We start from the raw sequence: 72089 nt of genomic DNA, 5'->3' as shown, positions 1-72089 counted from the left end.
CCCTTTTCAGGGAAAAAAACACGAGCTGCTTTCTGCAGCTCTTTTTTCCCATTTAAAAAAAAAAAGAAACTTTTCACTGTATTTTGGCCAATTTCTTGGCCTCCTTCAGGGGAACCCAAAAGATCTGGGTACCTCTAGAATCCATAGGATGTTAGAAAAAATGGACGCAAATTGGCTTGGGTAGCTTATGTGAACAAAAAGTTATGAGGGCTTAAGCGCGAACTGCCCCAAATAGCCAAAAAAAGGCTTGGCACAGGAAGGGGAAATGGCCTGGCAGCGAAGGGGTTAAGCAAATGGGGGAGGCTTCTTCTGTGCATAGTGGTCCACTTCACTCCATACATGTGAATAAATGGGACTGCATAAGTCGGACACCAAATATATAAATGTACTTCGATATCCACCATTTTTCTTTTTTTGTAAAGCAATTAGACAATAATATATGAAAGTTCAATTGTGGCCTGCTTGGTCAGGGGAGTAGAGTTCAACTTCAGACTTTTATTAGAAGTTCATCAGTTAACACACTTGAGTCTGACCATCACTGTCATCCTTCACTTGTGCAGTTTCAGCTGCAGTGTAATGCTGCGGTATAAAGTGTTGGTTTATTTTTAACACTGCCAATCTCTTTGTGCTTTGAGACCAGAGAGTAGTCCCTCTAACTGTGACAACTGTTCCGGTTGCACCAAACATGTGCTGGTTACCAAATAAGCCAGGTATTCTTTTGTCAGTTTTCTGAGCTCTGGCCATTGCCACATCTTCCCATTCCAATAGACTAATGGGTTTTTATCCAGGTAGAACTCTTTTGGTTCATACAGATCGTCTTTGACCATCCTCTGAATGTTCATTGGTGCTGTCACTTCCTCGAACTTTGTTGCCTTTGTCCCTGCACTTAACTTAATACACTTGAAACTAAGCCATTGCAAAGGTTGGGTCATATTCTTCTTTTGCTTTTGTTGCTGGTGATGATGATGGTGATGGCTGTGAGAAAACAGCACTGCCCTGTCTGGAGATTGTGGGCACCATGCTAGAACTTCTGCCTGTTCTTCTTCCAGGTCTCTTGCTTGGTCAACAATCCACATCATCTATTGTGAAACATCCCCTTCTGAAGAAGGAATGAAAGTGACCAGTATATTTTGTATTGTGGATTAAGGCCCATATTTTTACTTTTTTAGCGCCGCATTTGCGTAGTTTTTTGACGCAAAACCGGTGCAAACTTACAAAATACCATTGCATTTTCTAAGTTTGCGCCGATTTTGCGTAAAAAAACGACGCAAATTCAGCGCTAAAAAAGTATAAATATGGGCCTAAATATTGTTGCACAGATGTACTCTTTGGAGGACACACTCTCTTTGTAGCCTTGTATTAACAGCCAAGCAAAGGATGAAGCTCTGAACCACCTAAAAGGTTCCTTCATTCACACTGATGAAGCTTTGGACACCTTTTTCAACTGGTCCTGTAGCAAATGCAACAATGGGATTGTTTGGCTCATAGTACTGTCCTCCTTGCTAACTTCCCATGTGAAAATTTCAAAAAGAAGTTGCATTTGGGTCTGGCATTTGACTAGCCCCAATTTGTCCAGCTCCATGATCATGCACTTCCCAGTTGTTTTGCCTCCTCTTTCAAGGACATAGTCAGTGATCGGTCTGTACTACTCAAATAGACATTGCAACATGAGGAAGGTTGAGTTCCAACATATTGGCACCTCATGTATGAGAGTTTTAACCAGTATTCTATTAGCACACTGAATGATTCTCAGCTGCTTCTGGGCTTATGCAGGTGGGATATATGTTGTTGATTATGCCTGTTTTTTTTAGAACGTCTGGCACAATCAGGTCGATTCAATGCACCAAACACAACACCCTAAAATATCCACTATCTGACATGGCTATGACTATACTAGTGCCATTGTTCATGCAATAAATCTAATTCTGAGACCTCTGGGTCAATTCTATTCAAACATCGTGTTGGTAAAGTCTTCCAAAATGTTTGCAGCCACATGGGATTTCTACATGGCAGACATTGCCACACATGCATGCCACTGAACGCCCTTAAAACCTTCTAAAGTGCTGAGACCTGCAGGTAGCTGTTGCCTCGCTCGCACAAAATAGGTCCAGTGTGCAGTAATACACATGCAATCAGTTGCTTGACAACTGGTCCACATGTCTGTCGTTAGGTGGATAGTGTGAACAGAACTCTGCTGCATATCTTAGCCAGCCAAATGCAGCACATCATGATGAAAAGTTGGAACAGCAACTCTTACCAAATATGTCAGGCAGGGAACGTTCCCTTTCAAGAAGATGGCCACCACAAATTCTTAAAACCCTATTCCTTACATTGAAGAAAAAGGGAGGAGGTCCAGCACTGACACTTCCTGTCAAAAAAGGTGCTTTTGGGTGGCTGTGTTCATAGTGCCCCTCCTGTCAAAGCATGGCAGAAATAGTAGCTTGGATTTTTTTCTTTTGTGGTGCCTCTAGAGAGAACAAGGAGGTGGTAGATTCAATGTGCGCCTTGGAGAAATCACTGTATGTGGCGGTGTCTGCATCTCAGTCTTGTGCCTTTTGGAGGTTGCTTATGCAGGTGATGTTTGCTTACTATCGGTGACAGGGATGCTTTGTGTAATGCTGCCATCCTTTTCTTCCCTATGACAACATTCTTCTTCTATCACTGTGCACTCAGTCTCTTCCCCTCCTTCATCACCACCACCAGCAATCTTTTTAAGGTGCTCCTCCACATTATTGTGTGATGTTTACTCTTAGGATGCTTGCTAACAGTAGCCTACAGTAGTGTGACCCTAAACACTCATGTGGCAAATGGAGCATATTGCAATGTTATCCTTCTGCATGCTAATCATACACTGGGAGGAGAACTTTTTTAGTGTGCAACTGCCCATGACTGAAGAACTGGAGATTGGTGGGTGTGTCATTTGCCTCTCTTTATGGAATACTTTGACTGTAGTAGTAGTGGCTGCAGACATGTATATCTTGCAGTTGTAATTTTACTTATTGGAAGACTTTCTGCATTAAAAGTGACTTTAATAGAGGTACCCCCCATGTACACCAATATATGAACATTGCAACATATTCTAAAGTGGTCATGAATGGTTAGGTTTACTATTGTTTGAATTGTTATTCATAAAATGAGTCTGTGGTTGTTTCCTGCTTTAGTTTCTTTTCAGCTAAAAATCTTGTGAAACATCATTGGAAATATCACTGTAACATTTGTTGTAATATTATTCATAACGAAAACTGTGCATAGCGGAGGCGCTAGTTATAGTTACCTTAAGGCGCAATTTTTTGTTACATTAAATAACTATAACTGGTGCATTTCTAAAGTTTTGTTTGAGTAAATTCAGAACCTAACTATAACATCCCTGTAACCTTTGTTTTTTTAAAGTGAAAATATGTATACACACACACACACACTCCCCAGTCATAGTATTTCAAGGAACTACAAATTGTGCACTAAGGTAACTATAACTCACGCCCCCGCCACACACATTTTTACAACAACAGTGATATCATCAATGATGTTATACAAGATGTTATGAGTGCTGTAATATCTGGGATAATTAGCAGAAAAGTGTTTTTGCCAATTAAAAAGAGTGAGATCACCTTCAGCATGTAACTTAAATATGATTAGTTGAAAAGAAACCTAAGCAGGAAAAGACCACAAACTCACCTAGACTAGAACCCTTAACCTTTAGTGTGCATGTCTGAGACTCTAACTACTTGGCCAAAGTTAACTCCTTACTGTGCTGTGTCCAGATTTCACTATGACATTCAACCCACAGATTTTGAGGGGAAAAAGATTTCAATGATCCATCACTAGGAATAACAAATAGAAAATAAACAAACACATTGCCAAACGATACTAGGATTTGAACCTTCAGACTGCTGAGTGACAGTATAAGATCTTGATCATGAGGCCAAAAGTGATTCTGTTCTGCTTTTCATCCAAATGTAATTATAACATTGTACCAAACATCTTGCTATTCTGACTCTGTGAAGTAATTTCATGGAGATACCAATCAAATGACAATCTCTATCTCTCTCTTTCTTCCATCTCATAACGGGATGAAAAAGAGAAAGAGAGAGTGACGGGACTGTTGGGGGTGCCTCAAGGCCGCCATGGTCCTAGCAGGCTCCCCATGTCCTGCAGGAGCTGGCAGTGCTCCGACAAGCAGGGAGCTGCATTAAATAGAAGCTCCCTGCTTGTGGGAGCAATGTCTCCATCTGTTTGCCTGCATGGATATTTGCGTGCAGGGAAACAGATGAAAACTTCACTTTCTGCAAGTCAGAGAGATTACCAGAGTGGCTAGCTAAATAATAAAATGCAAAAAGCAGCCATAGATCAAAAAGAGAGCCACAAAGTAAGCGGCACACATTTTTGTATTTAGTGTGAATGTCCCTGCTCTTTACTTGTCGTTTAATTGTGCAGTTTTTGCAACACAACAATAAACCCCTGTCAGGGCAGCCACTCCACCGAGCTGCGCAATTCTTGCTGGCCTTGAGTGATAATGAAAAAGGGTGGGACGATCAAACAATCCCGGCAATTACTGCGTCTCCCTGATAACTCACGTCTCTATCCCAAAATGCCATCTGCAGAACAAGCCTGTCACAGATCAGACTGAATCCATTAAAAAGCTCTGATTATCATGTCTCTGGGTCTTCTTGACGAAACATTTCTTTACTAAGCAAAATGACACTCCGTCACAACTGCTGAGATAGTGCGCTCCCCAAGCATCCCTTTTATAATGCAATTTATAATTTTAAACATTAGGAAGGCACAATTAAAAACACAAATGACTTGAATTTCTATACCTCATTCAGAGCTTCATCAATGTCCCAGAGAACGGTGTTCACAGAAGTAGCGACTAATCTTTACTTGGTCTGGTTAATATTTGTTTTAATTTCGAGCTGTGTTCCACACACTCACGGCTTATGAGTGCTCCTAGAGGGTGCCACATTGGATGATCTCAGTTTGGTGAGCTGGAAGCCAAGCAATCACACTCTCTGTTAAATTGTTTTTTTAACTTATGTTCTAATGACAACTATAACACTGTAGCCAGAAATGCCAACTCCAACCAGAAAATATGCTAATAGCATCCTGTACTTTAGACATCCAATAGTCCTTCGGTTATTGTAGTATCCATAAAACAATGCTGAAAATTTGATATAGCCCTGAAGTAGAAAGACAGAGAACATCAGCAAAAATCAAGCCTATGTACTGTTACAGTAAATCAAGAAGTACTCCTTCTATATATTAATAATTTGATTCCTTGGGGGGAGATATGGTACCTTCACTAAGCATATGCCTTTCCACTCAAAAAGTGGAACAACCTAAGTATCTAAAAGTTTTGTCCATATAGTAATCCGCTCTTGATATCCTTCCACGAGTTCTCAGTGTTGCATGGTGCCACGTGTGCTATATGGTATCAGGACTTTAATCTACAGCCATCATAATTATCTAACTGGCTTTAATACTGATTCACACGTTTGTGTGATTAACAGGTAAAACAATGTGGGGGCCTAAGTACTTTGAACTAAACATTTCCTTGATCTTACTGAGTTACATGTCGAAAGAAAGGTGTATGATGCTGTGTGAGCCTGAAACATAAAGAAACATAAAGATTGGATTCCTTTTCATTTGTGCATATAAATCATGTTCATATTCGTCTTTTCTTGTGAAATTATGATACTTATTAGAACCAGATGGCGTTCCCCCACACACAGAACTCTGCAGAATTTCAGCCTGTGAGAAACTGGGGCTGATTGCAGAGGCCCCATAACTTTTTGCCCCCATTTTCCACTTTATGCTGGTGTTTTCCTGACTCTGATGGTGCCCTGGGTACTGCTAACCAGTCCCAGGGCCTGTGCTCTGTGTAAAATGGATATGCAAATTAGGCTAATTATAAGTGGCTAAGTTAACCTACCTATAAGTCCCTAGTATATGGTAGGGCATGTAGGTTTAGGGACCACAGCATAGGTGGTGCACACCTAGGTGCATTGCTGAGGTGCCCAGTGTCATTTTAAAAGCAAGCCTGCCTTGCTGGCTGCTTTTAAATTAAAGTTATATGCAAATTCGACTTTGGAATTAAAGGTACTTCCAAAGTCTTAAACTACCTTATTTTTACATATAAGTCACCCCTAAGGTGTGCCCTATGTGCCCCTAGGGCTGGGTGCCATGTAACTATAAGCAAGGACTTTATAAAAATAGATTTATAAGCCCTGGTGAGGTAAAAACAGCCAAATTCGTTTTTCCCTCATTGAAGTAAATGGCCTTCATAGGCTAGAATGGGCAGACTTTATTTTAAATTTTAAAGTCTCCTTAAATGTTGCATACCAAGAATTTGGTATCAAATTAATTGTTGTAATAAATCCTACAACTTCCAGTTGTTGGATTTAATATAACTTGTTCAGGTAAAAAGTTGAGACTTTACCTAAAAAGTTGCCAATTTCAGCTCTGCATTGTTTTTGCTGCTGTGCTCTGATTGGCCAGCCTGCAGCAGCTTCTGCCAGGCTACCTTGATGAGGTGTGAAGTGGCCTGACTTCACACAAAGGAATGTGCTTGGGGGAGAGAAATCTCCCCTCAGCAGATGGTGAGGCAGGAAGGGGGAGGGCAGCCAAACTGGTCTTCAAAGGCAGAGAAGGACATTTGGAGCACCCAGCAACACCCCCACATCCTGCAACCCCAGACAATTAGGTGCCCCCTTGATTAGATTAGGAGAGGGCAGGAGAGGGGTGTGTTTATGATTTTTAGCCACACCAGTGGGTGGGCTCAGCCAGATGTAACCTCCAAAAATCAGATTCAGCCATGTTGGATTTTTAGAGACTGTTGCCTTTTGGGATGGATTTTTGCCACACTTCCCAGGAAGTGGTCATCACAGGGGGACGACCCTGTCCCTGATTGGAGAACCAGGGCCCCCCTGCTTTTCACCCAGGAGCAAGGATAAAACTGGCAGACCTGCACCCACACCTCAGATCCCCTCCAGAATTCAACAAGAAAGGAACTAAAGAAGAAGAAGGACTGCCCTGCTGGACCCCTGGCCTGCACCTGGAACCTGCACTCAGAAGGACTGCACCAGCTGCACACTTGGGCTTCACCACAAGAAGGACTTTGCCTGGCTTCAACTGGTTCAAGGAGGGACTCCCTGTTTGCTACAGGTGAAAAATTGCTAACCAGAGTCCCCTGCACCAACTCCTGAAGAAAGTGACCAGCTGACCACTGTCCAGTGGCCAAAAAGGAGTTTGCGCCAGGTGCATTCTGGGAGTTGAAGTCCGCACCCCCCAAGGACCATCACAGAACTTCTGGACCCTTGGGGTGAGCTGTGGACCCCAAAAGAACCTTAAAAGAACATCTGGGTGAAGCCCCAGAAGTTTGGAAAAGATTTGAGAATTTTTGGAAAAAAGCTCCAGAGAGGGACCGACCCGCCGCGGAAATTCTAGCCGGCTTGCCTCAACCGCGACCCGGCCTGACTTCGTGGTTCGTCCCGGTAAAGAAAAACATCCGAAAAAACGACTAAGTCCGAAGGTAAAAGTCTCCACCGAGGAAACCCACATCGCGTATCCGGACAAGGGCTCCAGGAGGTCGGATTCAACTGGCAGGTTCGTCCCGGTGAAGAAAAACTTCAAAATAAAGACTAAGTCAGAAGGTAACTTTTTAACCGAGGCCTCCCGCGACCTGTAGCCGAGCAGGGCTCCATCGTGGTCGGCCTGAAAGTTTGACTTTGCCCCGGTCGAGGTGCAACCAGATGACCCGATTGGCGCTTTTTGTTTCTAAGCACTAGAAAAGTAATAATTCTTTAAAAATTCATATCTCCGGTTCCCCTGAACCGATTTTAATCGTTTTTGTGTCATTTTAAAGATAAAAATATAAACTATTTTTATAAATTGGTTTTGGATTTTTAAACTGTTTCCTGTGTTTTATTTAATTACTGTTTTGTGCTATTTGAATGCTTTACACTTTGTCTCCTAAGTTAAGCCTTGACGCTCGTTGCCAAGCTACCAAGGGTTGAGCTGGGATTAATTTACTGAGACCTAACTGTATCTATGTGGAGGTTAGTGGCTTGTTGCTAGGTGTAGGTACCTACCTGCCCTACCAATAACCCATTTTCCAACATAATTGGAAGCAGCGACGGGATCCTGTACTTGTGTTCAATATCACGTTACAGTTTTAGGTAAAACAAATTAAAAATCCTTTAAATTGTCCTAGTGCAAAAATTGTTTTTAATTTTTAATTTGGATTAATTTCAATTATTGAATTTTTGTAATTTTTCTAAATTCTTGTTTCCAATTTTTGCAAAAAGTTTTTGTTGACACAAAACTAGGGAACCATGGAGCTTGATCTGGCTAGCCTACCCACACTGACAGTAGTCCAGCTTAGGGGGTTGTGTATTGAAAGAGGGTTGCCTGCAACCACTGATCTCAGGAAGCAAATCCTGATCACATCCCTGACAGCATGGGCTGAGGCCCAAGAGGTAGAGTCAGAAGAAGCTCCAGAGGAGGGAGAAAGAAGGGAGGATGCAAGCTCTAACCACTCAGGGGAGGGAAGGCATCTGACCCTAAGTGAGGATGAGGAAGAACGGTCCTCAGTAAATACAGTCACTAGGGGCAGATCCAAAGCTAGTGGTGGGAAGGGGGTCCTTTCAGGAGGAGAGAACCCATCCATCAGAGAAAGAGAGCTGGAGGCCCAGCTAGCATACATAGCTTTGGAAGCAGAGAAGCTGGCCCTAGAAAAGAAAAAGTGGGCATACAAAGAGAAAAGAGATGGAAGCAGCGATAAAGAAGCTGAGGTGTCCATGGGTGGGGGAGTTTGCCCCAGGTTACCCAAGGGGGTAGTTCCTGCTTATGTAGAGGGGGATGACATAGATAAGTGGCTGAGGGCCTTTGAGAGGGCACTCCAAATGAGAAGGTTTAGGCCTCAATACTGGGGTTCCCTTTTGTGGGAGTTGGTCCCCAACTCAGGGAGGGATAGGCTTCTGACCTTAAGGGGGGAGGAGGCAGATTCATACCCTAGTATGAAGAGGTGCTTAGCCAAGAAGTTTGGTCTGACCCCAGGGCAATATAGAATGAAGTTCAGGGACACCCAGAAGGTCAGTACCCAGTCTTGGGTTGACTTTGTGGACATTTCACTAAAGGCACTAGAGGGCTGGATTATTGGTAACAAAGTAGATACTTATGAGGGGTTATACAATCTGATCATGAGAGAGCACATCTTGACCAATTGTATCCAAGAAAGGTTACGCCAGCATCTAGTGGACTCTAAGCAGACCAACCCTAGAGAGCTAGGGGAGGCAGCTGATGAGTGGTTGAGAACCAGGGTGGTTGTCAAGTCCCAGGGGGGAGACTCCAAGAAGGGGGGGAGAGGTCCCCAAAAACCTAAGGAGGGAGGTGGTAAGCCCACCACAGAGACTCCCTCTGTACCCCAGAACCCTAAGAAGGAGGAGAATAAATCCCACTCCCACTCTAACAAGCAGAGACAGGGAGACCCAGGGTTAAAAAAACTCTTGGACAGTAGGGCTTGCTTTGACTGTCAGCAGACAGGTCACTTCACAGGAGATGCAGCCTGTCCAAGGAAGGTGGTTAGCACTGGGCTGTCCAGTGTAGCCATAGAGGAGGATTCCTCAGATGATGAAGTCCTCCTAGCATTGTGCTGGGAGACAGGACCAGATGGTAAGCTGGTGATCCCTGAGGGTGGGAGTAGGCACTTCCACCACATTCAAGTGAATGGGATTCCTACCACTGGCCTGAGGGACACCTGTGCCAGTCACACTATAGTGAGTGACCGGTTAGTGACGCAAAACATGTATGTCCCAGGAAAGACAAAGAAAGTCAGGATAGCCACAGGGGAGGTCACCTCCAAACCTGTAGCCATAGTGCCCCTAGAGAGGGAGGGTATCCTTGACTGGATTAGGGTGGTAGTCAGTGCTGACCTTCCCCTAGATTGTATCCTGGGCAATGACCTCCCAGAGGTGAGTCTGGTCACAGATGGGGTGGTCGCCCAGGGCGCCCCCCCCAACCCAAAGTCCTGGGGAGTCAGTCCCTACAGTTAGGAGACAGGGGTCCCCAAGAAAAGGAAAGAAGAAAAGGAAGGGTAGGCCACTCTTAAAGAGAGTTCCAGGGAGCCAAGGGCCCTCTGCCCCAGTAAGGGGGGGAGCCCAGAGTTGGCACTGGTGAGGCCTCACCTGACCCCAAGGAAGTCCTGAGTAGTCAGGCAGCTGTCCAGATGCAAGGTGTTGCCCCTGCACTGACAGAAGGGAGAGTGGAAAGAGGGTGTCTGCCACAGGAGGTGGTAGCCCCCCACTCTAGACAGCAAGAGGGGTGCCAGGACCCCAAAGATGCCCCTAAAGCAGCTCAGCCACCTGTCAGTGGAGAGCTTAGGGTGTGGTTCTGGGTACTGACAGCTGTCAGTAGCCTCTGCTGGGTGCTAGCCTTCCTGGCAGCACTGTACTTGGCCTGGGAGGCAGACCCCAGGGCCAATAGCAAAGTAGGCCCCCTGACCCTGTTGGTCATGGTGGGGTTGATCAAGTGTTGGGTGACCTCTTTGGGTAAGCTAGGTGTTGCCCTAGCAAAGTTAGGAGTAGGGGAGGTGGGCACCTCACTACCCAAGTTGGCAGAGAGAGAGGAGGAAGACCCCCCTAGAGGGAAGTTTCAGTTTGAGTTGGGTCCTTTTACTGTTGGAATGGCTTCACTACCCAGAGGGAGTGACCCTGACAGGAGGATATAAGGCAGAGTAGGCCCTGCAAAGGGACAGCCAGTTTTCTTCACTGTCTTCCTCGCCTAACAAGCCAGGAAGACTCTCCCAGGGTTGGGCTGAGTCTCCTGGGCGTGTGGGCTGGGGGGGGGTTGTGTGAGAAACTGGGGCTGATTGCAGAGGCCCCATAACTTTTTGCCCCCATTTTCCACTTTATGCTGGTGTTTTCCTGACTCTGATGGTGCCCTGGGTACTGCTAACCAGTCCCAGGGCCTGTGCTCTGTGTAAAATGGATATGCAAATTAGGCTAATTATAAGTGGCTAAGTTAACCTACCTATAAGTCCCTAGTATATGGTAGGGCATGTAGGTTTAGGGACCACAGCATAGGTGGTGCACACCTAGGTGCATTGCTGAGGTGCCCAGTGTCATTTTAAAAGCAAGCCTGCCTTGCTGGCTGCTTTTAAATTAAAGTTATATGCAAATTCGACTTTGGAATTAAAGGTACTTCCAAAGTCTTAAACTACCTTATTTTTACATATAAGTCACCCCTAAGGTGTGCCCTATGTGCCCCTAGGGCTGGGTGCCATGTAACTATAAGCAAGGACTTTATAAAAATAGATTTATAAGCCCTGGTGAGGTAAAAACAGCCAAATTCGTTTTTCCCTCATTGAAGTAAATGGCCTTCATAGGCTAGAATGGGCAGACTTTATTTTAAATTTTAAAGTCTCCTTAAATGTTGCATACCAAGAATTTGGTATCAAATTAATTGTTGTAATAAATCCTACAACTTCCAGTTGTTGGATTTAATATAACTTGTTCAGGTAAAAAGTTGAGACTTTACCTAAAAGGTTGCCAATTTCAGCTCTGCATTGTTTTTGCTGCTGTGCTCTGATTGGCCAGCCTGCAGCAGCTTCTGCCAGGCTACCTTGATGAGGTGTGAAGTGGCCTGACTTCACACAAAGGAATGTGCTTGGGGGAGAGAAATCTCCCCTCAGCAGATGGTGAGGCAGGAAGGGGGAGGGCAGCCAAACTGGTCTTCAAAGGCAGAGAAGGACATTTGGAACACCCAGCAACACCCCCACATCCTGCAACCCCAGACAATTAGGTGCCCCCTTGATTAGATTAGGAGAGGGCAGGAGAGGGGTGTGTTTATGATTTTTAGCCACACCAGTGGGTGGGCTCAGCCAGATGTAACCTCCAAAAATCAGATTCAGCCATGTTGGATTTTTAGAGACTGTTGCCTTTTGGGATGGATTTTTGCCACACTTCCCAGGAAGTGGTCATCACAGGGGGACGACCCTGTCCCTGATTGGAGAACCAGGGCCCCCCTGCTTTTCACCCAGGAGCAAGGATAAAACTGGCAGACCTGCACCCACACCTCAGATCCCCTCCAAAATTCAACAAGAAAGGAACTAAAGAAGAAGAAGGACTGCCCTGCTGGACCCCTGGCCTGCACCTGGAACCTGCACTCAGAAGGACTGCACCAGCTGCACACTTGGGCTTCACCACAAGAAGGACTTTGCCTGGCTTCAACTGGTTCAAGGAGGGACTCCCTGTTTGCTACAGGTGAAAAATTGCTAACCAGAGTCCCCTGCACCAACTCCTGAAGAAAGCGACCAGCTGACCACTGTCCAGTGGCCAAAAAGGAGTTTGCGCCAGGTGCATTCTGGGAGTTGAAGTCCGCACCCCCCAAGGACCATCACAGAACTTCTGGACCCTTGGGGTGAGCTGTGGACCCCAAAAGAACCTTAAAAGAACATCTGGGTGAAGCCCCAGAAGTTTGGAAAAGATTTGAGAATTTTTGGAAAAAAGCTCCAGAGAGGGACCGACCCGCCGCGGAAATTCTAGCCGGCTTGCCTCAACCGCGACCCGGCCTGACTTCGTGGTTCGTCCCGGTAAAGAAAAACATCTGAAAAAACGACTAAGTCCGAAGGTAAAAGTCTCCACCGAGGAAACCCACATCGCGTATCCGGACAAGGGCTCCAGGAGGTCGGATTCAACTGGCAGGTTCATCCCGGTGAAGAAAAACATCAAAATAAAGACTAAGGTCCTGATTACGATTCCGGCGGGCGGCGGAGGCCGCCCGCCAGAATTCCGCCCTCCATAATACCGCTCCGCGGTCAGAAGACCGCGAAGGGTATTATGAGTTTTTCCCTGGGCTGGCGGGCGGTCTCCAAAAGACCGCCCGCCAGCCCAGGGAAAAACTCCCTTCCCACGAGGATGCCGGCTCGTAATAGAGCCGGCGGAGTGGGAAGGTGCGACGGGTGCTGTTGCACCCGTCGCGTATTTCACTGTCTGCAAGGCAGACAGTGAAATACATTTTGGGGCCCTCTTACGGGGGCCCCTGCAGTGCCCATGCCGTTGGCATGGGCACTGCAGGGGCCACGCGACTCCCCCTCCCGCCATCCGGTTCCCGGCGGGAGAACCGCCAGGAACTGGATGGCGGGAGGGGGAGTCGGAATCCCCAAGCCGGCGCAGCAAGCTGCGCCGGCTTGGAGGATTCCTTGGGGGCAGCGCGAAACTGGCGGGAGACCGCCGGTTTCCCTTCTCTGACAGCGGCTAAGCCGCCGCGGTCAGAATGCCCCGCGGGGCACCGCCGGCCTGTCGGCGGTGCCACCGCGTCCCGCGGCCCTGGCGGAAGTAATCCGCCAGGGTCGTAATGACCACCTAAGTCAGAAGGTAACTTTTTAACCGAGGCCTCCCGCGACCTGTAGCCGAGCAGGGCTCCATCGCGGTCGGCCTGAAAGTTTGACTTTGCCCCGGTCGAGGTGCAACCAGATGACCCGATTGGCGTTTTTTGTTTCTAAGTGCTAGAAAAGTAATAATTCTTTAAAAATTCATATCTCCGGTTCCCCTGAACCGATTTTAATCGTTTTTGTGTCATTTTAAAGATAAAAATATAAACTACTTTTATAAATTGGTTTTGGATTTTTAAACTTTTTCCTGTGTTTTATTTAATTACTGTTTTGTGATATTTGAATGCTTTACACTTTGTCTCCTAAGTTAAGCCTTGACGCTCGTTGCCAAGCTACCAAGGGTTGAGCTGGGATTAATTTACTGAGACCTAACTGTACCTATGTGGAGGTTAGTGGCTTGTTGCTAGGTGTAGGTACCTACCTGCCCTACCAATAACCCATTTTCCAACACAGCCTTTTTAGATAACTCTGCAGAACTCTGTGCTGTTCTACTCCCTGAGCTCCGCCCACCCCTATTTCTGATGTCTTTTCTTCATGAGAGGTTGCCTTACTTAGATTTTACTAAGTTGTCTGATGACATCTTTGAGCTGAGAATACTTTTCAGCTTACAATGCAAAGGCTTCATGCTTGTGCATAGATTTCTCTCTCATCAGAGTTCTTCATTGGGTTTCCGATACCTTTTGCTCTCATTATTCCAACGTATTTACAATGGGGATTTTTCCTTTATGGATCACACTTAAACTAATATTACTATATGAACTGTGATTGTAATGAACATTTTGTTTTATTTTGTAATCAAATATCACTTGATGAATTATACTAATTTTTAAAGCTGAAATCTAAAGACTAAAATCTAATGAACAAATAATGAAAGACTAAAATAATTGAAAATGAAACCCTTTAACTCACACTAACTCTCCTTATTGACTGAAAAAGTCTTTAATGATTTGTTGTTATGTAGATGATTGCTCCTCACTGCCCTTTGTCAATGAACAAGTGGTGGGGATATTTAATGATTATACTGTAAGGTTGAGATATAGAAAACCCTGCTCTATCTTTGGGGAACCATTGGGCGTTGTTCCAAACTTTAGCAGTACCACAGGTCTGCATAAAAAAAATCCAGATCGTTAATTAGGGAGAAACATGCCAAAACTTAAAGGAAAAAGAGCAGTGGTGGTAAATCAGCTGCATAGGTTGATGGGGACTTGCATCTTGACACATGGGGTGTCAGAATGTAGTGGACTTGCTTGGTAAGGGTAATGTCTTTTGGAATATGTTTTAAAATCTCCCTGCATCTGCCTGAGTTTCCCTCCTCCTAATCTGCCAAGTGATTAACTACTGAGTCCTGCCCACTGATCTTTCTTCCTCAATGTAATATGAGAAAACTGTCCAGAAATTCCTAGCTTCCAATCATTCCAATGGATACAAACTGTGACAAACGACCAAATTGAAATCTGAGTGCTCCCTGATCACCTGCACAATATTTTAGGGTTCTATGTTGTCAGCAATCATTGTCAGCCTCTACACAAAACTAATTGGAGCACTCCATACTGGGAATAACACTAACATTCCTCCGCATGCAGGCGACACTCATCTGAAACTGAAGATCATCACCAAAAATGACTGAGACGTTTAAATAATTACATCTCCACTGTAAAGCCTACCGTAATTGAACCCCCTCAAAAACTGGAATTCATCCTCATTACCAATGACAACAAGCAAGCTGAATTATAAAAACATATAGCAGCAATTATTTAACCTTGATAGAAGTAAACTTTAGCTCGCAATCTGTGTTAAGTGCCTGGTTCCTACAACCACACAAGCATCCCTGTCATGCTCCTGATGGCTAAAACACACTCAGGCACCCATCAAATAACTCACCATCTATCCATAACGAAATCATATCTCTCTAAACCAACATCTTCATTGCTCTAGTCTTATCACACTCCGTAGGTAGAAACAGAAAAAAACAAGCATTTGCAATCCAATGGGTCTCGCATTTGATCGAGTTAAAACTATTAGCGATGTAAACTCCTAACCGGACTTTACTTGCCTCTTAACTTGAAAATCAAAAGTAAAACAGTTTCACATAAGCGAGCCAATTCACAGCGCCACCGCTGCCAAGAGCACAGCCATAAGGAGAGACACAAAAGGAAAAAGAAGTTCGCTCGCAGTCAAACTTATCAGCAAAAGTGCAATTAGCCATGTAGCTGGGGCGATAGCCAAGGCAGTAACAAATCCTCCCCAAGGAGGGCCAAATGTGAACCATTTACCTATGTCTGTAAAGGATTTTTGAAGGTGATGACGCAGAAATGAAGGTTTTACATTTATTAGCGCATAAACGTAGTGCCGCAATAATCAAGTGTGACTTTAACCGAACTAATAAAGATTGTACGGGGACAAATGTGCCCTCAGAGTAGTTCGCCAACATTTATAAGCGTGCTTTATATAACGTGATGTATTAGAATTGTACTAATCTGACATAACCGTAAACCTGTGCCATGAGTTGCTTGTTTGAAATGTTTCAACTTAGCATATCTTTAGTGGAGGCTTCGGCCTAGTTGCCTTGTCTCACGGCTTAGATGCTTGTGTTTTTCTAATGTGCTAATAAAACGTGTATTCCTGCTTGAAGCTGTACTTTTCCAGTGAGATCGGTTCACATGCTTATCTTTAAGGTTTCGTGCCAGCCCGGCATCTTCTTCTTTGCTCCAAGGTCAATCTGCAGGTGCGGACAATGGAAGCTCTGAAAGTGAGTTAATTGGTAAAATATGTTGCAACTTACGTTCCCGACTCCAAGGATAATGTATGCCTAGGTAGAAGCTTGAGAACTGTTGTTTTTGATTGGACAATTTGAAGCCAACCTATGAACCCTCCAATGGAAGACCCTACTGGATTTGAACTGTTGTTTATTTAAACCTGGTGCACAAGAAGAAAGCAGCCATTACTCGCCATTTTTTTAGCCATTAGCCATTGTCCATTACCCATTGCACCCATTGAGGACATTAGACATTGCAGCCATTATGGCCCATCTTGCCGACCTCGTCATTTTGCCATCTTCTACGATGCCAATTGATGTTTGACGCCATTTTGAATGAGACTTTGATGCTTTCTCTAATCGAGAGAAAGAGACTTTAAATAATTCTCGCCTTAGAGACTTTAACTTTGATTCGTCCCTTTGCATAAAGTAGTAGTTTTGTCCTTTTATCTTGCCGCTGTGAGGCAATTGCCCCGTCCACCCTACCCCTTTGCCCCGTCCCATGCTGATCGAAATCGGTACCTGTGAGACGAAGACTTCCTTGAATGCTGATTGAATTTGGTAAATATGAAAGGAAAAATGTACAATTGCATTGTATTTCTTTTTAGGTAACCAACTGCTGATTTTGATAAGAGCCCTAGTTAGGAGTTTTCCAAATCAATGTTACTAAATTGTTTTTGCATGAAGTCCCACATGCAGATGCTAATTTGAGGTTAGATGAGGATTCATTTGTTGCACGATGCAATTTGAGACCTTGTTATGCTGACTAATGTATGCAATTAGCTCATTACAGATTATAGTTTTAGTGATTTGCGTTGCTATTATCGAATGCATTGTTATTCAAATGCTGCATAGATTGCATCTTTTTCGCCGTTATGGACAGCTATTAATGTTCATTTACATATATCATTTGGTGTTGAGACACATTTATATTGTGCTAGCTTTGTTAATATAGGGAAATAAATTCATTAACTTTGAATGTACTGGTGTGGTTATTCATGGCCGAAAGGTCATGGTTCGCCGAAATGTTTTCTGGATTAATTGTGAAGTGTTATGTTGATCAGGGCATTGCTTATGTTCGTTATTGATTATTGATTTGATTAAATTGATTGATCTCGGGTGAAGAGAGCCCCACTTGGTCAAAAGATTCATCGACCCAAGAGCGTCCAAATACAGGTAATTTATTAATACGGAACGCTCTATCAGTTGATGGTAGCAGAGGACGGTTTCGCCCTTTGGGACCCCGCTCGAGAAGTATATGGTGTTGAATTAGATTTTTCTTGGGTAAAACAGATTGAGAGAATGATGATGCCCTAAGTCCCCCGCGACTTTCCCGGGATCTCGGAGCTTGCGAATGGAGAGAATGGAGGTGTGAAATCGGCGTTGGCGGTACTAGTGACGGTATGAGTGAAGTCAGGGTTTTGCGCTTGCACAGCTTATTGCCGCAGATTGTTTGAAAAGGTTGCGAGGATTTTAGAGAATAGCGGAGGTGCGACTCCGAGTGTGAGAGTAGGGAAGTCGTCGAACTTCATGTGCATGTGGCGCTTTGTGCAGAAAAAGGTCCACTTGGTTGTTGTTGTTGAGACGGGCCCTGCGAGGTCAAGAGACTCCGGAGTATGTTGAAAAGTGTATGAGACACTTGTTTTATGTTGTGGTCTGGTCGGTTTAATAGGTTGACCGGGCGTGGTCAACGAGTCGGTACGTGTGTTAAGGGAGTGAAAGAAAACTTCGACTTCGGGCTTTGACAAATTCTAAGTGCACTAGAATAGATCATTGACAAGTTGAGAGCAGAGTCTGCGGGTCAGATTTGCTTGCGAAAGTGGAGACCGAGAAAGATGGAATAACTGCCGAGGCTAGTGAAAAATCCCTAAGGTCCTGAAGCGATTGTGTTACCCTTCCTGTAGTAAACCGACAGATCTGTTTTATTATTATTTGGTTGCTCGCGATACATGCCAGAAGTTGTTACGAGAGGAGCTGAGTGAAGGAGGACAAGCCGCGAGGCTTTGTCAGCCGCAGTGTGTGTGAGTGTGACGTCACTAGGAGCCGCGCTGGGATAGGTTGGTTGCAAAGAAGGGCCGCGCACGGATTGGACGCAGTCCGTGGGGCTCGATTGGAAGGGGAAAGGCAAGCGAAGAGTATTCCGGGAATTAAAGCCACTTATTGATTACAAACTTTGTGAAATAAAAGACGAGAAAATTAAATTTTTTAAAGCATTAAAGAGTGCGATGAAGGGGGAGTCTTACATTAAAGCGAGCGTAGGAGAGGAGACGCCACCCGAAGGTACACCAGCTTACATTGTAATGGAGGAAAGGGGGGTAGCTCCGTGCCTTTGGCTAAAGCAATGGCACAAGCTGACAGAGAAACATGGGAGCGTAGCGTTCCCGATCCATGGGACATTCAATATAAGGATCCTAGAGAATTTGAGATTCGCGATGTACGACATGAAGGTACCTCCAAGGCCAGCACAGTTTGAGGCTCTAGCGATTTGGGAACTAATGGCTAGACAGCAACAGCAAAAGAAGTTCGAGACCAGGGTAAGAAAGGTAGAAAAGACACTAGCGGACGCTAGGTGGGATAATGCACAGAAGGTGTGGAGGTCAGATATATTGCAGGGGATAAAATTGTTTCCCGCAATTACTAAGGAAGAAGAGGCGACAGGCAAGAAAGCTACCTGTAAGACAAACAGGAGGTGTTCCAAAGATAGAGAGGACGAGGAAAAGTTACGGAGAGAAGAGGAGTTAGAGGATGAGGAGTTAATCATGCAATTGCTGAACGACCGTCCACCACCTTTTGCAGAGAGTGGACAAGGTCCAAGTACCAGTTCTGCCCCTCCGGCACCGGTACAGAATAATGAAACTCCGAGTTCAGAAGCGCCATCGGGATCTAAGGACCCGAGTTTACTGTTCACCCCGCAGATACCGCAGGTTAGGAGGATATATCCAGATGTGCCTATATTGAAAACAGCAGAAAATTATCAGCCGCAGGTCCCAAGGTACTACAGCAGTGACAACAGTACGGGAATGATTCTAGATCCAACCGTAATGGGAGTACAGAATGGTCGCAACTCAACATTGGCACAAGCTGAATCAACCCAGCTTTTGATGCCTCAAAAGCAGATGCAGGGGGGAACCGCACATGCTCAGATGACGGGGAGTCAGACGGGCATGCCGGCAATGATGACCCACAGTGTGGGAATGAACATGCCTCAGAACCTGGGGAATGGACAGAACCCAGATGCGATATCCCTACCCATTACTGTAGGTCCACCGGTACCTTTGTACATTCAGCCTAACTCAGGTATGAGCGGTCAAGGATCAATGGTGCAGAGTGGGACGGAAAGGAGGTGCATAGAAAACACTCCAGAGACAACTCCGATAGCGGCTCTGCCAATTGGATCTGGGTCCTTGATGGAGTTTAGTCCCATATGTGCTCAGTCAACAGTGGTGAGGTCGAGTCCCCCACTGATGATACCGCTATCATCGAACACTGAAAAGTTGCCGCAACCATCAATGGCAGTCGATGTGAATGCTACACTGATGGGGTTGAATGCGCAACAGCTGACACAGTGGTTCAACAGTCTGAATTCCACACAAGGCTCAGCCAGTGGGAAGGGAGAAGACTATCTGAATAGGGTCAGGTTGAACATGGAAGCACAAGAATTGGTGGAAGGGACTATGGGGGTGAATAGGTTAGAGTCCTACTCGGAAGAAGAGCTGAGGTATCTATGTCCCAGGATTACGAGAGAAGTGAACAAGGTACATAGAAGGTTGGAAGAAATAGCTGACAAAAACGGGGTTGAGATAGACAAGACAAAACACTTGAGCAGGAGCTATAGATTGGATTTCGGGACCACAGACTTTGAACACATGAGGTCAGCAGGCATGAAAACGCACCTTAGAGAATTGCTGCAGAGTGCACAAGTGTGGAGGTGCTTAGACAAATGGGAAAGTAGATGGGCAAAGAAAAAGGAAAAGAAGAAAGATAGTGTCCCAGAGCACAACGAGAAAAGACCACAGAGTAGTGATGCAATAACCCTGTTACCAATGAGGGAGACAGCAGGGGGAAAATTAATACATGTACCGTGGCACAGAAGCGACATTCAGTCTTTTCCGGATGATTTTCCCAAACTGAGAGAGAAACCGATTGAATGGTATCAACAGACTGATAGGTTTGTGAAGCTTGCAAAATGTCTTTGGGAAGACCTGAACACCCTCTTTGAGATTGTGGTTCCGGCAGATTTGTGGGAAGACTGCAAAAGGGCTGTAGGTTGGCCGACAAGTGAACCAGAGAGAGACAGGGATACGGGTGCACCATCACCTATGGTGATGAGTTTGTACTATAAGGTGATTGAGCATTTGAAGACGAAGGTTGCCGCGAAAAATGTGGATTGGCAGAAGATTGATCGAACTGCCCAAGAGGCTAAAGAGTCGATTCACGGTTACTATGAGAGGTTGTTGAAGGCGTTCAAGAACTACAGTGGCACGGAAACAATAGAGGCGAAGGACATGCTTCATTTTGTGTTTAGATTTGTGGAAGGACTGAGACCAGAGATAAGTCAGATGATAAAGACGCATTTGATTTGTTGGCAGTCGAAACCTATTGATGAGGTGTTGAATTATGCGAAATACTGTAGCGACGAAATTGAAGTGAAACAGAAAAGGTTGAAAGAGAAAGTGATGGTGATGCAACTTAAAGCAGCTCAGACAGGTCTGCAAGGGTTGCAAGGGTTCCAACAGCAGATACCGCAGCCGCAGCCGCAGCCGCAGGGAAATATGGTGTTTCAGCCACAGGCGAGAGGCAGAGGCAGAGGAGGCTTTGGGAGTAATGGTCCGGATTTGAACACTGTTGTGATTCCAAATGGTGTGCAGGCAATGAAAAGGGTGATGCCGTGTCACGTGTGCGGAATCGTCGGGCATTGGAAACGCGAATGCCCGATGGTGGTGCAGGAAGGTGCAGGTGTTGGTCAGCAAAACAATGATGTCAATGCATTCCAGACAATGAGGGGACCGAAAATGAGAGGTCTAAACCCAAATTTTCAGACCATAAATCAGCTGCAGGGATTACAGCCCATGCAGCCGCAGCAGATGCAGATGCCCCGTATGCAGATGACGCAAATGCAGCCAATGCAACAGCAGTTTCCCATGGTACCTAATCAGCAAATGCAAATACCTTTGGCACCAGTGAGTCAGCAGCAAGTGATGGTTCCTCCACAGGTCTCGGGTCAGGTGATGAATACAAATGGCACCGTACAACAGTTCCCATTACACAGTGAGAATGGAATAAACAATGTATGGGAGAGTGAAAGTTCAGATGAAGAGGGAAATTGTGTGCTTGCAGCATCCTTGGAAGTTGATCAAAAGGGTCCATATGTAGAGGGAAGAGTTATGGGTCATCGTGTTTCATTCTTGGTTGACACAGGAGCCACACGTTCAACTGTTAGGAGCATTGAAGTACCAAATTTGCCACTCTCAGGGAGAACAATTCAAGTAGTGGGAGTAGCAAACAGGCACCTGACGAACCCAATCACAGATCCAGTACAAGTCAGAATTGGTAACTATCAAGGGTCACATAATTTTGTGGTATGTGACTCAAGCCCGATAGCACTGTTAGGGAGAGACCTATTGTGCAAATTGGGATGTTCGATTATGTGTTCGAACGATGGAATTAGAATTCAGACGAGCAGTGATGGGGAAGAAGAGGACAGTGTAGAAGGGGATGAGATGGAAACTGTCGATGAAGAATATCCTCTGATTAACCTTTTATCGATGATAACTGAAGAAGATATTCCAGCTGAATTACGGGAAACAGTCAGAAAGGAAGTGTGGGATATGACAGGAAAAGAGGTGGGATTGGTGAAAGGAGTGGAACCAGTGAAAGTGACCGTAAAACCCAATGTAACCTTTCCCCAGACCCCACAATACCACATGGCACAAGACACCCTCATGAAAGTCGCCCAACTCATTGACGAGTTTGTAAAACAGGGAGTACTGAAAGAAGTGTTAAGCAGTCCATGTAATTCACCAATCATGGGACTAATAAAGCCGAGTGGAAAGGTCCGAATCGTGCAGGACTTGAGGAAAATAAATGACATCATAATTAAATGCTGCCCTGTAGTACCGAATCCAGCTGTGCTAATGTTTCAAATCCCTTGCGATGCCGACTGGTTCTCAGTCATTGACTTGTCAGAAGCATTCTTTTCGGTGCCTCTTCATGAGGACAGCCAATTTCTCTTTTGTTTCAAATTCTTAGACAGAGTTTACAGTTGGTGTCGAATTCCTCAAGGGTTTTCGGAGTCACCGTCAATTTTCAATCAAATTCTAAAGAAAGACTTGGAAGCGTTAGAATTGCCATTCGAGTCAACCCTAGTACAGTACATCGATGACTTACTGATTGCATCTAAGACAGAAAGTGGCTGCACAGCCGACACCATTGCTCTACTGAACCATTTGGGAAGGAATGGACACAAGGTGTCTCCTTCAAAGTTGCAGTTCTGTCAGAAGAAAGTAAAATACTTGGGTCATCAAATAGAGAAAGGGTCAAGGAGAATAATGAAGGAAAGAATAACAAGTGTACTTCAAATGAGTCCACCAAAGACAAGGAGGGAGGTGAGGAAGTTTTTGGGGATGGTGAGCTACTGTCGCCAGTGGATTCCCAACTTCTCAACTCTAGCAAAGCCTTTACTGAAACTGACCCAGAAGGATGCCTTGGATGAAATTGAGCTGAAAGGAGATGAGATGGATGCTTTTATTGAATTGAAAGAATGCATGTGCAGGGCTCCAGCTTTAGGTATGCCTGATTACACAAAGCCTTTCACATTGTTTTGTCATGAACGTGATGCATGTTCTTTGTCTGTCTTGACCCAAGCCCATGGTGGCATAAACAGACCAGTAGCGTATTTTTCAGCTACTGTGGATCCGGTCGCAGCAGCACTTCCAGGGTGTTTGGGCGCCGTAGCAGCAGTTGGTATCAGCCTCACTCAGAGTGAAGGAATAGTGATGGGACACCCATTAACAGTCATGGTCCCTCACTCAGTTGAGATACTTTTGACCCGCTCCCGAACGCAACACATGACTGGAGTAAGACTCACAAGGTATGAAACAATAATTCTGGGCTCACCGAATGTGCAGCTGAAAAGGTGCACTACGTTGAATCCAGCAACCTTGCTTCCTGGTGAAAATGCTGAAATTGAGAACGCTGAAGACGTCGAGCACGACTGTCTTCAGGTGACTGAATTTTGCACAAAACCCCGACCTGACATTAAGGATACTAAGCTTGATGAAAATGACCAAATTGTTTTTGTTGATGGTTCATGTCTAAGAGATGGGATGGGAATTTTGAAAGCAGGATATGCTGTATGTACTGTAACAGGTGTCTTGGAAGCATCCTGGCTTCAAGGAGTCTATTCCGCACAAGTAGCAGAGCTTGTAGCCCTTACAAGAGCATGCCAACTGTCTACATTGATGAAGGTTACCATTTACACTGATAGTCAGTACGGGTTTGGAATTGTGCACGACTTTGGGCAACTATGGTCACAGAGAGGTTTCCTGACCTCTTCAGGGTCCCCAGTGAAAAACGGGGAGAGAATAAGGGAATTGTTACACGTCATTCAGATGCCAGCCGAAATTGCAGTGGTAAAGTGTAGTGCTCATACAAAAGGACAGGACTATGTTTCCCTGGGAAATGCATATGCGGATCAAGTCGCAAGATTTTGTGCCTTGAACTGTATATTGCTCAGGGATGAATGGAATTTGATAAGTGAACCAGAACTCGAACCAGCTGAAGCATTTGCCTTGAAGGTAGTGGATACAATGGATGAACTAAAAGCGTTACAGAATAGCGTCAGGGAGGATGAAAGAGTTTCCTGGATTAAGTCACAATGTACAAGGAGACCAGATGAGTTATGGGTTTCAAATGAGGGAAAATTTGTTTTACCAAATAGTCTCTTATCGCAGCTAGCGCGGTTCTATCATGGGCAGGCTCACCTAGGGAGAGATGCCATGATAAGATTGTTCAAAACTGATTGGTTTAACCCCAGATTCCGTCAAGCTGCAGAAGCAGTTTGCCATCGTTGTGTCATTTGTCAGCAGATGAACCCAGGAAAGGGAACGGTTGTGAACATGAGCCACATTGGCAGGGCGAGTGGCCCGTTCAGCAGAATGCAGATGGACTTTATTGAGATGCCTGTGCATGGAGGTCTAAAGTATGTGTTGGTGATTGTGTGCATTTTTAGTCACTGGATTGAAGCATACCCCACACATAGAAATGACAGCCTTACAGTTGCAAAACTATTGTTGAGGGAGTTGATACCACGTTTCGGATTCCCGATCTCTTTAGAATCAGATAGGGGAAGTCACTTCAATAACGAGGTGATAAAGTTACTTTGCGCAGCGCTGAACATTGAGCAAAAACTGCATTGTAGCTATCGCCCTGAAGCCTCAGGACTGGTGGAACAAATGAATGGTACACTGAAATCAAGAATGGCGAAAATATGTGCATCGACAAATTTGAAATGGCCTGACGCATTGCCTTTGGTGTTAATGTCAATGAGAAACACCCCTGACAGAAAGACTGGATTGTCCCCGCACGAAATTCTCATGGGCAGGGCTATGAGACTTCCTGCAGTTCCCGCAAACGCGCTTTTGAATATTACAGATGATATGGTGTTAGACTACTGCAAAGGTCTGGCTGACGTGGTTCGCTCTTTCTCTCACCAGGTGGAAGCAACCACCTTGTCACCGATCCAAGGTCCAGGACACACACTGAAAGCAGGTGACTGGGTCATGATAAAGAAGCACGTGAGGAAGTCGTGTCTGGAACCCCGTTGGAAAGGCCCTTTCCAAGTGATCCTGACGACCACTACCGCTGTGAAGTGTACGGGAGTTCCCAACTGGATTCACGCCAGTCATACAAAGAAAGTGTTGTGTCCCACAGATGAGGAAGTTGAAGCGCTGAAACTGCCATTACCTGATAACAAAGTGCTGAGCGCTGAGACAGAGCAAAACAAAACTAAAAGCGAACAAGCAGAAATAGAAGAGAGAGAAATATTCTCTGAGGACGAAACAACCGATTCACTTGGGGAAGACCAAGGAGAAACCTCAGACAGCGACGAAGCAGCTGAAGGTAACAAAGAGCCTGAAGCAGCTGAAGGTAACAAAGAGCCTGAAGCCGCTGAAGGTGACAAAGAGCCTGAAGCAGCTGAAAGTGATAAAGAGCCTGACGAAAGTAACGGTGACGAAGGGCTCGAAAGAGGTGAAGAAGCAGGAGAGCCTGATCAGAGGAGGGCTTTCCCAGAAGCAGACGGTACAGAAAAAGAAAAGGAAAACCTGATTGATTCCCCAGAAGGAGGGGACAAGGCAGAACAAAACGAAACTATTCAAACTTCCTCAGAAGAAATCGCAGGTCCATCAAGTGGACACAGTGCAAGTAGAAGACCAAGTATATCACCAATAAAACCAAGAACTAGAGAAAAGTTGAACGACAGTGAAAGGCCAAGAGTGAAAGAGAAAAGAAAGGAAGTGTCTGTCGTGGTACCAACCTCAAGTGAAGAAAAAGACTTGGCCAAAGAGGAAAGTACCAGTGAGGCAGAATCGAAAAGAGATGCAAAATTGAAAAGGAAAAGGATACCAAACAGGAGATATTCCGGTCCAGAATGGGCATATGTAGTAAATGACGATTGGACTGACGAATTTGTATCTCTAAGCCTCGAGAACGAAGAAGAGATACCAATAGAAAAGAAAAGTTTTATGGACACTGTTGATTGAAAGGGTGATAAATGACATTGCTTGCTATAATATAACGTGATACAACCAGCTGAGACATTGCTAAACCGGATGAGACATTTGCTAACTTGATAAGACTTTGATAACCTGATTGACTCTTAAACCCGATTTGAGACAACGTTGCTAACTGAAAAAAAAAAAAAAAAATGAAAAAAAAGACTGAGTTAAAGACTGAGTTATTGCCGAATTGAGACAAATGCCGCTAACCGATAAGTGACTGGGCTCCTGAAGAAAACTGTGTGAACATTGCGCTCGTTCAGCTTTGTAACTAATTGCTAAATCGTTTTTTTTTATAAGTGCTTCTAGCTCTCTGATTCTATACAGATCATGACTACACAAAACAGTAGAGTGAAATATTGTAAATATGCATGTATAGGCTTGATAACTGCATGTGTACTAATAATAATGGCAATAGTGCTTGCAACGCGTGGTAAGGATGAGAATGAGAAAATTGATGCTTCTACTTCTGCTCCTGTTACTGTCACTGAACTAACCGCATTGAAAAGACTAGAATTAGATGAGAGACACTTGCATGATAAGCAGGAACTTTCGTATAATGTTTTCTATGGCCTACTAACAGAATATGTTGAAACTATGGATGCGAAAGATTGTTATGTGTGTACACAGATACCGACATCGGTAAAGGAAGGGGTGACTTATCACCACATGCCTCTTACATATGGGATTACATGTAGTATAGTAACTTCTAGATTTTATGGTCAAACTAACATACAGTATTTTTATTCAAATTATGATGTTACCTTTGCATATGTTCCTATAATAACGCAGCTAAGCCCGATTGCTAAAGATTGGGATGCTAAAATAATGAGGGAATTTTTCGAGCCAATGCAACCTTTTGAAACAGCACACGCTCATAGGGAAAACCTTACCTGCTCGCTCTCTGCAGTAGAAATAAGCTTTTTAGATCGCACAGATGATAGAAGGGCACAAATGAATGCGAAATTAGAAAAAGAGCTAAGTAAGAGGACTTCAGTAGATAATTATGCTTTTGCCGCAATAAAAACACAAGGGAGAATAGCTTTAGATGCTTGGCATGTAGGGAAATTTTGTATATATCGTGGTGAGTCTTATTATGATAACATTTTTGTGGGAGCGAGTGAATGTAAACATACGTTTATCTTTAAGGCCAAATGGACATTCATGCTGAACGGACTTGACCCTGTCATACCTGGTGTATATTACATTTGTGGGCATAATGCCTATTATCGTCTTCCAAAGGGATGGTGGGGGAGATGTTATTTGGGTATAGTGTTCCCAAAGGTTTATCAACTGGATGACCTATCGGTGATTCCAAAGACGTCTGGATCTCATCGTATCCAGAAAAGAGAGACCGCAGCTGCTGTGGTAGGAGATATATTTGGAGCCATGATTCCTTCATTGGGAGTTGTGTTGAATTCCATCAAAATAAGAAAGTTGTCTACTATAGTGGATAACATGTTGACAAAGTTTTCAGGTGCTATAATCCTGATGGATGCTGAACTTGCAGCAGAAAGAGCTATGACTCTTCAAAACAGGCTTGCCCTAGACATTCTTTTAGCAAAGGATGGCGGCGTTTGCAAAATGCTTGGTGCTCGTCACTGTTGCACGTATATACCAGACAACAGTGTGAAGATGAAAACAATGCTTGCTAATCTAACAAAAGAGAGTGCAGATTTGAAGGAATTGAAAGAACCAGGAGTTTGGGAGAAGGTTGGAAAGGGAGTTGCTTCAGTGGGAAATTGGCTTCGTGGCATTTGGAATGGAATATTACTAAAAATAATACAGGGAATACTAATAGTACTAATTTGTATCTTTGGGATTTGGGGAATAAAGAGGGGAATACTAATGATAATGGCAAGAGTTAAGAGAAGGAAGGAAGAGAAAATGATGAAAAGAATGGCAGAAGAATACAAGGCAAGAACAAGGGGAACTAAAAGGCAAAGAGAACTGACAGAATTTTAATGGAATAAAATTTGTGGGAATAGCTTTGTGTGATGACAAGTAGTCATCAGAGGAGGGATTGATGACGCAGAAATGAAGGTTTTACATTTATTAGCGCATAAACGTAGTGCCGCAATAATCAAGTGTGACTTTAACCGAACTAATAAAGATTGTACGGGGACAAATGTGCCCTCAGAGTAGTTCGCCAACATTTATAAGCGTGCTTTATATAACGTGATGTATTAGAATTGTACTAATCTGACATAACCGTAAACGTGTGCCATGATTTGCTTGTTTGAAATGTTTTAACTTAGCATAACTTTAGTGGAGGCTTCGGCCTAGTTGCCTTGTCTCACGGCTTAGATGCTTGTGTTTTTCTAATGTGCTAATAAAACGTGTATTCCTGCTTGAAGCTGTACTTTTCCAGTGAGATCGGTTCACATGCTTATCTTTAAGGTTTCGTGCCAGCCCAGCATCTTCTTCTTTGCTCCAAGGTCAATCTGCAGGTGCGGACAATGGAAGCTCTGAAAGTGAGTTAATTGGTAAAATATGTTGCAACTTACGTTCCCGACTCCAAGGATAATGTATGCCTAGGTAGAAGCTTGAGAACTGTTGTTTTTGATTGGACAATTTGAAGCCAACCTATGAACCCTCCAATGGAAGACCCTACTGGATTTGAACTGTTGTTTATTTAAACCTGGTGCACAAGAAGAAAGCAGCCATTACTCGCCATTTTTTTAGCCATTAGCCATTGTCCATTACCCATTGCACCCATTGAGGACATTAGACATTGCAGCCATTATGGCCCATCTTGCCGACCTCGTCATTTTGCCATCTTCTACGATGCCAATTGATGTTTGACGCCATTTTGAATGAGACTTTGATGCTTTCTCTAATCGAGAGAAAGAGACTTTAAATAATTCTCGCCTGAGAGACTTTAACTTTGATTCGTCCCTTTGCATAAAGTAGTAGTTTTGTCCTTTTATCTTGCCGCTGTGAGGCAATTGCCCCGTCCACCCTACCCCTTTGCCCCGTCCCATGCTGATCGAAATCGGTACCTGTGAGACGAAGACTTCCTTGAATGCTGATTGAATTTGGTAAATATGAAAGGAAAAATGTACAATTGCATTGTATTTCTTTTTAGGTAACCAACTGCTGATTTTGATAAGAGCCCTAGTTAGGAGTTTTCCAAATCAATGTTACTAAATTGTTTTTGCATGAAGTCCCACATGCAGATGCTAATTTGAGGTTAGATGAGGATTCATTTGTTGCACGATGCAATTTGAGACCTTGTTATGCTGACTAATGTATGCAATTAGCTCATTACAGATTATAGTTTTAGTGATTTGCGTTGCTATTATCGAATGCATTGTTATTCAAATGCTGCATAGATTGCATCTTTTTCGCCGTTATGGACAGCTATTAATGTTCATTTACATATATCATTTGGTGTTGAGACACATTTATATTGTGCTAGCTTTGTTAATATAGGGAAATAAATTCATTAACTTTGAATGTACTGGTGTGGTTATTCATGGCCGAAAGGTCATGGTTCGCCGAAATGTTTTCTGGATTAATTGTGAAGTGTTATGTTGATCAGGGCATTGCTTATGTTCGTTATTGATTATTGATTTGATTAAATTGATTGATCTCGGGTGAAGAGAGCCCCACTTGGTCAAAAGATTCATCGACCCAAGAGCGTCCAAATACAGGTAATTTATTAATACGGAACGCTCTATCAAAGGTCAAGCCTACGAAGAAGTGATAGTGATGAGCGTGATATGGGCATTGTTAAAAACCCAGATAGATACCAACACGTCAGAAAAGCAGCTCACGCGCGCTGCTATGCTCGACCTAATCAGTCTTTTCCGTTCTGTGCACCATGGGTAAGGAACCCTATAGATCACCGAGTAACACCTTCCTTCCTCCACTTCAAGAAGTAGCTCAAGTCGCATGTCCTCATCGAACATCTCCCCCCCAGGACGGGCACAATTTTTTGGAGTTTCCGGATTAGCAAACTGAACTGGCTCTCTTTCCCCCGCCCCCCCATATTGCATTTCTCCCATGCCCCTAGTACTGTGCTTCATGTTTATCCGCATATATGCACAAGGCCACAATTTGGCACTACTGTAGCATCTGTACATCCTACACTTGTGTACTTATTAATACAATTGAACATTCTTCTCATACCTCCACACCAGATTCGTGTTCATGCACCATCTTAAATATTCTTTTGTGACATTTCTGTAGTTTGCTGATGACTTGGAACTATTGAGTCTCTTAGTAACTTGATATACTGTGTCGTGCTTGTGGAGTGCACACATCACCACGATGGAACAACAATTTAGGAATAGAGCTGTTCTTAACCAATACCAGCTGTGTGCCATGGCTTCTCAGGAAGACATGCACATTATAAAATGCAGAGTCAACAAGTGACAGAATAATATATACATAGCTCCTATTTTTAAATACACACAAGGGAGTTACTGTTGCAAACAGAACACCAAACCAACGCTTTTATAAGATTTTCACAAGAACCTTTGAATATATTTATTTCTGGTGCTAGATAAACATACAAACTTATACCAAACAAGCAGGATATTCTGTAAACTTCCTGCAACTCTGGTAGATTCGCTGTTTAACAATGTAAGCGTCAGGCAGTTCTTCTACTAATAAAGTCATAATAAATTACAGTGCTTGATGTTGTTGACAGTACACAAATAGTTCATATAACAAGTATTAACTAAGTCCGTTCGTAACAAGGTGTTTTTAAGTAGCTTGTGAATTACCACAATTAAATGTTGGGATTACTATCTTGAATTGATGTGTACCGTGACAATAGCAAAAGATAATTAAGAGCTCCATTGTTCTTGAATGAGCCCATGCGAAAGGCAGCCTACAATGAGAATCAAAGTATACTGACATTACAGTGGTAATGACACTGCATGATGTCCGTTTAAAGCACAGTAGTCTTTGATTCCTTTTTATTTATTTTTACAATACGACAGTTGCAGTGGAAAACGCCCACCGATAATTAAAGTCCTTTATGAGTTAAAAAAGCCATACGTATACAAAAACTTAAAGGGTCCTTGGGTTAAAACTCTTCATTCATTGGTCAGTTCAGCTGTCATTCAAAATGTGCTTCTGCCCATGGCAGCATACAGCATGGGGAAACTGATCAGCCATCCTTAGCCACTGGCTCTTTTGCACTAAGATTACGAGCATCTTTCCTGATCACATATGGACATCCACCCAAAAAAGAAGGGCACTTCAGTGCCAGGGTTGCGGAAAGCACTTTACTTTGCCAATGTTTTTCTTTCTATTCTTTATTATTTTTATGTTTTTATGCATGGGTTAGATAGGTAGCCCTTATCATTTACACCTGATTCTAAAACTGGTAATTCAATGCTATGTATAGCAACAACCGATGAAAAAATTGTTTACCACAATTGCTATGTCATAAAGGCCATACACAACATAACATTCTAGATGGGTGTTGACACAAAGTTTCTGTTGAGGAGGGTGAAACCCTTCTCAAGCAGCAGCCACAATTTCATTCAGGGTGAAATCACAAGTGACCCCAAATTAACCTGTGCTTAACCCTCTCATAGTTTGGTGCAAAAGCAGTCAGGCCTGACTAAGAGGCAACGTTTAAAAGTATTTATGCAGCACTTAAGACATAAGAGAAATCCCACAACAATTTAGAAAAATAGACTAACGAAAAAGAAAACAAAAATCCAATCAGTAGAACCAGAGATATGCAATTTTGAAATTTTCAGCTAAGTAAAGTGCTAAAAAGGACAAAGTACCAGTCACAGTTATCTGGTCGTGTGATGTCAACAAGTTCAGGTCGACTACGTTGGAGCAAGAGCCAAATGCATGGGCCAGGTTAGTCCCACTGAATGAGTTACCTTCAAAGTCCAGCATAAAAAGTTCTGTTCGCAGTGGTAGGCACGGCGAGGAACAGGGATGGCCATTGATGTTGTGTAAAGAGCAAGTTGGGCGTCATGGACAGTTGTTGCTGCAGCACAAAGATCTTGTCTGGCATCCTGGTTGGTCAAGCTGGAGCTTGGCGGTCATCTGTGAGCTGTCAATGGTGTAGCATGTAGTGCAGATCTCATGCTACCGGGTGTCAGTGACTGCTGTTGGACAAAGTCTACACAGCAGAGCTGGAGCTTGGCAGTGGTGGTCACCTATGAGCAGTCAACGCTGTAGCCTGAAGTGCAGATCTCATGCTACGTGGTGATAGTGGCCGTTGTGGGGTGAAGAGTTGGGTTTGCTGGGACTTTTCATTGGGGTCCGGCACAGGCAGCAGAATATTGGCATGACTGGGCCCGTTTGCATTTGTGAAGAGCCCAAAAAATTAGGAGAGCTTACCTGAGGCCACAACAAGGCTCCAGGACCTGAGGGGCACCACTTGGGGTGGGGTTAGAAACTCACTCCACCCCTGGCCAGCAGGGCTCAGGCAGGTCCAATTGCAGGTATAGTTACACATCCAGGCAGCAGGTCAGCTGGGCAGCTGCAGGGAGCCTATCGACATTGCTATGTCCCTGTCGCTCAAAACAAGAGGTCAGCTGGCTTATCCTTTAAGTCACTTCAGCCTGGATAGAAGGGTGCACATCTAATCTCCCTTCTCAGCAAGCATGGCAACAGAGCAGCAGAATAGCATGGCAGAAGAGTGACAGTCATTCTGGTATCAAAGCAGCACAGCAGTCCTTCTTTTGTAGCTTCCACAGGTCCAGGAGACTACTGAGAAGTTGGGTCTGAGGGCCCAATATCTATACCTAGTACCCACTTTGGATTAGGAGAAGATTCTAGAGGATTCCCCTTGAAGCTTTGATCTTTTCTGCCTCATCTGCACTGGCTCCAACCTGGCTGCATAAATAATGCATTGGTGACAAGTCCTTTGTGTGAAGAGGCTGTACCCAGCTTCGTCCCCCACCCTATCAGTTAATGGCCCAGTCAGGCACACCTAATGCCTCTATTGTGTGGCTGTGTGGGAGGAATAAACGAAGTCCAACTGTCAACTACACCCAGTCATGTGACCCAGGAACAGGCTTCAGCTACCAAAATATTAGGGCAGGAAAATGCCAACCTTCCAAAGGTGGCATTTTCAAAACTGTATTTTTTTTTGATAAACGATTTTTATTATTTTTTGTGGAAAAGAGAAAAACAACACAGATGCACATGATTAAGGGAGCCCTAGTACATCGTTTTCAAACATACAGTTGATGATAATAACCAGCATAGTATGCATTAACATCAGCGTTAATGATGTGATGATTCAAATGAATGATTGGTGCTTAAGGAAGTTGGTCCAACCACATTCCCCACACAAGATCATGCTTACTAGAGCATGTTCCAGTTTCGTACACTGGCCGTTCTTGTCTGGCACACCAGTCCACAACCCAACGCCACCTCAAAAGAGAAGGGGGCATGCATGCCCCCCAGCATTGCGCAGTGTCCTCTGTGAGCTCACCCGTGACTCCCTGCCAGAACATTTGCATTTGTGGGCATTGCCAGACCACATTGTAGAAATCTGCTGGATTACTCTCACGTCATTACCAGGCAGGGACCGTGAGGAGTCCCACCCGGTATAGTGTGACAGGTTCAAGATAATTGCCATAGAAATAATAAGTCTGAATCAAACGGAAAGAAGAGGACATGGTAATAGTTTCTGGCACCATTAAGGCATCTATCTCAATCATCGTCCTCCAATGGACCCAGCCAGTGCTCCCAGCAATGACTGAGATGGGTCAGATCACAAGGCGTGTGAACGATCAGTGTCTTATATATTTGAGAAATACCTTCTCTGGTATGCATGGTCTGCCCATCCCCGTGAATCAATCATGTATTATGAGCAGTTGGGAGGCCAAATAATACAGATAAAGTTCTGTCATTCCTAACCCTCCATTGTAGGGCCTGCATTGGTAATGTTGGAGTGCTATGTGGTGTGTAGTTCTGTGCTGCAGAAATTAAGTCGCCATCATGTCCAAGGTTTGGAACCAGGTGCCCAGCATGAGAACTGGTGTGTTTTGGAAGATGTGTAAGAAACGGTGTAGGATCATCCTTTTATATAGGGCGACACCGCCCATGATCTTGAGTGGGAGGGTTTGCCATCTGGCTAAGTCAGCGTTGACCTGTTATACCAGTGGTGTTATGTTTAAGGACCATATAAGTTTGTGAAGTAGCACTACCAAAATGCCCAAATATTTAAAACTCAGTCAGCAGATAGGCACTTTGGCTTGTCAGTCAAAGCCATCTCGAAATGGGCCAGGGGAACCAGGACAGACTTGGAGGTGTTCATTCGGAGGTCCAAAGCAACTGCAAAACAGTGTAGGAGGTGCAAGCGATGGGGGCCACTCCTTGTTAGCGGGAAGACATCATCTGCATATAAAGCAATACTATCTTCGCAGTTGTTCCTCCAGTGCCACCCACAAAACAGAGGGTCTCCTCTAATCAGACGGGCCAGTGGTTCAACTGTCAACATTAATAGGAGGGGGGCAGGGGACAACCCTGGCGGGTCCCCCTTCAAATGGGGAATGAACGTGAGAGAGCTCCAATGACCAGAACGCGTGCCATACGGTTAGTGTATAGAGCTCAAACTATCCCACAGATACGGGGGCCCAGTCCCATTCATTGTAACTCCAGCTGCAGATATCCCCATTCCACTGTATCAAAAGCATTTTCAAAGTCTATCAAAAACAATGCCAAGACAGAGGAAAGGCTGTGGCGGTGGGCTAGGGCCAGATGAAGTAGACGGATGCAATGTCTTGTACTATGACTCAACATGAACTCACACTGATCTGGGTGTATCAGGGTATCTAAAACTTTCCTCAGCCAGGCCGCCAGTATTGAGGCATAAATCTTAACTTCTCCATTAAGGAGTGAGATTTGGCGATAGTCGGCATATGAAACTGAGAGGGGATGAGTTTTTAGAACGACTACCATGATGACCGCATCATTCTCAGGAGGAAAGGAGCCTGCTCGGTCAAGCACTAGATATAAGGCCAACAGGTGTGGACTCAGAATGTCTTGAAAGGTTGTGTAGTATTCAGTGGTTTTGCCATCGGGCCTGGAATCTTCCTGGAAGCCAACCCAGCAATCGCCAAATCTACTTCAGCTGCTGTAAGGGGTTCATTGAGCAGCTACATCTCCATGTTGTACTGTATATTCAGGAGGGACCCTAGAGGATGCTGTATAGAGTCCCTAATAATAAGTGCCAAATGCCCCTGACACCTTGAATGTGTGGTGAACATAATTCCATCTCCCCGACAATTTCAGGAACAATCCTGGGCTGCTGTTGATAGGAGACCAGAATTATTGTAGCTTCCCATTTTTGTCTCACCATGGAGGCCCACCAAAGATGTTTAGCCGCGTCTGTAGACTGGAGGCATATTTCCTCCCTAACCAGGTAGAGGCAGCGCGCATCCTCATCTCTCGGGTTCAACTCCTGGACACTCTCCAGCTGGAAAGCATGAGCTTCCAGATGTGCTATGTGGTTCGAGAGTTTACACTCCTCTGACCATATATAGCCTTTGGCAATACCTCTAATTGTAGCTTTACTGGTCATCCACAGAGTGCCCCTGGATGAGACCAAGCCTTCATTGATTGCAAAATATGCCTGTAGCTCTGTATGGAGGAAACAAATAGAGGCTTTGTCATGCAGATCCCAGGCTTTTAGGTGCCACATGAGTCTGAGATCCGACTGCTTGGGGCTGAGGCTGAGTAGTAGAGGGGTGTGGTCTAAAATTCTCCTTGGAAGCATATCTATCTGTTTGACAGTACAACAGTCAGGGGCGGGGATGAGGATAATGTCAATGTGGGAGTGTTTATGATGTGCTGTTGATTTGTGTGTAAACTGCCTACGTTGTGGGTGCCAAGTCTGCCACATGTCGCGCAATCCCATACAGGCAAGCCAGTCAGTGAAGCAGCAGTTCCTAATTTGTCAGATGGAAGATGGGGGCCCTGATGTATCTAGGGCTGGGTCGAGGACTTCACGAAAGTCTCCCCCTATCAGAGTCATACCTTGTGGGAGGTCTGCTATGAACTTAGAGATATTGATTAAAAAGGTGCGTAAGGCTACAGGAGGAGCATAAATACTGATCAAGTTGATTGTATTGCCTTCAAGCCACCCAGTGAGGGCCAGACAACAACCCTGTGGGTCCGTCACCACATTGGATACAGTCCTGGGGAAGGAGCGGTGCAACATGATTGCTACCCCTCTAGATCTCCTAGTGAAGCCGGCTTGAAACACTCTATCATAGCCTCTGTGTGCTAGAAAGGGGCAAAGGTTACCCAGAAGATGGGGCTCTTGGAGGAGAAGGACCTCTGGATGGTATCATTAGGCAAAGGTGAGAACTGCCATGCATTTGACCTTGTCCAGGAGGCCTTTAACATTTCAGTACAAGGCGTGCACGCTTGACAGCAGAGGGCCTTGCAGCTATTGCTTGAGTATGTGGGCAGAGTCAAAGGCCACTGCACTCAGTGGTGTTTCAGCTGCTTGTTTATATTTGTCATTAGTGTGGATATTTGTTGTGATGTGTGAACTGCCTATGGAGTGTACACCCAGGTGAATGTGTGTGTCAAAGTAGCAATAAAAACATAGACCAAGAACAACAACAAAGTAAATCTGAAAAGTTTGTAACTTCCCTTCCCCCAAACTCCCTCCCCTCCCTATACTTCCTCCCTCAGAATCATCTGTCACCCTACAAGAAAAAGGCAAACAGTGATACATCATATAAAACCTATTGGCAGTAGTGGACCCCCCCTTACTATAGTATTTGTTATAGCCCTTGAGTCAAGGTGATGATATTGCTGCATTTTTGTGCCTGCTTTTTGGCCCAGTGAGCTAAGGGTGCAGTGGGGTTGGTGAGTCGGATGTTGAGTTATGGTTGCACCTCTATTTTTTTGCGAGCGGGTGCGCTTTCTTTCTGCTTTATCCACTATTGTATTCCCATGGCTCTGAGTTTTTACTTGACATCTAAGTATGATCATCGAGGTTTCCAGGTAGTCTGCCATTTGCTGTGACTCAGACGTTTCAGGGTTGCCAATGTTGTGCACATTGTTGCTCCTAGACTGATTCTCTGCATCCTCAGCTCATCAATGCAGCTCTGCACTGTGGGTCAGTAGGTCAGTGACATGAGATTTCAGATTTGCAACCTTGTCCTCCATTGTGGACAGTCCGGACTCGGCCTCAGCAATCCTATTGGTAGCATTACGAAGATCCTGGTCTAGGAGGGCCACATCTATTTGCACTTCCCCAATTTTGGTTTCAACTGCAGTTTGGGAATTTTTAATGGCCTGCAGGATTGTAGCTAGTTCACCGGAGTGTGGAGCTGAACACTTATCCATCACCCCTTCTCCAGCGTTTGTTGTGGATAGACCAGTGGTATATAGTTCTATACCTGTTTGGGCAGTGGAGGTGAGATGGAGCTTGTCCTTACCCATCTTGCTAACTGAGTTCCTGTTGGGAGGGCTGGAATTGGTAGTCCAGCCCACTCACCAAGGTCAGTGGCAACACAAGTAGCCAAACGTAGTTAAATAGAAGGTGAGCGTAAGTCCAGGTAGGTTGGCTTCCTTCAGTCACCTCCACTTTGTTCTTCCCACTCCTGGTGTGAAATCGAGAGTGTATGCACTCCTCTTAGTGAGATAGCCACCGATGTGGGGTGGGATCAGACTTCAGGTGTTGTATGGTAGATCCACCAGTCGCTACCCATGGGCCCAGGAGAAGATTGGGAGCTATCTCACCTTTGGCCCATGCAGGAGCCACAGTACCAGAGGGAGGTCCATATAAGAAGGATCACATTAGAAAGGTGGGCAAGGCTATAGAGGGTTATAGAGGGTACTTGGTTGCCTTATGAGGTAGAAGCGCCCTGCTCATGTTGCATGCAGTACTCGTCATTTATATTTGTGTGATTCCTGGACTCGCACAAAGTAGCTGCTGTAGCGAAGGTCTCTGTGTTATGGTTGTAGGGTCCTTGACCTCCCCAGTGGGTGGATCACATATTTCAGGGGTAAGGTCCACCACCTCTAGAGGGACACCAGTGCTCACCAGCCTCAGTCCAGTTCTGACTATAACGAGGTCCAAATTATTTCCAGGAGTACCAATCTCTGCAGCACCAGATAGCCTCACTGAGCAGGTCACTTGTCAGTTGGACAGTCAATATTGGCGGGGGGAAGCATGCACCATCTGGAGTAGGCCTCATCCTACCACTAAGCGATAGGGTGCCAGTTCAGGTTCAGGTGGATTCCCCCCACTGCCCACACTTTATCATGCAAGGCCTATCGAATCTCTCCCTGCCCTCTCTGGCTGTCACTATCCTGGGTCCCACCCCTGCCTTGGGTTCCTCAGGCCTCTGATCAGGCAAATTTCAGCCAGGCTCAAGTCTGCAGCGGGGAGGCAGTGCTCCCATCTTGTTGTTGCCCCTGATGTACAGGACCGTCACACACCACTTCCACAGTGTCCTCCAGTCCAAGTGGGGCAGGTAAGCAGCACTGTTCCTCTCCCTTGTGTCAAGGTCAGTCTCAGTATGCTCGGCCACAGCACCAGATCATCCTTGTGCGTTCATTGGCTCACAGCTGATGAGGCTGGAGAGGGGGGAAGGGCCAAGGTTTTGGGATGTCTAGTGAAGGGTGTGGGGTCGCTCTGGGCCCTTTTCACCCCGTAGGAGATCACCTCTCCTCAGCCACCTCGGGTCTGTGCGTTGCCATCTTCCATTTTGAATAGGTGCAGAGTCATCTTGGATGGTGCAGTTTCCCAGTGAAAATCACTTGCACTGCCTCAAGAATTGCACAGAGGGGGGCAATGAGCCATATGAAGGGCAGCAGCAGAAAACACAGGTTGGATGAAAGTTACTTTGATGGAGATGGATGATGGAGGGGCCCGAAGCACTCTTAGAGTGCGACTGCCATCTTGACACCTCAAGCCACACTCTCAAGATTGTAATTTAAAATCCTACTTTACCATTAAAGAGCATTTTAATTAAAACTTATGAGAAATGTTTACCTATTTCCAATCAAAAGCTGGCACTTATTAAATGTAATAAGGGAACACAATGTAATCCTATGGGAGTGGTTGGCCTCTCAGTAGTAAAAAAAACAAATTTAGGAGGTTTTCACTAAAAGGAATGTAAAAGTTGAAGTACATGTCCAGCTTTACCCTGCCCCATGGGCTGGCTAGGTCCTGCCCTAGGGTGGCTTACATGTATTGAAAAGGAAGGTTTAGGCCTGGCGAAAGGTTTATTTTGCCGGGTCAAATGACAGTTCAAAATTCCACACATAGGCTGTAGTGGCAAGCCTGAGACATGTTTAAAGAGCTACTTAAGTGGGTGGTACAATGAGTGCTGCAGGCTCACTAGTAGCATTTAATTTACAGGGAATGAGTACATGTAGTACTGCTTCACTAGGGACTCACAACTAAACTAAATATGCAAATTAGGTGTAAGCCAATGTCACTATGTTTAAAAGAGTGAGCACAAGCACTTTAGCACTTGTTAGCATTGATTAAGTGCACAGAGTCCTAAAGCCAGCAAAAACAGGAGACTCAAGTGAAAAGTTGTGGGAAAACCACACCAAGGATGTCAGGTCCAACAATGGGTAACTGTGAGTTATAGGGATTTTTTCACTTCGGGTTTCTGAAAGACATCATAGATAACTCAAGTTTTGCGCTTATTGTCTATATGTCGCTCAGAGCCTAGAGGTTAAAGTATACTGGTAACCGACAGTTTACCAACCATTATTCTATGTTCCATCCTTCTGTGTTAAAACTGTGTCTTCAGTTTATAGTAATCAAAGCCAATGCTACCTTTTCTTAGTATGAATAAAAATAATAATTTCATGTCATTTGCAATACAAGTAAAAATGGGTCCTATATTGTTCTACATTCACTTGCTTGCTGGGAAACACCCACACACTGTATTACAATAATATACAATGATTATTTTTTAACTTTAAAAATGCCTGCAAGCATGTTTAAGTGAAGGTATGCTTTCTATATGTGTTCTTCTTTTTAATTTTGCAGCATATGCTTATCATAAAAATATATTTATATGTAAATATCACACCAGAATGATAAAGGTTAGAACCTTTGCCAATGTTTTATACACTTTGAGTGCCCCATGCATTCCACTAGAAAGTTAAAGATAGTTTGTACGCATCACAACACAGTCAACCTGTTGCCATTGAATTGTAACATAGAGTTGGAGACAGTCTTATTAATGTCCATTGGGCTAGATAGAGCATGGTCTTGGGTATTGCTAAAATCTAAAGACATATTGCAACTAACACCAGAAAAGTTAAATCAATTTTAAAACAATTTCAAAACAATTTTCATACTATTTGATTAGAGAGGTATAGACTGTGTTATCAGTGTTACTATTTAATTTTAACATGAATTTGAGTTTAATACCATATTTATTGCATGTCACATGAAATAATTATGCCCACAACATTTTAGAGAACAGTTACAGAAGGTCTACTGACTTGGAATCAAATGAAGCTGGTGTGAGGATTTGTGGCGTACTATATGGTATTGATAGGTAGCCTTATCATGCGTTTCACTCACTAATACCATCTTGTATCCAGTCAGGTACTTTTACTCAACCTTAAGCTCAACCCTGTGGCTGTGAGCAGTTAGGCTTAGCAAAGGAACAATATTATAATAATATTTAAAGCATTTAACAACAGCAAACAACAGAATAAGAAAGTCACATGTCATGAAAGAAACAAGAAACCTTATTGGAAAAATAGATTTTTTGTATCTTTAGAGAACTTGATCACCAAAAACCAGAAAGTTCCAGAAACATAGATTTAAAAGACTAACTAACTTTAGCATTGACTGCAAACAAGCGTTGGTCAACAAAAACTTTAGAAACTTTTAAAAAGTGTGGAAAAGTTAGTCTGGCAACTCCAGGGTGACCAAGTCTGGCAGGACACAGTGTCAACACCAGAGCAGTGCGCGCTCTATTGACGACTAGAATGCAAAAACCCAGCACTCTCAAAACAACGTAATTTATGCATTGTGCTGATATGTTGTTGTTTAACCTTTTACATTGCAGAGTTCAATTCCGAAGACTTATTTATAATGTGCTTACAAATGCTGTTCATGTGCAATGTATTGCTGCAGGCTTTCAGAGTGTGTTAGGGTGTGGTCCCTTTCCAGGGCCTTCTATAGACTTTCCCTGCAACATGCCTGGGTGTGGTTGTGGGCTGGGCCAAGACTCTATAAAAAGGAGCCAGCCCAGCTCCAGGTGCTCACTATTCATTGGTCCCGGTGCAGAGCAGCAGCTACTTCCTGAGCTCCTGTCCCGGTGGCCTATTTGATCTTCAAGACATCTGACTTTCATTCTTCATTTGGAGATCCTTGTTCTGGGCGGTAAGACGGTGGTTGGGCTGGCCTCCCGACGCTGTTATCGAGAACTCTCATGTTCTTGGACCTAATTCTTTTATGATTTGACAGAGTACTTTGCGCGTGTGAAATATGTTTGTGACATTTGTAGGGTGACTTGCGAATCGGCAAGATGCGCGATTCGTTTCATGATCATTTAATCTTGTTAATTATTGCGCGCTACTGTTTCTTGACATTTACATGGTGGCTTAAGAATCGGCAAGACGCGCGATTCGTTTTATGGTGTTTTAACTTTGTTGTTCATTGCCCGCTACCATTTCTTGACATTTACATGGTGGCTTAAGAATCAGCAAAAGACGCGCGATTCGTTTCATAGTACTTTGATCTTGTTATTCATTGTGAGCTGTTATTTCTTGGCATTTACATCGTGGTTTACGAATCGGCAAGACGCACGATTCTCTCCTCGAGTTTAATTCATGTTGTTTATTGTATGCCACTATTCTAAGATATTTATCATGTAATATTCGAGTTGACAAGTTATGTGATTTGTTTTTCCTGAATCCATATTGTGTTATTCATGGTGCACAATCCTTTTATGGTGTTTACTATATATATATATATATATATATATATATATATATATATATATATATATATAAATCTACACTATGCACAATTTGTGTTGAAACATTTTAAGAGTACACAGAAGATCAGAGTGTCTAAATGCTATATTGTATGGTCCTAGTATGCATTCTCAAAAAAGGATTTATATGACTGGTTTCAAATTTAGTCAGAACGTTTTTCTGATTCTCATGTAAAGGAAAGTACTTGAATAAGAAAGTTTTCATTTAATGCATCTAGATTCCCTTACAGGTATCCGGCCATCTTGGAACTTAGTCATTTTAAACTTAATTCTTAGATTGTTCATGTTTTCAGAATGACTATGCGTAGAATCATAGTCTAGTATTGATTTCAGGAGATATAATTTTCATATTGTGTGTTCTAACCTTTTTCTTACTACAGGTCTCCTTCCCAGCTGTTTCCCTTCCTAATCCCCGCTTCTCCTCTTGAACTCTCTTAGCCTCTGTGATTTATCTATCAGAGTCTTGGAGCTGTTCATTGGTGGACGTGTTGGGAACGTGCGCAGACCCCGATGATCTGGTGACTCTGACAGAATAGTGAGCCCCCAAATTATTATCCTCCTGGTTTGTGTATGTTCTCAGCATGGCCACGCTGGACGAGTCAGTCAGGGCTATCACCCAGCTCCAGGCAGAGGTGGTATCATCCAAATAATTGACAACTAGCTTAGCTGAGAGAGTGAGTCAGTTGCAAGATAGGGTAGAGAAGAAGGAACACAGGTGTGTCCTGGCCAGGTACTTCTTCTCAGGCTTCTGGAAGTAATCCGACAAACATTTCCCTAAATGTTTCTTCAGCAATTCCTTTAGCTCCCCCAGAACGTTTCTCAGCTGATCCTTTGAAAGCGCAATCTTTCCTGGTTCAAGTGGGACTACACTTCACCTGCAGACCACATACTTTTCCCGATGCCCAGTCCAAAGTAGCTTTCTTGTTATCATATTTGGCTGGGGGTGCAGCTACTTGGGCAATTCCTCTTGTGCGTAAAAATAGTCCCTTGTTGTACAACTGGAGAAATTTTGTTTGTGAGTTTGAGAGAGTTTTTGATCGTAGAACTGTAACACAGTCAGCAAATCGTGAATTATTAGATTTACGCCAAGGGAATCAAGACCTAGTGTCGTATTTAGCCAACTTTAACGGGCTGGTTGCCGAGACATCCTGGCCTGAAGAAAAACAAGTGGTCTTGTTTTACAAAGGACTCAAAGAGGAACTAAAAGATATCTTAGCGCAAATCGACCCACAACCTACAGACTGTCAAGAATTAATAAACCTTGTCTTGAGGCTTGATCATCGTTTAGCAGAACGTAAAGGAACGCGCAATAAGATTGAAGAATATTCATGGCGTGTTCATGATAACAGAGACTCAAGAGCTCCGAAAGAGAGTACGCCGGAACCGATGGAAATTGGAACCATCAGAAGACCTTTGACCAAAGATGAAAAGGACCTACGCAGAAAAAATGGACAATGTCTTTATTGTGGGCGGAAGGGTCATTTTGCCAAAGATTGTCCAATAAAACCAAAGAACAAGCAAGGTCCAGTTCAGAAGGTAGCAGCCAATGCACCAGTTGAGTTGGAAAACTAAAACACCCAAGATGCAGAGAAGGGTTGCTCTTGGGTGCCACTGTGGACCCTTCACAATCTAGACATCTTAAACTGGAAATAAGAGTTCAGGTCAAGAAAAAGATCTATTTCAAAAAGGCTCTAGTCGATTCTGGGGCTACTGGGAACTTTGTTGATGTCCAATTGGTTCGTGCATGAGGGATCCCATGTATTGAAAAGAAGAACCCAGAAATCTTCCAGGCGGTCGATGGAAAACTCTTGACTGGAGGTCCAGTAACTCTTCAGACTATCCCCTTGTCGATGATTTGTGAAGATCAGAATCAAAGAAAGAAAAGTTTGTATGGTCCCCAGAAGCTGATCAAGCCTTCTCGACTTTGAAGAAAGCTTTCTCCACTGCCCCAGTCTTGACTCATCCTGATGCGAATCGACCTTTCATAGTGGAAGCTGATGCTTCAGATGTAGCAATAGGAGCCGTCTTATCATAATGAAATAAAGACTGTGGTCAACTTCATCCTGTAGCTTATATGTCTCGGAAGTTGAACGAAGCCAAACAGAACTATGTAATTGCTGAAAAAGAGCTTCTGGTGATTCGTGACACCTTTAAAGAATGGAGACATCATTTGTTGGGTGCCAAATACACTGTCACAGTATATACTGATCATCGTAATCTTCAATTCATGAGTTCCGCCAGACTTTTGACCCCTCTGCAATTACGCTGGATGCTGTTTTTTACCAAATTTGATTTTGTAGTAACCTTCCGGCCTGGTAAAGATAATCGCAAAGCTGACGCCTTGTCCCGTCAAGAGTCTACCACATTACCTGCATTTCAAGCTTCCAGAGCTATCGTTGCTCCTGACAAGGTTCTATGTATCATGAAAACTGAAGATTTCTTTGAAGAAATTTGCAACTCTTTCACTGTTGAAAAATGGCAAACATGGGCCCAAGCAGATCCCAAAAGGTCAATCAAGCAAGGACTACCCTTTCATGACGCTCGTTTGTTCGTACCAACTACCAAACTTCGCAAGATAGTGTTTCATTGGTTGCATGTTATACCGCCGGCAGGTCACCAAGGTACTCCTAAAACTCTTGAACTGATCCAACGCTATTTTTGGTGGCCTACCCTAACAAAAGATGTAAAAGCAATGGTAAACAATTGCAAAGTTTGTGGTCGCATTAAAACAAGTCATTCAAAACCAAAAGGGTTGTTACATCCACTTCCAACCCCAAGTCGTCTATGGGAGCACATTTCTTTAGACTTTATTACCGGTCTGCCAGTGGTTCAACAGCATTCAGTAATTCTGGTGGTAGTAGATAGTCTCACGAAATATGGACATTTCATTGCCTGTGAAAAATTGCCCACTTCCAGTGAACTGGCAACTATTTTACTGAACAGAGTGGTTTGTTATCATGGACTGCCAAAAGTTATCCTCTCCGATCGGGCGTCGCAATTTGCCTCCAATTTCTGGAAGACATGGTGTAAAACACTCCAAGTGACATCTACGCTATCTACTAGTCACCATTCTCAAAAAGATGGTCAAACAGAGAGACTAAGGCCCATATTTATACTTTTTGACGCTAAACTGCGCTAACGCAGTTTAGCGTCAAAAAAATTTGCGCCGTCTAACGCCATTCTGAAGCGCCATGCGGGCGCCGTATTTATGGAATGGCGTTAGACGGCGCAATCAGACCGGCGCTGCCTGGTGTGCGTGGAAAAAAACCACGTAGACCAGGCAGCTCCGGCGTTGGGAAAAAATGACGTTAGGGCGTCTTAAAATGGCGCAAGTCAGGTTGACGCTAAAAAATCGTCGTAACCCGACTTGCGCCATTTTTTTTCGACGCCCATCCCCCATCAACATGACTCCTATCATTGTAAAGATAGGAGTCATGCCCCCTTGCCCAATGGCCATGCCCAGGGGACTTATGTCCCCTGGGAATGGTCATTGGGCATAGTGGCATGTAGGGGGGCACAAATCAGGCCCCCCTATGCCACAAAAAATAAATAAAAAAATACTTACCTGAACTTACCTTAATGTCTCTGGGATGGGTCCCTCCATCCTTGGGTGTCCTCCTGGGGTGGGCAAGGGTGGCAGGGGGGGTCCCTGGGGGCAGGGGAGGGCACTCTGGGCTCATTTTGAGCCCACTTGTCCCTTAACGCCATGCCTGACCCAGGCGTTAAAAAGCGGCGCAAATGCGGCGTTTTTGGCCACGCCCACTCCCGGGCGTCATTTTTGCCCGGGAGTATAAATACCACGTAAAGGCCTGGGAGTCATTTTTTAAGATGGGAACGCCTCCCTTGCATATCATTAACGCAAGGAAGGGGTTCACGCTAAAAAATGACGCACACTCCGGGCACTTTGGCGCCCGAAGCGTCTAACGCCATAGTATAAATATGGCGTTAGTTGGCGTTAGTTTAGCGTCGAATTTGCGTCGAAAAAAACGACGCAAATTCGGCGCAACCAGAGTATAAATACGGCCCTAAATCAGACTTTGAAACAATACCTACGTGCTTACGCTGAAAAGGCATTTCATTCTTGGACATCTATGCTCTGGTTAGCTGAGTTAGCTTACAATAACTCATTCCACACTTCTATTGGCGTTACACCCTTTTTGGTTTATTTGGCTATCATCCTGACACCCTGCCCATCACAATTCCTCAAGAAAGTTCTCTTACTCCAGCTGTGTCAGAAACCATTCAGCATTTGCATCAAACCCAGAAACTGATTCAACAGCATTTAAAAAAAGCCAAACAAAAATACAAAAGGCATTATGACAAGAAACATTGTGAGGGACCGCAATATCAACCAGGTGACAAAGTGCGGCTTTCCACAAAACACATAGGGGGTGATTCTGACCCCGGCGGTCAGAGACCGCCGGGGCCAGGGTCGGCGGGAGCACCGGGGACAGGCCGGCGGTGCCCCGCAGGGCATTCTGACCGCGGCGGTTTGGCCGCCGTCAGATGCGGAAAACCGGCGGTCTCCCGCCGATTTTCCGCTGCCCATGTGAATCCTCCATGGCGGCAGAGCGCGCTCCGCCGCCATGGGGATTCTGACACCCCCTACCGCCACCAGTCTCCCGCCAGGAACAGGATGGCGGTAGGGGTTGCCGCGGGGCCCCGTAAGAGGGCCCCACTTTGTATTTCAGTGTCTGCTATGCAGACACTGAAATACGCGACGGGTGCCACTGCACCTGTCGCACCTTCCCACTTCGCCGGCTCAATTCTGAGCCGGCGTCCTCGTGGGAAGGATGATTTGCCCTGGGCTGGCGGGCGGCCTTTTGGCGGTCGCCCGCCAGCCCAGGGCAAATCCCAAAATACCCTCAGCGGTCTTTCGGCCGCAAAGCGGTATTTTGGTGGGGAAGTCTGGCGGGCGGCCTCCGCCGCCCGCCAGACTTAGAATGACCCCCATAGACTTCAAGAAGAAGCACATGTTTAATCCCAAATTTATAGGTCCTTAAACAGTCCTCCAGCAAATCAATCCGGTAACCTATAAACTACAGTTGCCCAGATCCTTTCGGATTCATCCAGTGTTCTACATTTCCCTATTGAAAAGGGCAGTCCAAAAGGTCCACCCTCATCCAGCTCCTGTTCCAGTACAGGGAGAAGAAGAATATGAAGTTAAGAAAGTGTTGGATTCTAAACTATGAGGGTGTAATCTATGGTACTTAATCTCATGGAAAGGTTATGGTCCTGAAAGTAACTCATGGGTTTCTGCATCTGATGTTCATGCTTCAGTACTTGTGAGACATTTTCATCGTTTTAATCCAGGCAAACCAGGCCCTAGAGCGCGTCTGGGAGAGGGGAGTACTGTCAACACCAGGGCAGTGCGCGCTCTATTGGCGACTAGAATGCACAAACCCAGCACTCTCAAAACAACATAATTTATGCATTGTGCTGATATGTTGTTGTTTAACCTTTTGCATTGATGAGTTCAATCCTGAAGACTTATTTTTAATGTGCTTACAAATGCTGTTCATTTGCAATGTATTGCTGCAGGCTTTCAGAGTGTGTTAGGGTGTGGTCCCTTTCCAGGGCCTTCTAGAGACTTTCCGTGTAACATGCCTGGGTGTGGTTGTGGGCTTGGCCAAGACTCTATAATAAGGAGCCAGCCCAGCTCCAGGTGCTCACTATTCAGAGGTCCCGGTGCAGAGCAGCAGCTACTTACTGAGCTCCTGTCCCAGTGGCCTATTTGATCTTCCAGATATCTGACTTTCATTCTTCATTTGGAGATCCTTGTTCTGGGCAGTAAGACGGTGGTTGGGCTGGCCTCCTGACGCCGTTATCGAGAACTCTCATGTTCTTGGGCCTAATTCTTTTATGATTTGACAGAGTACTTTGCACATGTGAAATATGCGAGTGAGTGTTTGTGACATTTGCAGGGTGACTTGCGAATCGGCAAGACGCGCAATTCTTTTCATGATAATTTAATCTTGTTAATTATTGCGCACTACCATTTCTTGACATTTACATGGTGGCTTAAGAATCGGCAAGACGAGCGATTCGTTTTATGGTGTTTTAACTTTGTTGTTCATTGTGCGCTACCATTTCTTGACATTTACATGGTGGCTTAAGAATCGGCAAAAGACGCGCGATTCGTTTCATTGTACTTTGATCTTGTTATTCATTGTGACGTGTTATTTCTTGGCATTTACATTGTGGTTTACGAATCGGCAAGACGCACAAATCTCTCCTCGAGTTTAATTCATGTTGTTTATTGTATGCCACTATTCTAAGATATTTATCATGTAATATTCAAGTTGACAAGTTATGTGATTTGTTTTTCCTGAATCCATATTGTGTTATTCATGGTGCACAATCCTTTTATGGTGTATAATATATATATATATATATATATATATATATATATATATATATATATATATATATATATCTACAATATGCACAATTTGTGTTGAAACATTTTAAGAATACACAGAAGATAAGAGTGTCTAGATGCAATATTGTATGGTCCTAGTGTGCATTCTCAAAAAAGGATTTATATGACTGGTTTAAAATTTAGTCAGAAAGTTTTTCTGATTCTCATGTAAAGGAAAGTACTTGAATAAGAAAGTTTTCATTTAATCCATCTTGATTCCCTTACATGTATCCGGCCATCTTGAAACTTAGTCATTTTAAACTTAATTCTTAGATTGTTCATGTTTTCAGAATGACTATGCTTAGAATCATAGTCTAGTATTGATTTCAAGTGATATAATTTTCATATTGTGTGTTCTAACCTTTTTCTTACTACAGGTCTCCTTCCCATCTGTTTCCCTTCCTAATCCCCTCTTCCCCTCTTGAAATCTCTTAGCCTCTGTGATTTATCTATCAGAGTCTTGGAGCTGGTCAGTAGTGGACGTGTTGGGAACGTGCGCAGACCCCGAGGATCTGGTGACTCTGACACACAGGTCTAGGGGGCTAGAGACGATACTTTGAGCAGTTACCTGGCCACCAGAGCATTTTTAAAGCAAGAACCAAACTTTACATTATGACCATCACAGACTCTAATAGATTGGTCCTGATGCTGAGGGATGCAGGCGCAAATATTCTCAAGGATGCTCTGGATGCTGTGGGGGGGAGTCTGGCTGAATCCTCGGGCCACTGGTGAATGGAGGTTTCCTCAAAGTCCTCTTTCCAGTGTTCCAAGTGCTGCTGAAGCAGACCTTGGCTTTCGCAACATAACTCTCACAATGAAAGCCTTTGGTGGAGGCTTGTGTCCATCTCTGGTGATTAATTTGGTCACAACCAACACTTGTGAGCCCAGCAGACATGGGTGCACACTTGGGGTTTCTCTGAATTGTTCTTAAGAGGGCCTGGCATCCGGTAGCGGCAAAACCTAAGCAGTGGCTACCAGAGATGCAACTTGGGCTCCTTCAGCTTTAATGTCCCCAGTGCTGTTCTGATGGGCCATCCAACTGACCCTTGGAACCTCTGCTTCAGAATGAGGAATCAGCACTTCCCTCAGCTAGACATCCAGAATAGGGTTCAAACTCCACTAGCCCATAGTGCAGCAGAGGCAGACACTCTGGTGTTGCAGCCTCTCTTTGTTCGCTTTCAATGATTGCAGAGTCGTCCCCTTTTTGTTTTCTTTCCAGGTCCAGCGAGTACTGAGATCTTGGGTGCCAGGGGTGCCCATTATATCCCAGAAAAGGGCCCTGAGGGGAAAATGTGGTGACTAGGCAATGGGCTAGTCCTTCCCCTCCTCTCTGGTGACACAGCGCTGGTGATGTGTGGCATCTGGCTAACCCAGAGTGCAACATTCCTGCCACATACAACATGGCAGAAGACTTCCTTGGCTGTAAGGGCCTTGGTACCCCACATCCAGAGGTGTAGCTACCAAGGAACTAGTCACCCCCTAAACTGGTTTGTGAACTGGTTTTCCCTCCTACATCCCTGACTCTAGTCTGTCTGTAGGAAACAAAAAAGCACCCTACCCAAGAATGTTGTCACAGTGGTCCTTCAAATGCAGCTTCATTTTTGAAGCTCACATTTTGGGCTAATACCCTGGGCAGCCAACCTGTGGGTGGAGGTTACAACTTCCAGTGCAGCAACAGCCTTTGTAACTCGCCTAGAAGTCATTCACACATCTTTCCAGGCGGGCACACAGCTGTTTGTGTGCTAGTGCCTCTGTGAGGCCACTGGACTAGCAGAGGCACAGAGTGGAAACTCTGTAAACGTTGCTTACCTTTAAAAGTTACATTAATTGTGACTTGCTCGTCCAGTCGTATTTAATGCCATGATTAATTTGATATCTTACATGACCTACTTTGGTAGTCCTAGTCAAAAGTTACCTGGGTTGGGATGCCACCCTGTAACTCTGTATTACCCAATGGGGCTTCCAACTTTACCCACAGCAAAATGACAAGCTGGAAGTGTTGCTGCTAAGATATGTCATAAAACATGTCTTTCTTAACAAAATACAGCTCCCTGTCATAGGACTCCATAGGCCTTCATTGGGGGAGACCTATCTACAATGTTAAAGGATAGGGTGGCTTTGCCATAGTTTTAAATGGCTAAAGTGAAACTGACAGTGCAACCACTGTCCTTCCAATCTACAGTGGCAGGCTGGTAGCAACTCTGGGCCTGATTACAACTTTGGAGGAGGTGTTAATCCGTCCCAAACGTGACGGATATACCACTAGCCGTATTACGAGTTCCATAGGATATAATGGACTCGTAATACGGCTGGTGGTATATCCGTCACTTTACCGTCACTTTTGGGACGGATTAACACCTCCTCCAACCTCTTGTAATCAGGCCCTCTGTGTCTTGTCACACGAAGAATGGCAAAAGCAGTGCTGCAGTCCTGAGTGGACACTCTATCTTACATGCCATGGGTACCCATGGTACCATGCCCTAAGGGCTTATACATAAGTCAAACCTTGCCAGCTGGGTGTATCTAATTCAACATATACTTGCATGAGATCAGAACACTGGCACTCAGGTCCTGTTAGCAGGCCTCAGTGCACTCTCAGAGTTGAAAAACAAGCAGCTAATAGCCCAAACCGGGGCACAAAGTGGGGGACCTGCAAAAAGCTTGTTTCCCTACAATGAGAGATTCTCATTGTGTATCTTCCAAAAGAGTGCTGGAACACTGCCATTACAGTACTATGATATTAAAGTAGGTCCAAGTTAAGGGTTCAAGTTTTCAGTAAGTTCAGGGATATAGAGTAGATGACGGGGGTCATTATGACCCTGGCGGAAGGCGGAGAAGTGGCGGTAAGACCGCCAACAGGCTGGCGGTCTTTTTTTTGGTATTATGACCATGGCGGTTACTGCCATGGTCATCTGCCGGTTCTCCGTTCCGCCCGCCAGGGCGGAGATGACCGCCGGGCTGGAGACCTGGGTCTCCAGCCCGACGGCCGTCACTACACCGTCGGCGGTATTTTGACCCAGCTGACCGCCATGGATTTCATGGGGTTTGAAACCGCCATGAAATCCATGGCGGTAAACACTATCAGTGCCAGGGAATTCCTTCCCTGGCACTGATAGGGGTCTCCCAGACCCCCCACCCGACTCCCTCCCCTACACCCCCCACCACCCCTGCCACCCCCCAAAGGTGGCAGGGTCCCACTCCCCACCACGACCCCCAACATCACATAACTCACACACACACGACACGCATGCAGGCACCACCAACATACACACGCACACACACCGACATACATGCCAACATCCACACACACTGTCAGACACACACACCCACATTCAAACATACACGCACACATCCATACAGATATATCCACAGACATGCACGCACTCACACACCCCCTCTACATACACAGACGCACACCCCCATGCACGCACACAACACACAACACCCCCACCCCCCTCCCCTTACGGACGTTAGACTTACCTGGTCCGTCGATGCTCTGGGAGGGGACGGGAGCCATGGGGGCTGCTCCGCCGACACCACACCGCCAACAGAACACCGCCACGCTGAATCACAGGACGTGATTCGGTGGGCGGTGTTCTGTTGGCGTGGGGGTGGAGGTGGAGCAACCACCACTTCCCTGCCGTCCGCCAGTATGGCTGTTGGTGGCTCTCCGTCCAAAAAAGGACAGAGAGCAGCCAACAGTCATAATACGCCGAGCAGCAAACCGCCACCATTGGCGGTCTTCCGCACAGCGGTCCCTCAGCGGTCTTGTAAAAAGACCGCCGAGGTTGTAATGACCACCCATATTGTTGTCACTTTTGTCACTGCATTGTCATGCAAAGATGAATTAAAATCTACTTGCTCCTCATTTTATATTAAATGATATTTGGCATGTGTATCAGGATTCAGTATTAGGCCAGTAACTGGGCCCATGGCTAACACAGTAAAATCAAATATAAAATATGGACTATAGAATTAATTGTGAATTAATAGACATTTTACACACAACTCAGAGCCAGATGTATTAAAAAGTTTTGCACTCGCAAATGGTGCGAATCGGTAAATTCGGCCGTTTGCGAGTGCAAAACAGTGGTCTGTGATGCATGAAATTCGCAGGCTAAAATTTCGATTTCTTGCATTGCGACCTGGAAATTGCGAGTCGCAATTTGCGATTCGCAATTTCCAGGTCGCAAGGCTATGCTGGAAAAAATCATAAATTGTGATTTTTCCAAAAATGGCATTTTGCACTTGCAAAATACCATGCTTTGCAACCAGGTGGTAACCTGGTACAAAATTAAAAAATGCAGTTAAACTGCATTTTTATATTAAACATGTAAAGCACACATGCCCTTTTGGTATGTGTGTACCTTACATGTTGAAAAAAAAGTTTTTGGGGTGCAGGAGAGGGGACCTTAGGCCCCCAGCACCCTGGCCTTTTGCATTTCCAAAATTGCGATTTCTGGTTCAGAAACCGCAATTTTGGAAATGCTAAATATTCGCAGCTATGGGCCAACAGGCCCATAGCTGCGAATGGGGCAGGTATCGCAACTTGCGATTTGGTAATAGCATTTGCGATTTTTAAGAAATCGCTATTACCGATTCGCAAATGTGATACATGGCCCTTTGCGATTCGGTAATAGCGATTTCTTAAAAATTGCTATTACCGAATCGCAATGGGCCGTGATGGTACATCTGGCCCTCAGTCCCAGAGGGAAAGCACTGTACATTTGTGACCTTGACATTTAAATGCACGGACACTTTACCTCAAGACCATGTTTTATCTTGCAGCCACAAAACAGTACAATTAAGTAGTATTTCCAAAATGCCCAACAAATATGCAAACAATTTCAATTGAACTAAATGATAAGACAATAACCTCATAAATATGCAATATACAAAATGACGCCATGGTGTAAAAAAACTGTAAATCAAAACTGAAGACAGTGCAAAAACACTTGTAATTGTAAAAACCCTTCACTGGCTCCCCATAAACAAGAGAATCACATTCAAGATCCTCATTCACGCACACAAATCCCTCCACAACACCGGCCCGACATACCTCAATGCAAGAGTGAACTTTCACATTCCCACCCGCAACCTCCGATCAGCCAACCTCCCCCTAGCCACAGTCCCCCGCATCCAACGCACCACCTCAGGAGGCAGGTTCTTCTCCTACCTCGCCCCCAAAACCTGGAACTCCATCCCCACCCACCTCCGCAAAACCAAAGACCTCCTGCTCTTCAGAAAAAAACTCAAAACATGGCTGTTCGAACAGTGACCCTCCTGCCCCCCCCCACCAAGCGCCTTGAGACCCTCACAGGTGAGCAGCGTGCTATATAAAAAAAAAATATCGATTGAAAAATGGAGTTTCTGTGGAGGACCAACCAAATCGATGATACCCTCCCTCTCCCCAGCATTCATGCTCTTGCCCCAACTGCGCCCACCCTTCTCTCCCTGTCCTTGTTGTGCTTCTGCTCCCTCACTCCTCCCCTGCACCTCTCTCGTGTTACTTGTTCCCGCCCTCCTCCTTCTGTCTGTTATGTTCCTGGCCTCCAACACACTTCTCTCAGTCCTATCCAAACCTTCTTATCTGCCACAAAAAACTGTGACAAAGCCAAATAGCACTAGTGACAGCTATTTGGCTTTGTGAATGTTTTTGATACATATTGTACAGCAGAGTGTATCTGTGTACCAGGGTTTAAAGAAAAAAGTGCCATGGTCAACTCTGGCCATTTCATAGTACTTTTTTCCTTTTATTTTAAGCCATGTTGTAGAGCAGGTTGTGTTGCTGTGCAACATATCTAAAAAACATTGGCAAAGCCAATAGATCCTGCAGATGTGAAAGTTATCCCTTAACCAATGCTTGTTTATATGAATGAATTCACCTGCCACATTCTACTACTAATTGGAGGCTTTTATGCAAAATACATTTTAGCTTTATATTCCATACCTGTTTTCATTACAGTGATGGTGCATATATGTATTGATCTAGTGAGGCACAGCATGTTAAGGCAATTTGTATGATACATCATACATCATAGCTACCTACTGCCAATAGAACATGTATTTCTTTGTATGTTCTTTGAATAACTTTGCAGAACTTATTGCAACTAATCTACCCATATGCCTGTGCCCAGATGCATGCATCAAGTTATTTCTCCATTCACCCTTTGGAGTCGATACAAACATGTTTACTGCCTCCCTCTATATGTTGTCTTTTGTGATCCTTTAAAACACACAGGGCCTGATTCTGACGGGCCAGGGTCGGCGGGAGCACCGCCAACAGGCTGGCGGTGCTCCTCAGGACATTCTGACCGTGGCGGTTCAGCCGCGGTCAGAAGAGGAAAACTGGCGGTCTCCCGCCGGTTTTCCGCCGTCCTGCAGAATCCTCCATGGGGGCGCAGCTTGCTGCGCCGCCATGGGGATTCTGACACCCCATACCGCCATCCTGTTCCTGGCGGGTCGCCCGCCAGGAACAGGATGGCGGTATGGGGTGTCGTGGGGCCCCTGGGGGCCCCTGCAGTGCCCATGCCAATGGCATGGGCACTGCAGGGTCCCCCGTAAGAGGGCCCCACAAAGAATTTCAGTGTCTGCTTTGCAGACACTGAAATTTGCGACGGGTGTAACTGCACCCGTCGCACCTTCCCACTCCGCCGGCTCCATTCGGAGCCGGCTTCCTCGTGGGAAGGGTGTTTCCCACTGGGCTGGCGGGCGGCCTTTTGGCGGTCGCCCGCCAGCCCAGTGGGAAACCCAGAATAACCGCAGCGGTCTTCTGACCGCGGTGCGGTATTCTGGAGGGGGGAACTCTGGCGGGCGGCGGAGAGTTAGAATAACCCCCACAGTCCTTATTCCTCTGACCCACAGACCTTGTAGAGCTGCAGACCTATCTGTAAACTGCCCTACCCCAATAAGATCAGAGAGTGGAAATTTGGGAGAGAACTCCAAGGTTGTAGTGCACACATCCAACTCCCTCACGACCACCTTTGAGCAGTAAGGTTCTGAATATGACCTCGGCGGATGGGATACTCCATTACAAATGTGACAGATATTCCATCCACCGTATTACAAGTTCCATTATATTCTATGGAACTTGTAAAACAGCAGGTGGGATGTCAGCGCATTTGTGACAGAGTATCCCTTCCACCAAGGTCGTAATCAGGCCCTTACTCTTGCTCGCAACAAATAATCTGTTTTATTGAACATAGGAGAAGTTCTTTTACTCTGGATGAAGACAAAAACAACTTTACTACTCCTTAATCGCACCACCTCTTAATGCACAATCCTGGAATTACCTTAGCTTCAAACCAATTTTTCTTTCCAGCCATCCTTCAAAAATAAGAACTGGATGAGTAGAATCATCTTCCCCTTCAGTGTCATGTGGCAACATGCAGGGATCACCACTTTCATTCTTGCTCTTTAATACTATTGTGTGGCCTCTGGGACACATTTAGCAATACCAGGTGAATTTTCAAATGTATCCATGACACCTAATTTCACTTCAGTCTATAATACAACCATGATTCTCAGGATAACATCATCTAATGGTCTGATCACAGCTTTGACTAGATGAAGGAGGACTTCCACTTTACAAACCTTAAAAACTCCAAAGTGGCTTAATATGGCTCAAACACTGAGGAAGGTCCTAGGCTGTGTGGTGCCCTAAACCCAAACGCAAGAGCTAAACCAAATTGAACATCATCAAGGTGAAAACAGAACTTGTTTTACCTGCCTAAAACTTTGGGCATTAGAAGGGCTGTGACTGAAGAACATCGAACAAGGTTGTATGTCAGTGACCCACAAAGATTGACCAAAATACTTTTTTATCCTTTTTCCTGCTGAAATGTAATCGAAAGAGGACATTCAGTGTATGAACAAATCCCCATTTAAATAAATAAATGCATGTGTGCAAATTTAGGATATTCATTGTTCTTAACCATGCACTGAAGATGGAGCTCGTAAGACAGTTTTGAGCTCATCATTTATGAGTCATCCCTTTCTCCATACTGATCAATATATTGGTGAAGTAGGCTAAGGCAGTGCAGGACTGTTATAAATGATTGACGCTCAGCTGTGGCACTTGCTTTAATATTATCCACTATGAAACAATGTAATCACAAAACTACAATTGTCCAGATTTTGTCATACGACACATTCAACACATAGATGCAATAACGCAATCCGGGCGCTATAGTATTGACACCTAATTCCTGGTATCCACCTGTACTGTGTCTTCATTTGTGTTGGAATATATTATTTTATACTTTTTTGTGGGACTGTGAGATTCAGCCTAACCTCTCTCTCATGCAAACATCATTGTAACTGTACGTGGTGTGTGACAGTGTTTTTAAATATGCACTGGTATGTTGTTTGCCACGTGCCAAACATATATTAATTTCTGTTACCATATTGTCTTCCTATATACACTATGGAATACTCTCATTAATTCTATTAAGTGGTAGATATTTATTGGCGTTTAATACACAATTCTTTATTTTCCTCTGACAGGCATGTATTGCTGTTAGCATTTGAGTAGAGAAATGCAGGCCAGGTGTAGCAAGCAGTTTTGCCCATTCTGTGTCTATGGGAAAATGTGTTCGTACATATGGCCCTACGTCACTAGTGATTTTTAAGGAATTATTACAAGCAAATACGGAGCTCACAGTGTCACTGCCTGTGTCGGTGCTCTATCAATCTCCCTCCATTGTCTCACCTATGGTAACAGAGAGCCATGCGCCATCTTGCTTCTGCAGTCACTTCATTTCACTGTCACAGTAATTTCTCTGTCGCAAGGAGGATGTCATGGTGCGCCTCACAGAGACAGAAAGCTACATGATGGAGAGGGAGGTATTTAAAAAGCTGCCGTCAACATTAAAATAGCTTTCATCAATATGCAGAAGAATATCAGGAGAGCAGGACAATCAGAATATAAGACTGACATTCTCTTTTTAAGGGTTGTGGATAGAACCAGAACAGCGGCCCCTGCTTGATGTTTCTGCTCATGCACTGCAGCTCTACAAGACTGAATGCACCAGGCAGATCTCATAAGAAATGAGGGTGGGTATCGGAGCTCCTGTATTTCCTTTGCACTCTAGCTCATGGGTCCTACTTTCTCTATTAGAAAGAAGTTACAAATGACTGGGGCAAATAGGTAGAGGTATGTATGAACTTATCAACCATATGAAAGTAAACTTTCTTGGTGTGAAGATACTTGAAAAATACACTTATTACGTCAAATAATGTACCTCTGACTGTACATTCAAAAGAGCATAGCAAATAACCTCAGAGCCCCTTGACCCCCTAAAGTCACTTAATGAGTAGTCTGTGTCTCTATGTGATATAAATATATGTCTCCGATTATCATAATATTGCATATTCACACCGTCACTATAACCAGTAATAAGGATGTAGCTGCTGAATCGTAATTACTACAGTTCAATTGTGACGTGGCAATGCCTTTTCCCAAAGTCAACTGACAGTGTGAAAGCTGGTCAACGTGCAAAATAACAAATGTTCTTCACACAACAAAAAACATATATAGCTTTTCAGCTCATCTAAACTCAATCAATGAATCAGGATTTACATATCACAGCTACTTCACCCATGGGGGTTTTGAGGCACTGAGGGGTCATGCTGCAGGATCCTGCTGCCTATTCCTGTTGGTTGAACATCCAGGTCTTGAGGTCCTTTCTAAACTGTTTGAGTGATGGTGAGGCTCTGAGGTGCACGGGGACGGTGGTCCAGGTCTTAACCGCCAGGAAGGAAAAGGAGCAGCCTTCACTGTTGGTCCGGCAGATGCGCTGGGTGGCTGCCAGGGAGAATGATCTGGAATGGAGTTCTTCAGTTGGTTTGTGGAAAGTCACTTGATTGTTGGGGTATGCTGGTCCTTCGTTGCGTATTGCCTTGTAAGCGTAGGTGAGCAGTTTGAACTGGCATCTCTTTGTTACTAGTAGGCAGTAGAGTATCCTGAGGTGAGGGGTGATGAGCATGTGTCTGCGGAGATAGAGGATGAGTCTGGCTGATGTATTCTATATGGTCTGGAGTTTCCTCATGAGTTGGGCGGTAATTCCTATGTAGAGGGAGTTGCAGTAGTCAAGTATGTTGGTGATGAGGGCTTGTGTGACAGTTCACTTGGTGTTGATTGGGAGCCATCTGAAGATCTTCCTGATCATTCAGAGGGTGAGGAAGCAGGCAGAGGAGATAGTGATGATCTGTTCCTTCATGGATAGCTTTCTGTTGATGATGATGCAGAGGTTGTGGGCATGTTAGGAAGGTTTGGGGGTGGGGCCCAGCTCGGGTGGCCACCATTCGTTGTTCCATAGAGTGTCCTTACTATTTTTCCTTACTATTATTTTGGAATTAAGTCATCATCACAAAGTAGCTATTTATGGCAGCTTGTTTATTCCTAGCACAGCTAAGTTAATTAGGAAACACACTGCAAGTTACCACACTTGAACAGTTTTTCAAAGTAACTTACATGATTAAACTTCCCAAAGAATTTTGATGTTAAAAAGTAACTTTTTTTTTATATGTTTAATCTCTCACAACATTTTCTTGCATGTGTATATGTGTGAAGAGATCACAAAATTAAGGTGTGATGTGACCATGTCCTAATTATTTATGTACTTTTGCACCTCAGAGTTCCATCACCATATAAAGGAACACATTCTACACCCTCATTTCTGAATGACTTGCACTATCTTCAAAGTGCACAGTAGATTGTGCTTTATCCTACATATAATATACAATGAGGGGGCACATTATCCCATATGCCGTGTTGTTATCTCTTTTCCTGGTACGCCAAACATGTTCACACTACCCTGTCAGCAAATGCACAGCTGCTTCCTGGATTGAGCACTCTTACAAATGAAGTATTCAGTGACCATATGTATAGTTGATGTCTTGCGTGTTTTAATTGCCACTTCAAGAAACTGGGTTGTTGGTTGAGGGGGCTGAAACCCAGGGGCATATCTTGGTCCATAAGTTTGAGGGGGTATGAGATTCAGATTTTCTAGCAATCATGCTGGCATATAATGTTAAAATACATCAAAGAGGCCGGGTGCATGAAACTGGCTCAAAGGGCAGTAGGAAGGGAGAGGAACATAAATTGCTAGGAGTACTAAGGGAGAGAAAACACAGTATTTTGTAAAATAACTAATATCTTTGAGGACTTTCAAAACAGAGATAGGGAGAGAGTGTGTGTTTTAGTCTGTTTGTATGCAAAAATCTAAGATGAAATCCGACAGATACCTCACCATACCTGACTGAAAGCACCTGTACCCAACTATTTATCAGAAAATGCAATTATTAGGAAGATGTAACACCCCAAAGACCCTACCCCTGCTAAAACCCTCCTCAAGCAGGAACCACAATTCTTGTCAGGGTGAAGTCACAAGTAACCCTAACTTAACCTGTACTCAACCCTCTTGTAGCATGGCATAGAGCATTCAGGCTTAATTCAGAGGCCATTTGTAACATATTTGTGCAACACTTCAAACAGTAACAATCACACCAAAAACATATCCCTTACCAGATTAGAAAAATTAAGTAAATTTTAATAAATAAAACAAGACCAACATAACAGAACTTCGATCAGTAGACCTAGAGATATGCAATTTTAAAGATATAAGTGAAAATAACAACAACAAACACAAAGCGTCAATTGGGGACATCTGGTCACACTGAACTGGGACAGTCGCAAGTTGATGCGAACTGCCATGGAGCATTGCCAGCTACACCAACCTATCAAGCCCTGCAGAACAAAAGTACCTTAAATTTTGGTCACAGAGTGTTGCTCGGTCCTGTGGTGAGAATGCATCACGCAGCTGAAGTGATGTGTGATCCAGATCGGACTTACAGTGCATCATCGGATCCAGGGAGCTGCGAGGCTGCAATGCAAGGTGTTGAATCATTATTCAAGGAGGCTGTCAAGAAGGGAAGATTGCATTGCATAATCCTGCATTGAGGATGTGTTGTGTACCTGCTGGTTCCGAGAAAACTTCAAGGCTTGCATTGAGAGGTCCTACATTGCCATTGATGACAGGTTTGTGAGATGAGGGCGTGTGTCAGGGATGTTTCACGTAGTAGCGGTTCTGATGAGGCTGAAGGGTTGATGCGGATACCTTGCACTGAAAAAATCCTAGACTCACAGTGGCGGAGCTCAGTGGCTGGTTACAAAAGACTATCCCTTGAAGTCACACTGGTGGTCCTGGGTATAAGTTGCTTGTTCTGTCCTTCTCAACCATGCAAGAGGGCAGCAGGCAACAGGTCAACACAGCAAGCTGTAGTCCTCCAGGACAGCAGTCCAGCAGAGTGGCAGTCCTTTTAACAGCACAGCAGTCCTTCTTCCTAGCAGAGTCTTCCACAGGTCTAGAAGTGTACTGAAGAGGTGGTGTTTAAGGTCCAATATTTATACCTGCTACCTAATTTGAAGTGGGAGGAGCTTTTGGTGCAAGTGCACTGTTTTGTGTCTCACCTGCTCTGGCTCCAGATTAACTACAGAGGTATGCAATCCTTTGTGTGATGGCAGGACATAGCCTATTTATGGGTAAGTGGAGCTGTGTCTAACTCAGCCCTCCCATCCTGCCAGTAATGTCCAATCCGGGCACACCTATACTTCCTAGTGCCTGTGGTTGTTTAGGAGGAAAAACCAAAGATCTACTGCCAACTACACCCAGTGATGTGGCCCAGAGACAGGCTGCAAGCACTAATTGGCTAAGGCAGGAAAATGCCAACTTTCTAAAAGAGGTATTTTCAAAATTCTAACCAAAAATCCGGCTTCACAAGAAAAGAGGACTTTTCATTACAACTCCAAAGAAACCAAACATCAACTGTTTACTGATTCTCATTTGTAAGCTACAGCTTATTAAATGTATTAAGGTAAATGTAATGTTATTCAATGGGAGAAGCAGGTCTTGCAGTAGTGAAAATGAATTTAAGAGTTTTACACTACCAGGAGAAGTAAAGGTTCATGTCCTACTTTTTAAGTACATTGAACCTTTCATTGTGAGCTGTTTAGGTCCTAACCTGAGGGGACTTTTATGTATTAAAAAGGAAGGTTTTGGGAGTGGCAAACGATTTTTTTGCCTGGTCTAAAGGGCAGTTTAAAACTGTTACTAGGAAAAAACGCCCTACTATAGAAACCATTGGCAGACCCCAGGGAACTCAACAACTACTGACAGATCTCCCTGCTCTCATTCTCAGACAAATTATTAGAAAAAGTCATCTACCAACAACTCTCCACTCATCTGGAATTGAACCTCTTACTCGGCTCTTCCCAATCTGGATTCTGCAGCAACTACAGCACAGAGACAGCCCTCATCATAGCTACAGTTGACATCCGAGCCCTATTTGACCAAGGAGAGATTGTGGCTCTGATCCTCCTGGATCTCTCAGCAGCCTTTGATACGGCCTCCCACCACACACACATCACAAGGCTGCACAACTTAGGCATCCAAAGAGCCACCTTCAGATGGATTGCCTCTTTCCTCACTGGGAGAACACAAAAAGTCTGCCTTCCTAGCTTCACCTCCAAACCCAAGGAAATTATCTGTGGAGTGCCCAAAGAATCTTCGCTCAGCCCTACCCTCTTTAACACTTATATGACACCTCTGGCCAGCATCACCAAAACAAATGCACTCAATGTCATATCCTTTGCCGAAAACACACAGGTCATCCTCTCCCTCTCCAAAGACACTGCCAACACCTAGACCAACTTCCACAACTGCATGAATGGCATCACCAACTGGATGAAAGACAATTGCCTGAAGCTCAATATGGAAAAGACAGTGATTTTCAGAAACAAAAGCTTCCCATGGGATTCATCCTGGTGGCCCTCGGAACTTGGATCTACTCCTACTCCCACTGACCACCCTAGGAACCTATCAATCAATCAATCAGTCACTGGATTTATAAAGCGCTCTACGTACCCGTGAGGGTTTCAAGGCGCTGGGCGGGGGAGGGGGGTACTGTTACCGATCGAAGAGCCAGGTCTTGATGAGTCTTCTGAAGGTGAGTAGGTCTTGGGTCTGTCGTATGTTGGTGGGGAGGGTGTTCCAAGTTTTCGCGGCGAGGTATGAGAAGAATCTGCCGCCGGACGTCTTTCTTCGGATGCTGGGAACGACGGCGAGGGCGAGGTTAGTGGAGCGGAGCTGACGGGTGGGGGTGTAGAAGCTGAGCCTGCTGTTCAGGTAGGCTGGTCCGGTGTCGTGGAGTACTTTGTGAGCGTGGGTAAGAAGCTTGAAAGTGATCTTGTCCATGGGGAGCCAGTGAAGGTTTCTCAGGTGGTGGGAGATGTGGCTGTGGTGGGGTACGCCGAGGATCAGCCGGGCGGAGGCGTTTTGGATGCGTTGGAGGCGTAGTAGGTCTTTTGCTGGGATGCCTGTGTAGAGTGCATTGCCGTAGTCCAGTCTGCTGCTGACGAGGGCCTGTGTCACAGTTCTTCTGGTTTCTGACGGGATCCACTTGTAGATCCTACAGAGCATGCAGAGTGTGTTGTAGCAGGAGGAGGAAACTGCGTTGATCTGTTTAGACAAGGTGAGGGAGGAGTCGAGGATGAAGCCCAGGTTGCGAGTGTGGTCAGTCGTGTTGGTGGGGTTCCTAGTGCGGTAGGCCACCAGGAGTCGTCCCAGGCGGAGGGGGTGGGTCCGAGGATGAGGACCTCCATCTTGTCCGAGTTTAGTTTCAGACGGCTGCTTCTCATCCATTCGGCGATGGATTTCATTCCCTCACGGAGGTTGGTTTTGGCGGTGCGCGGGTCTTTGGTGAGTGAAAGGATGAGCTGGGTGTCGTTGGCATAGGTGAGAATGTTGAGGTTGTGTTGTCGGGCCACTTGTGCGAGGGGGGCCATGTAGATGTTGAACAGCGCCGGGCTGAGGGATGAGCCTTGGGGGATGCCGCAGATGATGTTGGTGGCTTCGGAGCGGAAGGGGGGGAGGCGGACTCTCTGGGTTCTGCCGGAGAGGAATGAGATGATCCAGTCTAGGGCTTTTCCTTGAATTCCGATTTCTTGGAAGCGTGATTTCAGGGTGCGGTGGCAGACTGTGTCGAAGGTGGCAGATAGGTCCAGGAGGATGAGGGCTGATGTTTCGGCGTTGTCCATTTGGCGTCTGATGTCATCTGTGGCGGCGAGAAGGGCGGTCTCAGTGCTGTGGTTTCGTCTGAAGCCGGACTGGGAGGGGTCCAGGATGTCGTTGTCTTCCAGGTGGCTGGTTAGTTGTGTGTTGACGATTTTTTCAATCACCTTCGCTGGGAAAGGGAGTAGGGAGATGGGTCGGAAGTTCTTGAGGTCGTTGGGGTCTGCTTTGGGCTTCTTGAGGAGGGTGCGGATTTCGGCGTGTTTCCATCTTTCCGGGAATGTCGCTGTTTCGAAGGAGATGTTGATGACCTTCCGTAGTTGAGGGGCGATGGTGGAGCCGGCTTTGTTGTATACGTGGTGGGGGAAGGGGTCTGACGGAGATCCTGAGTGGATGGAGGTCATGATCTTGCGTGTCTCTGTGTCGTTGACGTTGGTCCAGGACGTCAGGTGGTTTGTGCAGATGGGGTGTTCGGGGTGGGGTCTGGAGTGGGAGTGGTGTTGAAGCTGTCGTGGATGTCGGTGATCTTCCGGTGGAAAAAGGTGGACAGTGCGTTGCAGAGTTCTTGGGATGGAGGGATGTCGTTGATGTTGGCGCTGGGGTTGGAGAGTTCTTTCACGATGCTGAAGAGCTCTTTACTGTTGTGTGCGTTGTTGTCCAGGCGGTCTTTGAAGTGGGATCGTTTGGCTTGTCTGATGAGTTGGTGGTGATTGCGGGTGGCGTCCTTGTGGGCTGTGAGGCTGTTGGGTGTGCGTTTGAGGAGCCATTCCTTTTTTAGCTTCCGGCAGTCATGTTTGGAGTTTAGGAGCTCGTCTGTGAACCAGGTGGCTTTTTTCTGGTTTGGTTGTTGGTGGGTTTCTTGAGTGTGCAAGGGTGTTGGCGCAATCGTTGATCCACAGAGTGAGGTTGTAGGCGGCGGTGTCTGGTTCGGTGGGGTCGGAGGGTGGGTTCTGGGCGAGGGTGTTGGTAAGCTGGTCTTCTGTAACTTTGCTCCAGCATCGGCGGGGTGGCTGTTGGGTGCGATGGTGCTCGGTATGTTTCTTGTAAGTGAAATGGATGCAGGGGTGTTCGGTCCAGTGGAGTACGGTGGTATGGTTGAAGGTGACGTGAGCGCTTGAGGAGAAGATGGGGTCAAGCGTGTGGCCAGCGATGTGGATTGGTGTGTTGACGAGTTGTCTGAGGCCGTGGATGGTGAGGTTGTCCATCAGGGTGGTGGAGTTTGTGTCGTTGCTGTTCTCCAGGTGGAATTTTAGGTCCCCGAGGAGGAGGTAATCCGTTGAGGTGAGTGCGTGGGTGCTGGTGAGGTCGGCGAGGGATTCGCTGAAGGGTGCTCATGGTCCGGGGGGTCTGTAGAAGAGCGTTCCTCTGAGAGTGGTGTTGGGGTCGTGTGGATGCGGAAATGTAGGTGTTCGGCGGTCTTGAGGGAGTCGTCAGTGAGGGTGTCGACCTTGAGGGTAGATTTGTGGGCAATGGCTATTCCTCCTCCGATTCCGTTGGTGCGGTCCCTACAGATGATCTTGTAGCCGTCTGGGATGGCTATTGCGATGTCGGGCGCCGAGTAGTCGTTCCACCAGGTTTCGGTCCGGAAGGCTACGTCTGGGGCGGTGGAGTCGAGCAGCTCGATGGCGTGCTTGCGTGCGGAGCGTGTGTTGAGGAGTATGCAGTGGAGGTGGTTTGTTCCGGTCTTTGTTGGTTTCGTTGTTCTGTCGCAGGTGAATCTGCAGGTGCGGCATGAGACGGGTCTGTTTGTGTTCCTTGGTGAGGACTGGAAGCATGCTGTGATGCGGCCGGGATTTACAGCGTTGAGTTGGTCGGGCGTGTAGCCGTGGGGGTGTGGCGCTGGGTGCGGTCCAGACGCGGACGGGCTCAGACGGGCTTGCCTCTCGCCAGCGGCGTGCCCGCTGCGCAGATGTGCAGCAACCGACATTAAGAAGGGAGGGGGAAGGGAGGAGCAGCTGGGAGGTGGGAGGGAGCGGCAAATGGGGGCGTGAGCGGGACGGGGCCGCAGGGAGGCAGCGGCGGGGAAAGCGGCTCAGAGAGAGCCGGCATTGGAGCACACAAGGGGCAAAAGCGGCAGAAAAAGGCACAGAATAAAACTGAGGAAAGAACGGCACAGTAATTCAAGGCACAGAAAACGAGTCACAATAACATGAACTGCACAATAATTCAAGGCACCTAGACATCATTCTGCACAACAAGCTAACCATGATGGCTCATGTCAACTCAGTCTCCTCCTCCTGATTCTTCATCCTCCACATGCTTCCTAAGATATTCAAATATTTACCCCAAAGCTCCAGATGCCCCATCACCCAGGTCCTCATCTCCAGCTGACTGAACTATGGCAACGCTTTCTACATAGGGACTGCAGCTCACCTCTTCTGTCAACTATGGACCATAAAGAATACTGCAACTAGATTCGTCCTGGATCTAAAAAATTAACAATTATCAATCCCTACTTCAGGGAACTCCACTGGCTCACTGTACAGAAAAGATGCTAGTTCAAGCTCTGAACCAGGCATACAAGGTGATACACAACTGCAGACCACCCTACTTGAGCCACCACCTGAACTTCTATCACCCCAGCCGACATATCCGCTGTGCATCGCTTTCTCTAACCCTCACACCCCACACGCGATGTAGCAGATGCAGAGGTTGCTTCTTCTCCTACCTAGCAGCGAAGACATGGAACGAGCTACCCTTTCATCAATGGACCTCCCTATCTCTTCTAGAGTTCCAAAAGTCCCTAAAGACCTGGCTATTCAGCTATTCAGCTGGACCAAACCATCTCCTGGATACCCTCATGGGTGACAAGTAGCACTCTACAAATCTACTGATTGAACGATGTTACTGGGTACTTATAAATACATTAGGTATCCTAGTTGGGAACAAGCCAATGTTACCATCTTTGAAGAAGTGAGCACACGCACTGTACTGTAGGTCTGCTTAGCTGTGGTAAAGTGCACAGAGTCCTAAGGCCAACGAAAACAAGATCAGAAAAATATGGAGGAATAAGGAAAATTGGGTGAAAGACCACCCTACGTCTGGCAGATGTAAAAGCCATGACCTCTTTTTTACAGTTTCACATCTTAGACCACGTTTCCAGCACTTGGCAACAGTCTGCAAAAGTTTTGGTCCCTCTCTGTTCAGTGATAAGCATATGATGTACAATAACTCTCTTACTTGAGCTCACAGTGGTACAGTGTTAATTTAGTTTCCCTGTCAGTGGCATCACATTCTTGTGAGAGGGAATGTTGCTGAGGAACAATTTAGTAATTAGGCGAGCTTGGGTTTTGCAACGTTTGGTCCTGTTTTGACTCGTTTTATCACAAAATCACTATGTAGTTCGCAAAATCAATGCTCAGGAGTGCTGAATGATCAATTTTATGCAATAAAGTATTTTAGGACCTGAATAGCGGCTTGCTAAACTCATGAAGGAGTATGTTTAATTGTGTACATCCCCGTGTATGCGTCTGACTCTCTGTGTGCATGCAGTATGACTATGTTGTTAAACTATTTATGTCCATAAGATGTGTATAAAAACTCGGGAAATAATATCTAAATTCTAAATTTATAATACGTTTATTAAAGTCATGTTTAGGTTTGTTACCTAATTTCAAGTACTATTACATAGGACTAGAGTAATGAAAAATTATCTTTTAATAAAAAAATAGTTCGCCATTCTCAGAATTAAATGTTTTTAAGTTAATAAAAAGATATTCAGAAATCAGTCTGTCTGTGGTATGTCTTTAACGGGCCAGCACATCATAATACTGCCGATTTAGTATTTATTATCCTAACACTTTTGAAGCACCACCAAGGCTTTCTTTTCAAAGACCAATATCTGAAGGGTGTTGATTTATGTAAATCAATAATTTATCAAGTTGTTCCTTCCCTGTGCTGCCGGCCAGATGCTTCCAACACCGCTCTTCCAGAAGATGTCAGCTGTAAAGCATAATGGCCTCGTGTAAAAATAACATAAATATTTTAAAAACTCCACCAGGAAGTAAGGGGAGGAGTGTGCTGGGTGAGATATTTTAATGGTGTGCTGTAAGCCTGTGGAAGAAATATTTTATTAGTTTGATCCATAAAAAATGGAAGCAGAGACATGTCTCCGTCTGATTTTTATCCACTTACAAGGCTGACAGGCTAAAGTCTTTTAATGACGATTTGTTGAAGACATCTGGTGAAGCTTTCCAGGGGATGAACACACAGCAGAGTGTTCCTTGGGTGTCAGTTGTCATGGTAACTAGTAAAAGACTATTCAACATCAGTCACTTAAAATGGTTGAGGCCTAGCTAAAATGCATTTTGGCTACTAACTGAAGAAAAAAAATCATTTTAAGAAAAGCTGGATGTTCCTTTTTAAATGCATATACTGAATTAATATAGATAATTGTGATACCTTTGGATAATATTCTTAGCATGAATGGTTACATCCTCTAAAATCTTCCTGGAAAAGAAACGTGTGCCAGTTCTGTCCCCTTAAATTTCTACACCAAAAATAATGAAAAAATGAAAACACAAGAACATCAAATCTATATGAATATGTTTTCTTTTATTTTATTTTTAAAACTTGAGGCATTGGAGGGGAATGATTAAAGATTAAAAGTTTATAGAAGCAATGTGAAATTCATTCTTTGACCTACAAACTAGATAGCATGCAAATCAATGCTATGCACTATTTAGTAAAATTATCGTGCAATATCATATCAGTATAAGTTTAATTAAGTGGTGCTGTAAAAGGCATTCATTAAAGTAACGAATGCGTTTCTTATTTAAACAATCAGACAGCAACAATGCGTACACTCGTAAATAATGTAATAAAGTAGTTGTGATCACCATTGATGCATAAGACGGAACATGGTTTCTGACTTACATGAACATCGCTCCTGACTGACTTTTCCTAGCTGGAGTAAAGATGTATCATGCCTTGTACTATTTGATTTATTGTATTACGGATATTTGCAATGACTCACATAACGCCTGGTGGTGGCCTCAACTCACTTTGGGATATCATGATAAATGGAGAATAATATTAAAACAAGATGGTAGAATCGATAAGATATTGAAACGATATAGCGATAAAGAAATCGCTATTTAAGTAATCCAAAATGGGATGTATGAAAATTGCGATTCAGTAATAGCGATTTCTTAAAAGTCACAATTGCTATTACCAATTAGGGAATGGGACTCCATTCATCTCTATGGGCATGTGAGCCCATAGGTGCAAATGGTTTTGTATTTCCGAATTTGCGAATTCCTGTTAGGAATTCCTGTTAGGAATTAGCAAATTATGTAATGTAAACCCCAGGGTGCTGGGGGCCTAAGGCCCCCTTTGATGCACCCCCAAAAAATATTTTTGGACATGTACTGCGCTACATGTCATTTTAAAAAATGCATTTGTAATGCATTTTTATCAATTTGACGTTTACCACCAAACTTGAATTTGTGGTAATTCCATTTCCTAAATACCAAATTTACATTTATGAAATGCATGATACATGTGAATATGTAATCGCAAATAGGACTAACTTGCATATACCAGTCTCTGTCTGAAGTGGCATAGTTGGTGAAAACCGTTACACTAGGATGTGACTGGAGTGACTGGCAGTGGCTGAGATTAATTCAAGCATTTTTTGTATCACTTTGTTCTTGTTGCAACAGGTTCACTAATCATGACAGGTAATGCCATTCAAGGGTTCTGGTGCCCACAGTGCCAGAGGACTCAAGCTATACTGAATTGACAGGACCTATGTAGTTTGAAAGCAATCTAGGGGTGCTTGTGTTGCGATTTGGAGAGGACCTGGGCTGGCTGTTTGGATTTGACTACTCCTATTGGAGCAGAACCAAGACTGATTTGCAAATGACCAGTCTTCGCATAGAGTAGTGTAGTGGACATGAAACAGTGGACTGGGAAGAAGCCCTGAGAAACTGACAGTGGCTGAAACTAATTCAAGCATTCCATCCATCACTTTGCTCTTGTTTCAGTAGACATCAGTAGACATGTGCAATCCTCTCTGACATGCCCATGCATGTTTTGCATTATTATGAAATACACTCATGAGTATTGTGTGAATTTTTTTTATAAACTCTTCAGGTTCTGATCACTGACATGAGGCCAAGTAATTATGATCTGCTGGATGAATCATATAATGTGGGCACCCTGTTAACAAATGCACTCAACTCAGGTTCCATTGGTTCAAACCCTCTTCGCTGTAGTGGGGCGTGCTGCTGTACACAATAAATACAAACATTTGCAAAGCAGATAGGTCTCGCCCATGCAAGAACTGCTGGTTTTGTAAATGTCTTTTAGCCATGCTGCAGATCAGAGTGGCTGCTGTAGAGCATGGCTAAAAGTTACTTTAAAAAGCACTATGATGGGGCCAGTGTTGGCTGTGAGAATGTGTTTAGTGCTGTACATTTGTTGGGATTTTGTGAGCATGATTGTAGGAAAGTACCATCTTGCCTGGCATGTTACCCCCGTATTTCACTGTATATATGTTGTTTTAGTGTATGTGTCACTGGGACCCTGCCAGCCAGGGCCCCAGTGCTCCTAAGTGTGACCTGTATGTGTTCCCTGTGTGATGACTAACTGTCTCACTGAGGCTCTGCTAACCAGAACCTCAGTGGTTATGCTCTCTCTGCTTGCTAAATTGTCACTAACAGACTAGTGACCAATTTCACCAATTCTCATTGGCATACTGGAACACCCTTATAATTCCCTAGTATATGGTACTGAGGTACCCAGGGTATTGGGGTTCCAGGAGATCCCTATGGGCTGCAGCATTTCTTTTGCCATACATAGGGAGCTCTGACAATTCTTACACAGGCCTGCCACTGCAGCCTGAGTGAAATAATGCCCACATTATTTCACAGCCATTTTACACTGCACATAAGTAACTTATAAGTCACCTATATGTCTAACCGTCACCTGGTGAAGGTTGGGTGCTAAGGTACTTAGGCCGCCCGCCAAGCGGGAACCGCCAGAAGACCGTACCGTGGTCAAAAGTCCGCGGCGGTCATTCTGGGTTTCCCACTGGGCTGGCGGGCGACCGCCGAATGTCCGCCCGCCAGCCCAGCGGGAAACACCCTTCCCACGAGGAAGCCGGCTCAGAATGGAGCCGGCGGAGTGGGAAGGTGCGACGGGTGCAGTTGCACCCGTCGCAAATTTCAGTGTCTGCAAAGCAGACACTGAAATTCTTTGTGGGGCCCTCTTACGGGGGCCCCTGCAGTGCCCATGCCATTGGCATGGGCACTGCAGGGGCCCCCAGGGGCCCCACGACACCCCATACCGCCATCCTGTTCCTGGCGGGCGAACCGCCAGGAACAGGATGGCGGTATGGGGTGTCAGAATCCCCATGGCGGCGCAGCAAGCTGCGCCGCCATGGCGGATTCCCATGGGCAGCGGAAAGTCGGCGGTACACCGCCGGCTTTCCGCTTCTGGCCGCGGCTGTACCGTCGCGGTCAGAATGCCCGGCGGAGCACCGCCAGCCTGTTGGCGGTGCTACCGCCAACCTCCGCCATGGCGGTATTTACCGCCAGGGTCAGAATGACCCCCTTAGTGTGTAGGCACCCTGGCATTAGCCAAGGTGCCCCCACATCGTTCAGGGCAAATTCCCTGGAATTTGTGAGTGCGGGGACACCATTACACGCGTGCGCTATACATAGGTCACTACCTATGTATAGCGTCACAATGGTATCTCCGAACATGGCCATGTAACATGTCTAAGATCATGGAATTGTCACCAATGCCATTCTGGCATTGGGGAGACAATTCCATGATCCCCGAGTCTCTAGCACAGACCCGGGTACTGCCAAACTGCCTTTCCCGGGGTTTCACTGCTGCTGCTGCCAACCCCTCAGACAGGTTTCTGCTCTCCAGGGGTCCAGCCAGGCCTGCCCAGGAAGGCAGAACAAAGGACTTCCTCAGAGAGTGGGTGTTACACCCTCTCCCTTTGAAAAAAGGTGTCAGGGCTGGGGAGGAGTAGCCTCCCCCAGCCCCTGGAAATGCTTTGATGGGCACATATGGTGCCCATCTCTGCATAAGCCAGTCTACACCGGTTCAGGGATCCCCCAGCCCTGCTCTGGTGCGAAACTGGACAAAGGAAAGGGGAGTGACCACTCCCCTGACCTGCACCTCCCAGGGGAGGTGCCCAGAGCTCCTCCAGTGTGCTCCAGACCTCTTCCATCTTGGAAACAGAGGTGTTGCTGGCACACTGGACTGCTCTGAGTGGCCAGTGCCATCAGGTGACGTCAGAGACTCTTTCTGATAGGCTCTTACCTGTGTTACTAGCCTATCCTCCTTCCTAGGTAGCCAAACCTCCTTTTCTGGCTATTTAGGGTCTCTGCTTTGGGGAATTCTTTAGATACCGAATGCAAGAGCTCACCAGAGTTCCTCTGCATCTCTCTCTTCACCTTCTGCCAAAGGATCGACCGCTGACTGCTCAGGATGCCTGCAAAACCACAACAAAGTAGCAAAGACGACTACTGCAACCTTGTATCGCTTCATCCTGCAGGCTTTCTCGCCTGTTTCCTGGTGGTGCATGCTCTGGGGGTAGCCTGCCTCCTTCTTGCACCAGGAGCTCTGAAGAAATCTCCCGTGGGTCGAAGGAATCTTCCCCCTGCAACCGCAGGCAACAAAAGACTGCATCACCGGTCCTCTGGGTCCCCTCTCAGCATGACGAGCGTGGTCCCTGGAACTCAGCAACTCTGTCCAAGTGACTTCCACAGTCCAGTGACTTTTCA

Source organism: Pleurodeles waltl, chromosome 1_1, assembly GCF_031143425.1.
Source record: "Pleurodeles waltl isolate 20211129_DDA chromosome 1_1, aPleWal1.hap1.20221129, whole genome shotgun sequence".
Lineage (NCBI taxonomy): Eukaryota > Metazoa > Chordata > Amphibia > Caudata > Salamandridae > Pleurodeles > Pleurodeles waltl.
Note: the sequence above shows the minus strand (reverse complement) of the source record.